The sequence below is a fragment of the Heloderma suspectum genome, chromosome 6 (genome assembly GCF_057233095.1).
Source record: "Heloderma suspectum isolate Gila_16-S chromosome 6, 16-S_ref, whole genome shotgun sequence".
NCBI classification, from domain to species: Eukaryota; Metazoa; Chordata; class Lepidosauria; order Squamata; family Helodermatidae; genus Heloderma; species Heloderma suspectum.
The window spans coordinates 125,254,521-125,326,609 of record NC_139463.1 but is presented as its reverse complement, the minus strand read 5'-3'; the positions used below and the strand labels follow the sequence as shown (position 1 = coordinate 125,326,609).

General features: G+C 46.1%; 1 protein-coding gene across 1 annotated transcript; it reads right to left on the bottom strand.

Moving 5' to 3' along the window:
• Window positions 1-35,692: 35,692 nt before the first annotated feature.
• Window positions 35,693-51,059, bottom strand: LOC146343055 (uncharacterized). The gene is made up of 8 exons (XM_084808691.1): window positions 50,957-51,059; window positions 50,814-50,852; window positions 47,884-48,207; window positions 38,999-39,295; window positions 37,867-38,187; window positions 37,175-37,282; window positions 36,838-36,947; window positions 35,693-35,959 (listed from the first exon to the last, which is right to left on the bottom strand). The coding sequence occupies exons 1-8, from the start codon at window positions 50,979-50,981 to the stop codon at window positions 35,843-35,845; spliced, it is 1,341 nt and encodes a 446-aa protein (XP_084664817.1). The 5' UTR covers window positions 50,982-51,059; the 3' UTR covers window positions 35,693-35,842.
• Between the last annotated feature and the right edge of the window lie 21,030 nt (window positions 51,060-72,089).

Sequence of the window (72,089 nt, the reverse complement as noted above, 5' to 3'; positions counted from 1 at the left end):
ATCACATTCATAGTTTTGGGGTGCTCTTGGACCCAGTCCTGTCCAGAACTGTCACTTGAGGCACAGGTGAACTCAGTGGCACGGAGCACTTTTTATCAGCTCAGGCTGGTATAGAAACTATGCCCTTATCTGGACAGAGATAGCCCAGCTACAGTTATCCATGCTCTGATAACTTCTCATCTGGATTACCGCAATGCATTATACAGTACGTGGGGCTGCCTTTGAAAATGGTCCGGAAACTTCAGCTGGTCCAAAATTAGGGATGTATGAATCCCTTTCCTGGCTCCGTTCCGGGGCATCCGCATTGGGGGGGAGACGCTCTGTCCCTCCCCCTGGAATCCTCCTCGGCCGGCTCTGCTCCTCAGTGACTCTGCAGAGCCGCCAGCCAGGGCCAGCCGCAGCCAGATTCTGGCTACGGCCAGGCTGCTGCAGCTGCAAATGGTGGCCGCTATACCGGCCACCATTGGCATCCCTACCAAGCTGTGATAGGCTACGTAAGTATTTACGTAGCCTATCACAGCAAACAGCAGCCACGCAAATGGCAGCCACTACGCCATTTGCGTGGCTGCTTTAGGCCGTGATATGCTACATAAATACTTACGTAGCCTATTACAGCAAAAGCAGGGGTGCAAATGGCGTAGCAGCCACCATTTGCGCCTCTCCTCTTTGCCGTGACAGGCTACATAAGTATTTACATAGCCTATCTAGGGATGGCGGAGAATTTCTCCACGAATCTTCGGGAGGCCGAGCGCCAAGGCATTCGGCCCCCCGAAAATGTTGGGGAAATTCTCCGCCGGCCCCCCACCCCCCCTCGGGATGGGACTTACCTTCAGCGAATGTCCCTCTCGGCGGTGGGTCCCGGCGGCAGTTCGGCAGCGGTTCGGCGGGGGCAGGGGCGGCGGCCAGTCTGCCGACCGGCTGCTGCCACTGCCATTACCAAATAAAAAAGTAAAAAAAAAAACCACACACACACTCCTGTGATAGGCTACATGACGATTTACGTAGCCTATCATGGCTAGATTTCCAAAGTCAGCCGTGATAGGCTACGTAAATCGTCACGTAGCCTATCATGGGTGACTTTGGGGGAAAAAAGCGCATACGCAAATGGCGGCGGCCCATGGGCGCCGCCATTTGCGTTCCTTATTTTGGCACATCTAGTCTACGTAAAGATTTACGTAGACTACGGCGAAAATAAGGGCAACGCAAATAGCGTTCCCTTATTTTCACCGTGGTCTATGTAAATCTTTATGTAGACTAGACGTGCCAAAATAAGGAACGCAAATGGCGGCGCCCATGGGCCGCCACCATTTGCGTACGCGCTTTTTTTTTCCCCCAAAGTCACCCGTGATAGGCTATGTGACGATTAACGTAGCCTATCACGGCTGACTTTGGAAATCTAGCCGTGATAGGCTACGTTAATTGTTACGTAGCCTATCACAGAGTTTTGGGGGTTTTTTTACTTTTTCTTTCGCCGCCGGGGAGACGGGGCGCTTCTCCCCGGCCTGAATTTCGGCCGGGCGAGGCGGGACGCCTCACCCCCTCGCCTGAACTTCGGGGGGAGAAGCGAAGCACCTCCCCCCCACCGTGAAAAAAGCTGCGGGACAAGGTAAGTCCCTTTCGTACATCCCTAAGCCTATCATGGCCTAATGCAGCCATGCAAATGGCGGCCGCTAATGGCCACCATTTGCAGCCGCAGCAGCCCAGCAGTGGCCGGAAGACGAGCCTGAGCCACCGCCGCTGCATCTGCCGCTGCATCTGCTGCCAGGTAGGCTCCGTCCCAGGGGGATTCCATGGGGTGGAGGGGGATTGCTCCATTCCACCACAGACTCCGGGTGGGAGGATTCTAAAGAATCCGGCCTCACTGGAGTCCGTGGCGGAATTCTCCAGCATCCCTATCCAAAATAGGGCAGCAAGATTGTTAACAGGGACTGGCCAGCAAGATCATATTATGCCAGAACTTTTTCAGCTGCACTGGCTGCCAGTCCATTTCTGGGCCCGATTCAAAGTGCTGGTATTAACATTCAAAGCCCTTAACGTCCTCCTCCCATATGTGCCTGCCCAGACCTTACGTTCATCCTCAGTGGCCCTTCTCCGTGAGCCCCTTCCAAAGGAAGTAAGGTGGGTGGCTACTAGGAGGGGCCTTTTCTGCTGTGGCACCCCAGCTGTGGAATAAGCTCCCTAGTGAGGTTTGCCTGGCACCTACATTGTATTCCTTCCAGCGCCAGGTAAAGACCTTTTTATTTTCCCAGGCATTTTAGCATTTAGCTTTCTAGACTTTTAGTTTTGCTGTTTTAAATCTGTATTTTAAATTCCTGCACTGCTGCTAGTTTTTATTGTGGTTGTATTGTTATATTGTGATTTTAATGTTCTATATATATTTTTAAAAAAATTGTGTTTGCCATTTGGTTTTAATTTTTGTGAAACGTCCAGAGAGCTTCAGCTATTGGGCGGTATAGAAATAAATAAATAAATAAATCTCCCCCCAACCCATTTTTCCCATGCAGTCCTTGGCACATCCCCTGCCTTAGCCCCATACCCTACTGTGGTATGTAAAATTGCAATGAGTGCAAATCCTTCCAACTTACCATTTTCCTCCTCTTCTTCTGTTGTCTCCCTGGCATCTGCTTACTTGATTGTAAGCACCATGGGGCAGAGGACTCTCTTCTTGGTTTTTTGTGAAGTGACAGGTACACGGTTGGTGAAAGATAAATCAATCAATCATTACCATAAAGGCGGCCCGTTTCTCAGGCACGCAGGAAAGGGCTTTCTCCTGTGTTGCCCCCAAACTATGGAATGTGCTCCCTCAAGAACTGTGATTCCCCCTTACACACACACACGCACACACACACACGCACACAACCTGGCCTTTAGAAGGGGTGTAAAAATCCATCTTTTCAATTTAGCCTGTTAAAACGTGGGGCTTTTCCATGTTTTTAATGATCTTGTTTTTATTGTTTTAAAGTTTTAAATTCTTGTTATTATTGTTTTAAATTCTTGTACACCACCTTGTGTACTTTTTAGAAGATAATGTGGTATATAGATGTTAATACATACATACATCCCCTTCATGGATCACTGCCTTGTTTTGGCGAAGGGGCTTGCGTAATTCAGTGAAGCCATAAGCTATGCCGTGCAGGGCCACCCAAGACAGACAGGTCATGGCGGAGAGTTCTGACAAAATGTGGTCCACTGGAGAAGGAAATGGCAACCCACTCCAGTATTCTTGCCAAGAAAACCCCATGGAACGTAGCACAAGGCTAAAAGAGATGATGCCGGAAGATGAGTACCTCAGGTCGGAAGGTGTCCAATATACTACTGGGGAAGAGCAGAGGGAATTTCTAAGTAGCGCCAGAAAGAGTGAAGCAACTCGGCCAAAGCCGAAAGGACACTCAGCTGTGGATGTATCTGGTGGTGAAAAGAAAGTCCGATGCTGTAAAGAACAATATTGTGTAGGAACCTGGAATGTAAGATCAATGAATCAAGGTAAGCTGGAGGTGATCAAACATGAGATGGCAAGACTGAACATCGACATCTTGGGAATCAGTGAACTAAAATGGACAGGCATGGGCGAATTTAATTCAGGTGACCATCATATCTACTACTGTGGGCAAGAATCCCTGAGAAGAAATGGAGTAGCACTCATAGTCAACAAAAGGGTGGGAAAAGCAGTTGTTGTTGTTCAGTCGTTCAGTCATGTCCGACTCTTCGTGACCCCATGGACCATAGCACGCCAGACCTTCCTGTCCTGCGCACTCTCCTGGAGCGTGCTAAAGTTCATATTCATTGCATCGGTGATACTATCTAGCCATCTCATCCTCTGCTGTCCCCTTCTCCTTTTGCCTTCAGTCTTTCCCAGCATCAGGGTCTTTTCCAGAGAGTTTTCTCTTCGCATTAGGTGGCCAAAATATTTCAGCTTCAGCTTCAGTATCTGTCCTTCCAATGAGCACTCAGGGTTGATTTCCTTTAGGATGGACTGATTTGACCTCCTTGCAGTCCCGGGGACTCGTAAGAGTCTTCTCCAGCACCACAGTTCGAAAGCATCAATTCTTCGGCGCTCAGCCTTCCTGATAGTCCAGCTCTCACAGCCATACATTACTACTGGGAAAACCATAGCTTTGATTAGACAGACCTTTGTTGGCAAGGTGATGTCTCTGCTTCTTACTATGCTGTCTAGGTTTGCCATAGCTTTCCTCCCAAGGAGCAAGCGTCTTTTAATTTCATGGCTACACTCACCATCTGCGGTGATCTTGGAGCCCAAGAAAGTAAAATCTGTCACTGCTTCCATTTCTTCCCCTTCCATATGCCAGGAAGTGATAGGGCCAGATGCCATGATCTTAGTTTTTTTAATGTTGAGTTTCAAACCAGCTTTTGCACTCTCCTCTTTCACCCTCAACAAGAGGCTCTTTAGATCCTCTTCGCTTTCTGCCATTAGGGTGGTATCATCTGCATATCGGAGGTTGTTGATAATTCTCCCAGCAATCTTAATTCCGACCTCTGATTCATCCAACCTGGCATTTCTCATGAGGGAAAAGCAGTACTGGGGTACAATCTCAAAAACGATACAATGATCTCAGTACAAATCCAATCCAAGGCAAACCATTCAACATCACAGTAATTCAAGTCTATGCCCCAACCACTGAGGCAGAAGAAGCTGAAGTTGATCAGTTCTATGAAGACCTACAACACCTTCTAGAACTAACACCAAAAAAAGATGTCCTCTTCATCATAGGGGATTGGAATGCTCAAGTAGGAAGTCAAGAAATCACCGGGATAACAGGCAAGCATGGCCTTGGTGTACAAAATGAAGCAGGACAAAGGCTAATAGAGTTTTGCTAAGAGAACACTCTGATCATAGCAAACACTCTTTTCCAACAGCACAAGAGGCGACTCTACACATGGACATCACCAGATGGTCAATATCGAAATCAGAGTGATTATGTCCTTTGCAGCCAAAGATGGAGAAGCTCTATACAGTCAATAAAAACAAGACCTGGAGCTGACTGTGGCTCAGATCATGAGGTTCTTATCGCAAAATTTCAGCATAAATTGAAGAACGTAGGGAAACCACTAAACCATTCAGGTATGACCTGAATCATATCACTTATGTATATACAGTGGAGGTGAGGAATAGATTTCAGGGATTAGACCTGATAGACAGAGTGCCTGAGGAACTATGGACGGAGGTCCGTAACATTGTTCAGGAGGCAGGAACTCAATCCATCCCAAAGAAAAAGAAAGGCAAGAAAGCCAAGTGGCTGTCTGATGAGGTTTTACAAGTAGCTGAGGAAAGAAGGGAAGCGAAAAGCAAGGGAGAAAGGGGAAGATATATCCAATGCAGAGTTCCAGAGAATAGCAAGAAGAGACAAGAAGGCCTTCTTAAATGAACAATGCAAAGAAATCAAGGAAAACAATAGAATGGGAAAGACTGCACTCACTGCAGCATCATAGGCAAAACGAAGAGTCTTTGCTAAACGTTGATCATACTCGTCTCACCATGACAATGGGGTTGTTGAACCCACCCACCCCAAAAACCCAGATCATCCCTCATCCACCCAACAGCAAATACCAGGTCCAGGGTTTGTTCTGCCACATGTGTGGGGCCAGTGATGTACTGAGTCGCCCCATGGTCATCACGGCTGCCATGAAGTCACAAACAGGCCCTGTCAGGATAGCCCCGGTGTGGATGTTGAATTCCCCCAGAACCACAGCCCTAGGGTTCTCCAGCACCACCTCCGAGACCACCTCAGCCAGATCAGGCAGGGAGACTGTTGGGCAGCGGGGTGGGCAGTACACCAGCAGCATACCTGTTCTGTCTCTTTGGCCCAAGGCAAGGTACAGACCCTCAAAACTGGTGCTAGGATGGATGGGTTTCCTCATGAGGGAGATGGAGTCCTTATGGATGACAGCAACTCCCCCCCCCTAAAATCTAGGTTGGTGCTGCACTGAGTACCCAGGTAGAAAAAGCTGAGACAGATCCACCCCGACCAGCTCATCCACCCAGGTCTCAGTAATGCACACCAGGTCAGCCCCTTCATCCACAATCAAGTCATGGACAGTAATTGTTTCATTATGGACCAACCTGGCATTCAAAAGCAGCACCAACAGATCAGAGGGTGGGCTGATAGGGCAGCCTAGGTTTTGAGGTATCGGGGAAGAACCGAAAGATGGGATCGATTTCAAATATCTGTACAGCCTTTCCCTTGCCTGGCATGTCCAACCCCCAACGCCATACCTCCCTCTGCCCGAGATTACTCCAAGAGGGGCACCCTGTTCCTCCCCCCTTCCCTGGGATTCACCTGATCACGTCTACAACTTCAGAATAATATAAAACTTATGGATCACTGCCTTGTTGTGGCGAAGGGGCTTGCATAACTCAGTGAAGCCATAAGCTATGCCATGCAGGGCCACCCAAGACGGACAGGTCATGGCAGAGAGTTCTGACAAAATGTGGTCCACTGGAGAAGGAAATGGCAACCCACTCCACTATTCTTGCCAAGAAAACCCCATGGAACGTATCACAAGGCTAAAAGAGATGATGCCGGAAGATGAGCCCCTCAGGTTGGAAGGTGTCCAATATACTACTGGGGAAGAGCAGAGGGTATTTCCAAGTAGTGCCAGAAAGAGTGAAGCGGCTGGGCCAAAGCCGAAAGGACACTCAGCTGTGGATGTGTCTGGTGGTGAAAAGAAAATCCAATGCTGTAAAGAACAATATTGTTTAGGAACCTGGAATGTCAGATCAATGAATCAAGGTAAGCTGGAGGTGGTCAAACATGAGATGGCAAGATTGAACATCGACATCTTGGGAATCAGCGAACTAAAATGGACAGGCATGGGCGAATTTAATTCAGGTGACCATCATATCTACTATTGTGGGCAAGAATCCCTTAGAAGAAATGGAGTAGCACTCATAGTCAACAAAAGGGTGGGAAAAGCAGTACTGGGGTACAATCTCAAAAACGATAGAATGATCTCAGTACAAATCCAAGGCAAACCATTCAAAATCACAGTAATTCAGGTCTATGCCCCAACCACTGAGGCCGAAGATGCTGAGGTTGATCGGTTCTATGAAGACCTACAACACCTTCTAGAACTAACACCAAAAAAAGATGTCCTCTTCATCATAGGGGATTGGAATGCTCAAGTAGGAAGTCAAGAAATCACTGGGATAACAGGCAGGCATGGCCTTGGTGTACAAAATGAAGCAGGACAAAAGCTAATAGAGTTTTGCCAAGAGAACATGCTGATCATAGCAAACACTCTTTTCCAACAGCACAAGAGGCGACTCTACACATGGACATCACCAGATGGTCAATATCGAAATCAGAGTGATTATGTCCTTTGCAGCCAAAGATGGAGAAGCTCCATACAGTCAGTAAAAACAAGACCTGGAGCTGACTGTGGCTCAGATCATGAGCTGCTTCTTGCAAAATTTCGGCTTAAATTGAAGAACGTCGGGAAAACCACTAAACCGTTCAGGTATGACCTAAATCATATCCCTGATGAATATACAGTGGAGGTTAGGAATAGATTTCAGGGATTAAACCTGACAGACAGAGTGCCTGAGGAACTATGGACGGAGGTCCGTAACATTGTTCAGGAGGCAGCAACTCAATCCATCCCAAAGAAAAAGAAAGGCAAGAAAGCCAAGTGGCTGTCTGATGAGGTTTTACAAGTAGCTGAGGAAAGAAGGGAAGCGAAAAGCAAGGGAGAAAGGGGAAGATATATCCAATGCAGAGTTCCAGAGAATAGCAAGGAGAGACAAGAAGGCCTTCTTAAATGAACAATGCAAAGAAATCGAGGAAAACAACAGAATGGGAAAGACTAGAGATCTCTTCAAGTAAATTGGAGATCTCAAGGGAACGTTTTATGCAAAGACGGGCATGATAAAGGACAAAGAAGGCAGGGACCTAAGAGAAGCAGATGAGATTAAGAAGAGGTGGAAAGAATACACAGAAGAACTATACAGGAAAGATCTGAATGTCCCTGATAGCCATGAGAGTGCGGTCACTGAACTTGAGCCGGACATCCTAGAGAGTGAAGTCAAGTGGGCCTTAGGAAGCATTAGTAACAACAAAGCTAGCAGAGATGACAGTCTTCCAGCTGAGCTATTTAAACTCCTAAAAGATGATGCTGTTAAAGTGCTGCATTCAATATGCCAACACATTTGGAACACTCAACAATGGCCACAAGACTGGAAAAGGTCAGTTTACATTCCAATTCCAAAGAAGGGCAATGCCAAAGAGTGTTCAAACTACCGCACAATTGCGCTCATTTCACATGCCAGCAAGGTGATGCTCAAAATTCTACAAGCTAGGCTTCAGCAGTATGAGAACTGAGAACTACCGGAAGGACAAGCTGGGTTTCGAAGAGGCAGAGGAACTAGAGATCAAATCGCCAACATTCGCTGCATCATGGAGAAAGCAAGAGACTTCCAGAAAAATGTCTATTTCTGCTTCATTGACTACACTACAGCCTTTGATTGCGTGGATCACAACAAACTGTGGCAAATTCTTAAAGTGATGGGAGTACCAGACCACCTTACCTGTCTCCTGAGAAACCTGTACGAGGGCCAAGAAGCAACAGTAAGAACCAGACATGGAACAACTGAGTGGTTCAAAATTGGGAAAGGAGTATGACAAGGCTGCATATTGTCACCCTGCTTATTTAACTTATATGCAGAGTACATCATGAGAAATGCCGGGTTGGATGAATCACAGGTCAGAATTAAGATTGCCAGGAGAATTATCAACAACCTCAGATATGCAGACGATACCACCCTAATGGCAGAAAGCGAAGAGGATCTCAAGAGCCTCTTGTTGCGGGTGAAAGAGGAGAGTGCAAAAGCTGGTTTGAAACTCAACATTAAAAAAACGAAGATCATGGCATCTGGCCCTATCACTTCCTGGCATATGGAAGGGGAAGAAATGGAAGCAGTGACAGATTTTACTTTCTTGGGCTCCAAGATCACCGCAGACGGTGACTGTAGCCATGAAATTAAAAGACGCTTGCTCCTTGCGAGGAAAGCTATGGCCAACCTAGACAGCATAGTAAGAAGCAGAGACATCGCCTTGCCGACAAAGGTCCGTCTAATCAAAGCTATGGTTTTCCCAGTAGCAATGTATGGCTGTGAGAGCTGGACTATAAGGAAGGCTGAGCGCCGAAGAATTGATGCTTTCGAACTGTGGTGCTGGAGAAGACTCTTACGAGTGCCCTGAACTGCAAGGAGATCAAATCAGTCCATCCTAAAGGAAATCAACCCTGAGTGCTCATTGGAAGGACAGATACTGAAGCTGAAGCTGAAATATTTTGGCCACCTAATACGAAGAGAAAACTCTCTGGAAAAGACCCTGATGCTGGGAAAGACTGAAGGCAAAAGGAGAAGGGGATGGCAGAGGATGAGATGGCTAGATAGCATCACCGATGCAATGAATATGAACTTGAGCACGCTCCAGGAGAGAGCGCAGGACAGGAAGGCCTGGCGTGCTATGGTCCATGGGGTCATGAAGAGTCGGACACGACTGAACAACAACAATAACAAAAGGCCAGTACAGCCGGACAAACAAGCCAGGCCAGTAAGAACTGTATCAACAACCTAAAATTAAAACAGGCCTCCTCCGACTCCCCCCTCAAGCACTCCACATTTCTACACCCCCATCAGGCTGTCATCCCGGCTATGGCTAGCCTCCCACCTGAGCCAATTGGCCCATCCTCAGCTAAAGATGTCAGAGAATTTCTCCACGAATCTCGGGGAGGCCGAATGCCAGCGCATTTGGCCCCCGAAATTGGTGGAGAAACAGTCTGCCACCCCCCCCCCGCCACCCCCCTGGGACGGGACTTACCTTGTGTGAATGTCCCTGGCAGCGGCGGCTCCGGCGGCGGTTCAGCGGTGGTGCGGCAGCGGCGGCGGCAGCCGGTCTTCCAACCGGCTGCCACTGCTGCCATTTTCAAGTTAAAAAAAACGTGATAGGCTACCTAAATGTTTACGTAGCCTATCAAAGCTAGATTTTTAAAAAACACCGTGATAGGCTACGTAAATGTTTACGTAGCCTATCACGGCTGAGTGGGAAAAAAAAAACTGCGCGTACGCAAATGGCGGCGCCCATGGCGTTCCTTATTTTGGCATGTGTAGTCTACGTAAACATTTACGTAGACTATGGCGAAAATAAGGGGAACACAAATAGCGTAGACGCTACGTTCCCCTTATTTTCGCCGTAGTCTACGTAAACATGTGCATGTGCCAAAATAAGGAACATGTGCCAAAATAAGGAACGCAAATGGCGGTGCCCATGGGCGCCGCCATTTGCATACGCGCAGTGTTTTTGTTTTTTTTTTCACTCAGCCGTGATAGGCTACGTAAACACTTACGTAGCCTATCACGGCTGACTGCAGGGATGCAAATGACGGCGGCTACAGCCACCACCATTTGCATCCCGGCAGGACAGGATTCGTGGCCAGAGGGACGGGGCGCCTCCCCCCTGTCCAGAATTTCGGGGGGGGGGACAGGGCGCCTCCCCCCCACCAGAATTTCGGGGGGAGGGATGGAGCACCTCCCCCCCACCGCGAATCAACTTTTGGGTTCAGGTAAGTGACTTTCATACATCCCTATCCTCAGCTCTCACCCAAGGGATGCCTGTAAACACACTACAAGGAGATGGAAAGTGAGACCCATAAGCCAGAGTGAGAGGAGGCTTGATCCTGTGTGAAGCTGTGCAGAAGGGCACCCTGCTGCGAAAGCATGTGAGTTCAAGCTTTTGCGACCTGCGGTCATTCCTCTTTAACTCCAGAAAGGCCCTGCTGATGCTTCTGTGTGATCCACAGCATTTGTCCGATCAGCATAAATTATTCCGGCCAGCAACTGAGCTTGAGGAATCTGGCCTTTAAGCAGCTGAGAAGGGCTGTGGTTGCGTTGCCCTGTTTCTCCCATCTTCTGCGCCTGCGTTTGAGTTTAAGAATGGCCACAGCAACGTCTGCAGAGCCGCTGGGTGCTCTTGGGCCCTCGTGGCGGTCCGCACGACTACGAATGGTGCCTACTGACACCACGTCCTGGCTGCGCTTCCTCCCCGTATCCTTGGGAAGACGGGGGGGGGGGTATAGCAGCAGCAGCAGCACAGGGCCAGAGCCGCGGCTTCTGGACTCAGCTGCTGAAGCCTGGAGCAAATGGGCCTCCTCCCTGCGCTCCTGGGAGAGGCTCCTTCCCTCTTCCCCGCTGCTCTCGTCCTCTTTCGGGAGTCTTGGCGTCTCCCCTTCCCTTCCCGGTTTGCGCTAGTCTCTCTGCACACGCTCTGCTCCCGTGTACAGAGAATGGCCTTCCCACGGCCCTGCAGCTGCCCATCCAGCAAAGGCACCATGCCACAATTCTTCTTCCTTTTCCCCCCTGAATGGATGTTCCACAGTAAGAACAAAAACAGGAAGAGGTGGTGGGGAAAACATGGGGGGATTGTGAGTGGAAAACAATGACCTCTGGAACGCCTGGAAAATTCTGGGTAGGAAGCAGGGTGATGGAGACTAGGGATGTACAAATCCCCTACCTGCCAGTCCGGGGGGGTCTGCGGGGGGACGCAATCTGTTCCTCCCCCCGGAATCCTCGCTGGCCAGCTCCACTCCGTGGCAACTCCACAGAGCCGCCGACCGGCTCCATACAGCAAGCGATACTGCCGCCATTGCCATGCCGTATCGCTGAGCACTCGCTGCAGGAATGGATCCGGATGCAAATGGCGTCGGCTACGCCATTTGCGTCCCTGTTTTTTCATGCGATAGGCTGCGCATTTGTATTTACGTAGATATTTGCACAGCCTATCGCGTGAAAAAACAGGGATGCAAATGGCATAGTGGACACCATTTGCAACCATAAAGCTGTTAGATTGACCTAAATGCAGCCATAAATGGCTGCATTTACCTTAAACTAAGACCTTTACAGCCAGAAATGGCATACTGGACGCCATTTGCGTCCACAGTCAATACCCCTCAGCTGGCAATACGGCATGACGGCCGTATCGCTGGCGCTTCGGAGCTGGCTGGCGGCTCCGTGGAATCACCGCAGAGTGGAGCCGACTGGCCAGGATTCCGGGGGGAGGAACAGATCACCTCCCCCCTCGCAGGCGGATTCCCCCCAGAGCAGCAGGTAGGGAATCTGCCCATCCCTACTTGGAGGTCTCCAAAACACATCCAGAACATAAAACATTTGCCTGCTCGTACTCGGGGGAGGGGGGGCAACTCAGGAGAATCTTCTCAATCTTCACTGAGTAAAGAGGTTGTGTTCTCCATCCTTGGTCAGGACAAAGCCCGTATATATAACCCATAGTTCCAGGGCTTCTTCACAGCTATTAGACTACGGTACAGCTGCAGGAGCTGAGAGATGGGCGTGATTCCAGGCTCTAATGGTCAGTTCTTTCTTTTCTATTAAGTGTGACTTCCATAGTACATCTGCATTAGTACAAATATGAATCTGAACAAATGTGATGGTGCTGACTTCTGTGCCAGATTTTAATCCCATAGTTTAAAGGAACTCTAAACAAGGGTTATCAACAGTCACAAAACTGCAGGTCTCATACTTGCCTGTGAAGTCAGTACAACAGATGCAAATCACTTTAAAGACCAAACTAGATCAATTTTGCAAGCGGATGTCTGTCCTGTGTGTTCGAACTACGAGTCAGGATTGTTCAGAGAGGCTGTTCCAAAGAAAATATTTTTACGGAAAACCAAGGGCTTTTCTTTCCTACAGACCTTGCAGTGCTTTGGGTAACCCAAGAATCTGTGCAACTGTTATAAATCAGCTCAAACCCTCAGGAACACCCACCACTGACCCCAAATGCCAGCTACAGCTGCCCTGGCCTGCCACTCCTCTCAGCACTGGACCTCTACCCCTTTTCCTAAAGCTTCTGGTGTCTGCCATTATGAATCCCTGACAATGCCACTGGAGTTCTGGAGTAGCACCGTTGGGGCCCAGAGGCATAGTGGAAGAACTTGCTGCCTTCATGGTGGTCCAAACACAGATAACTCAAGAAAAGATCATAGAATCGCAGGGTTGGAAGGGGCCTATAAGAACATCGAGTCCAACCCCCCAGATAATGCAAGAAAAGAAACTACACTACATGCTGGAGGAGGAAGTCAAGGACTCACATTTTAAAGAGAAAAAGATGCTTTGACAAGACTTCTGCATTATGATTTTACAGATATCATGACTAACTTTCCACCTTGATTTCATTGTAATCAGACTGAAGTGTATCTAGTTTCTGCTGAGTCTATTCTAACCCATTAAAATCAACAGTTAAAAACATAATCATGATTAAGGGAATTTTTCATATTGATCTTCATGGAACCTACTCAGGATCTGAAGGTAAACCTGCAGGCTTAGCAATGGCTTGTCTGCTTCTGTGTTGAATTCACATCACAGCACTTTCCCTCCAACAATTCCTAATAGGTGGTCTCTTGACTCTGTCCCTCTGTTCATGGATTGCAAGAGAATCTCCTCATACAACATGCCCTCCTCTTTCACCAGCTCAACTCTGCTCTGCATCACTGGTCCCATGAGAGGTGCAGAAGAATCGGAGGTGACAAGGGCCTCGCTGATGTCTGAGCCCTGGAAAAAACAGAGGGACACTGAGAGTGGCATTGCTTAGGCATTAAACCAGGGATGGTTCAGGAGCCCATGGAGGAGGAGAAAGCTTTTCTCACACCTTGGAGAGCATGTTTACAAGCATCCAGTTGGCTCAGCTATGCCACCTTGGGAACTGGATTTATACGAGAATGGGCCAAGGAATGTCCAGTCCCCTCCAAAACCTAAGAACTTGCACTGAAAATATGCAGAACGGCTTTAGTTTCCCTTGATGAAGCTTGTTCAGTTGCCCCTGAGCAACAGTCATCTTACAGGAGCTACTGACATGCCCCAGGAAGCTCATGAACAAGCCACAAAGGTAATAGTCATCCCCTTTAGTTTAATTACAGTTTGAGGGGGGTAACCCATGACTGTAGGTGCTAAGCTTTCTTGGAGGGAGTCATGGTGCTTCAACACGTGAACACTGGGGATGGGAGAATCAGCAATGTAGGAGTTCGGCTGAACTCTCCAAGCTCCACCTTGAAGCTGGGACCGCCTCTCTCCCATTTCTGATTGCGATCTGTTTTTCATTTCATTCCAATGGAGAGTTCCGCAGTTCAGTATGCTTCCCCCCCCCCATAGAATGAAACATGAAAATGTATATCGATATCGATATCCATGTCAATATCTCCTCCTTGGTTTCTCTTGGCTCAAATTCTTGCTGACTTTTTTTGATGCTTCCAAAGTGAAATGGACAGAAACAGAGAAAAGGGACATGGAGTGAAACTGTCTTACAATCCCGCCCTTGTTATCTTTTCTCTTGCCAGACTAAATCCCCAAATGTTTCCCAGGTTGACCAGAGCCCTGGCAATTCTCTCTTTGAAAAACAAAATGAACCACTGCCCATTAGCAACCTTCTCCCAGGCCATGTAATGAAAAGAGATGTCCACAAGAGATGCCAGCACCTACCGCTCATCTTCACCTCACAGCAGAAAGCGAGGAGAGCCATCAGAATCAGGAGTGAAAGAGCCATGCGTAAACATGCCAGCAAAGGGGGAGATGAATTTGGTCTGCGAACTGGAATGAGAAGCAGGTAGTAGAATGGTGCATTCTTTATCTTGCTCTTCAGTCTACCCTGTTCCTAAAGACTCGGGGCATTTGAAATAAGCCCTAAGAATCCTTAATATTGATTTCTCCATGCAACAGCCCTTAGGATAATCAATAAGAATGTGTCCTCAGCTGTACCCTCTTAAGAGGTCGAAGAACATAAGCAAAAGAATTCTCCTACTGCTGACATGGGCTCTAGACACTAGGTGTAGCCACCATCCCAAGAGATGCTCCAAAAGACACGTGCTGCCTTGCAGCCACCATTTTCTTCTTCCCTAAACACAGCCAGGACAATTCCACATCTGGAGCATTTGGGGCAGGGGGACAACAGCCATCATTTCTCTTCCATTTCCCCAGGGCAGAATCACAGCCCCGGGGACTGACCCCCCCCCAGACCCCCTGGAGAATTTCTCCCCTTCCAGCAGCCCCACCGAAATCCACCCCCCTTTCTGAGCCAGAAGTTCTTCTTTGAGGCTGAGCCTTATTTTTGAACTGCCCTGAGTCCACATCAGATGGGAGCTTGGGGGGGGGGGGTCTCTTTGAATGAAAATCCATGTGTATCTCCATGCATATTTTCCCAAACGTACACATCAGTTGTGTGCATCTTTGAAATGTATACATTCTTTCCCCTTTGATTAAATGTATTTGTACACATTCTACAAGAGTATGCATTTTTTCATGCACATTGGATAGCACCATTAGAGGTTTGGCTGGTGGAAACTAACACCCTGAATGGAATCACAGTCCCCTGGAAATTGAGTCATTAGCCGCCACTGGAATTGGGTAAATAAATCCTGATTTTAAAAACAAAAACTGAAACAAATTTCTCATACATCCCTACCTGTTCTTGAAAGCGAAAAGCAAGTGGGTAGGAAGACTTGAGCATCCTTCTATCTGTATATGACTATGCCTGCCCAAATCGCAACCAATAAAAAATGCATGCTCAGCTTCTAAATGTTTGCCCAAATGAAAAGGGGTCTGCTCTTGCATCACCCCTGCAAGACTCAGAGTTTGGGGGTCATGTTCTGAGGGCAGGAAGGATGAGCTGGGGAGCAGCCACTGAAGAATATCTCTGTGCATGTGTGTCCACCTGGCCAGTGCAAAGGTAATTCTCTGTGCCTGGATCCCACACAGATGCCCCTACCAGGCTGATGGGCAGTCAACCAGGGTAATGCGGGGGGGGGGGGATAGGGACATGAGTCAGGCTTAGGTCCTTTTTGTCACCATCACCTGTATTTGCATGGTGAATGGCCACATGAAAGGTAACACCAGAGGCTGCTCTGAGCTAATGAAACAGGTTGAAAAGAAGCACAGGAAAGAAAGGAGATGGTGTTGAAGGTATGCTGGGAAAAACCCAATGTCTTTTCCAACCTCGATCTGTGGCACTTGCAGCTGTACCCTCTCAGGAGTTCAGAGGATATACACAAAGGGTTCTCCTACTGCTGACATGGGCTCTAGCCACCAGGTGCAGCCACCATCCCAAAATGACTCACCTGTGACATTCACCTTCTGGCTCCAGGGAGACATGGTCCATGACATGCTCCCCTTTTCCTCATAGCTGCAAGCAAATTCCCCCGTGTGGCTGGGCTTGGCCTCTGGGATGCTCACAGTGGCATTTGAGGAGACGTCTCCAGTTTCATCGGAGCTCCTCAGAGACACTGCATTGATGGAGGACATCTCAACCCCATCCTTGTAGAAATGGAATTTTTTCTCAGTGTGGTTCTCAGTGGCCAAGCAAATGATGAGTAGGAGATCCCCTTTATTCACTTCTCCAGATGATGGATCCACTTTCAGCACCGGAGGAGGAGGGGGATCTGGAGGAGGGATCCACAATGAAGAGGGGGATTAGCATGGGAGTGTGCAGTGGCCGTGTGGTTCCGAGGTTATGGTTCATGAGGTTTCATACAGGAAGCCATATTTGGGTCAGACAGCTCTGTAGAGAGTTGAGGGTCTGTTGTGGGTATCACCTTTGTAAGAACTGAGAGTTCCTGGAGTTGAGCACTGGCTTCATGGAAACATATTGGGCCTGGAGAGTCTGTTTCATGGATCTGGAGTCTGAGCAGTGAGAATTCTACCTCATCCCCATATGGTATAAAACCATTCACATAATGACATGGAACAAATAGCACATACAACAACAACTTATATCTGAAACAATTAAGAAGGATAACTGTGAAAGTTCAACTGTAGCGTGTGTGTGTGTGTGTGTGTGTGTGTGTGCAGACCATTCGAGAAGAAGAATTGAAACCCATATGATCTGTGTTTTGCTAACAGTAACCATGAACTGTACCAAATAAACTACATGAACCAAAACCTCTGAAAGCCAAAGTTATGAAGGAAGATGTGGCTGCTCCTAGAGCATGTGAGGCTGGGGGCCCAACAAGCCTTGAAGCTAAATGGATCGACCGAGGGGACAGGGTTACTTCATTTCAATGATAACAGCTGCTGAGGGGTGCGAGTTTCACTGGGACTGAGGCACATGGGGAGGGGGGTGGACCCTTCCCTCTTCTGCCAAGGTCCTTTCAAAAATAGCACTGCTGTGGCTGGCATCAGCCGTGGGGCTGGGCATGCTTTCATTGGGACAGCAGTAGGGAACAACCCTTATATGAAGGGACTAAATAAACAGAGTCCCCCACACATACAGACCCCGCTTCTACACAACTGACACAAAACCGCACCTGTCACTGCGATCCTGACGGGACGGCTCCTGTCCGAAGAAGCATTTCTGTGAGATTCACCCTCTGAGTATTGGCAGCTGTATAATCCGGAGTTCTCCCTCGTGGCTGTCAGGGTTAGCCAGGCAGTCCCATTCTGAGCAAGGTTCCTCTCCGGGGTCAGATTGTCACTGAGATGGAAGAACTGGTACTGCATCCCCTGAGCATCGCTGGGAGCGGAGCACCGGAGCGTAACCTTCTCTCCTGGAAGATACAGAGGTCCCGGGGGATCTGCGGAGAGGCTGGGAGCGGGAGGAGGGACTGAGACGCACCAAGAGGAAAAAAGGGAAGAAGGAGAGTCTAATGGGGGTCACAAAAGCCTGCATATGGTCTCTGCTCTTTAGAGGCAGGCATGCTTTTCTTTTTTACAAGGCCCTTTCAACCTGACAAGCTCCTTACAGTCCTGGGAGTTGCAGGTCCAACACATCTGGAGGGAGCCTGGTTTGGGAAGGCTGGATTGGTGGGACCTTTGCTTCCTTGTCCTTCTCTGTGCTAAAAACCACAGACTCTCTGAGCATCCTGAAGGCACAACCAGTTGGTTCCTTCATCCACCATCGTGGGGTTTAGTTCTGAGTAAACATGCTTAGAAAGGAGCATCCACCAGTGCCAATTTCCACCACCACCTCCTGGAACCCACCAGGGGCTGCACCCCCCCCCCCCGCCAAATCTCTTCACCCACACTGCCATGTCTTGGCAGGGGGCAGTGACAGAAAAGCTGCATCTTCCATTCAAAACCAGGCATGCAGGGAATGGGTGCTTTGTTTTGATGCAAACTCCTGATCCTGGAAGCCGCGGGACTGGCGTTTGCTTAAAATCACAATGCTGCTTCGTTGCTGCTGCAGGCTGCAAAAATTTGGTGGCAAAATGGGAGGTGCAAAACAGGACGGAGGGCATTTACAGCCACGGGCTGCGTGTTGCCCACCCCTGGCCTACAGTGAGAGTTCCCTCATTCCCCGCAGCGTTTGGATCACTGGGATTTCTTGAGCGGAGGACGTGACTGTCATACCGGTTCAGGTTCGCATTTGGAGTGTGGAAAAGACACACAAGTCCCACTTTGCGTGGGGCAGAACTGAGCGCTGAACCCAGAATCCCAACTGCCTCCACCACTTGGTGTTTTCGTATGCTATGGTCTGCCTTGGAAGGGCTGACCCCAAAAGGCAGCTTATCAAGAATGAAGCAAAATAGACTATCAGCTTCTCCTGCTATCCTGCAGTCCCTTGGCTACTGGTCATCCACAGAATTCTGGTTCATGATGACCCCTTTCTCACTTCAGTACCATGCAGATGAGGTTGACCTTGGGTGTGTGTCTGTGTGTGAGTGTGTAATTCATTTGCAAGAAGAAGGATCCTTACCCATGATAGAGAACACCGCCTGGTTACTCCTCTGAGAACGGGAAGCTCTTCCTGCACTGTTTTTCCCCAAGTAAGAGCACACAAATATTTCCTTTGGCCTGAGAAGATGTCTTGTGGAGACTTCCAAGGTATTTTCCTGCTGTTGTTTATACTCAAGCCATTGACCATCGTCTTTCAGTTTCTGGAAAAAGAACCACTCTGTCCCCTGTCCTTCTGGGAGGGAGCATTTCAAACGGATCTGCTCCCCTCTTGCAATGATGCCATCTGAAGGGGACAAGGACAGGGTGGGGGCTGGTGGAGGCTGAGCCACAGAAGTCTCCTTGGAATCTGAGGAAGGGCAGCAGATTGAATAAGAAACGCAGTTCAGCAGCTCCACGTCCCAAGAATTTAGGAAATCGCTACACTACAGACTGACACGGAATCCATTAAATTTCCTCTCCCAGGTGACCTTGGGATTCTATCATTCCGGGTGGAGGCTAAGGCAGATCTTTCAACAGACTACACTCAGCACCTCACTAAACCACAGTAGTTCCAAGGAATCACGGGAATCATCAGTGAAACTGATTCAGTGCATTCAGAATCCAGCAATATCAGCTAAAGAGATATATCTACTTCCTCTCCACCCTACACTGCAATTTGTATCTGTGGAAGGCCCATTTGGCAGCTGGGTTTCTTGCCATGAAGAAAGTTACCTCTGAGGCATGGGGCCAAGAAGACAGAACTTTGAAATCCAGGTGGCAATTGAATGGATTCCCCACACACCTACACACAAGCCCTTAGGGCTCAGCCTGCATGTAGGAGGTCTTTTTATTGAACGAGCTCCATGTTACTCGGCTACAGCAGACACAGGGATGAGGGTTGCGGAAACTTAAAGATTAACACATTTATCATGGCGGCAACTTTCACAGATGACAGTCCAGCCCCTCAGATGAGCTTGAGTATGATTGGCCTATTTTAAATTGTTTTTATTGTGATAGTACCATTTTATTCTTCTTTTCCTGGTATTGGTTTTTATTAATATTATAAGCTGCTCTAAAAGGTGGAGTATAAGAACTTTAAATTATGACCCCAGGCAACTAACTGCTCCCACCAGAGGGGAGCAACTGGTACAGTCTCCCAAATGTCCTTTACACACCGGAATCAGATTAAAGTCTACCCATTTCCCCTTAATCTGATCCAGAGTTCCTCATCAGCTCATCTCTCCTGTGCCTCTTTTCTGCCAGGGGTACATTTTGTCTCGGTTTTCAGCAACTGGGTTATTTTATTTAAACAGGAAGACACGGAATGGCCCTTGAGCAACAAGAAAAGCTGCCATTTGGGGTTTCCCTGTCAGCTGGGGGCCTGGATGCGAGGAATCTGTTGGTTCTATCTTTGCCACCTTGTTCTGTGAAGGTTCCTCTCTCTGCCTTTAGCAGCGGAATAACAAGCAGGAATCCTCAAGAGAAGATGCTCGTCCTATGGCTTCATCTCCACTCTATGGAAAACTTTGCTCGCTGGAATTGTGTCTCTTACAAATATGGTAAGTTCACAGGAGATGTGCAAGAAAAAAAGCAGCAGCAACGAAAGATGATATTCCCCCTGGCTGCACCCCTAGAAGACTGGCACAATTCAGCAACCTCAAAGCAAGACCAGAAGTCCATTTACCTGCAGGGGCTGACTGCCAGAGAAGTATCCAAAGCACACCTGGAAATTAAGAGCAAGAGAGAAAAGCAGTGAGATTTTGGGGAGGGGAGAGATAGATGGTGACTTTCCCAGCTAAGGTGACAGAAAGAAGGAGGAGGCCCCAGACCTGTCACCAACACAGTGACCTCCGTGCCCAGTAAGGATCCTTTTATGGCCACACAGCTGGTTCTCAGCTCCACCGCCATCATGTTTTCTCTCCCAAGAGTGATGAAGAACTGGCACTGCTGAATTCGAGCTTCTCTCAGCAAAGAACAAGTCAGGAACTGCATCATCACCCCCTTCCCCCAGCACATCTCACCCACGCCCCAGCAAGCCCACAGATAAGCTCTTAGGCCTCAGCCACACCAAAGGCTGCACTAAAAGTGATCAGGGGCAGATCACCGCATCCGGCTTTGCTCTGCCTTCTCCTGTCCTCTCATCTAAACAAAGCACTAAAGACTAGCGAAGAGCAGCTATGTGCAGCCAGAGGTGAGAAAACAGGAACTCAGTGCTGCCCAATATAATCATTGTTGATAGCAATCTTCCTACTTCTAGTCCATTCTTCAGTGTCTGCTTTTTTGTACATTCCACTAATCAACACATCTTTGTAGGCATTGTTTGGGAAGTCCACCGCAAATCTGGAGAAGCGCAAATTTGGAAGGATAGTTGGATTCTGGTTTGTGCTTTGGTTCGAATTTCTGAAATGTGAGAATGGACCAGTGCATAATTGAAGGCTTCCAACTTTTTTTCCAGTTGCTTTTTTTTTAACCTCTTATTAGCAATTCTGATTATTTACCTAACTGCTAATAAAATTGCTAATAAGGATATTAAATAAGGATGGCAAAAGTGCTCAATTCCTACTTTGGCTCAGTCTTCTCCCAAAAGAGGATCTATGAGCCCCCTGGCAAAGGTGAAGTACAGGCTGAAGGGGCAGGATTGCGGCTTGAGATCAATAGGCATGTGGTCAAGCAACACCTCATTACTTTGAATGAGTTCAGATCTCCAGGGCCAGATGAACTGCATCCTACAGTACTAAAGAAACTGGCAGAAGAACTCTCAGAATCACTGTCTATTCTCTTTGAGAAATCATGGAGGACAGGTGAAGTTCCAGATGATTGGAGGAGGGCTAATGTTGTCCATCTTCAAAAAGGGCAAAAAGGAGGAACCTGGCAACTACAGACCAGTCAGTCTGACATCAATCCCTGGGAAAATTCTGGAGCAGATGATCAAGCAATCCATCTGGAAGCACCTTGAAAACAATGCAGTGATTACTCAAAGCCAACGTGGATTTGTCAAGAACAAATCCTGCCAGATGAATCTGATCTCATTTTTTGATCAAGTCACCTCCCTTGTGGACTGTGGGAATGCTGGGGACATCATATACCTCAACTTCAGCAAAGCTTTCAACAAAGTACCCCATGATATCCTGATGAGCAAACTAGCTAAAAGTGCGTTAGATGAAACAACGATCCGGTGGATCCACAGTTGGTAACAGAATCGGATTTAAAGAGTGCTTCTCAGTGGGATCTTCTCCAACTGGGGAGAGGTAATGAGCAGGGTACCGCAGGGCTCAGTCCTGGGCCCAGTGCTCTTCAACATTTTTATTAATGACTTGGATGAGGAGGTGCAGGGAATGCTGATCAGATTTGCAGATGACACAAAATTGGGCGGGGTACCTAATACCCTGGAAGAGAGAAACAAACTTCAGTTCAAAGTGATCTTGATGGGCAGTGCTGGGCAGTGCTGGGCATAAAACAACACAATGACATTTAATAGGGATAAATGCCAAGTTCTGCACCTAGGAAAAAGAAAACAAACACACAGTTACAAGATGGGGGATACGTGGTTCAACAACACTACAAGCAAGAAGGGGGGGAGGCAAATGCTATTTTGGGCTGCATTAATAGTAGTAAAGTAAAGTATGGCTTCCAAATCACTCAGCACTGGTTAGGCCTCATCCGGGGTACTGTGTCCAGTTCTGGGCACCACACTTTAAGAAGGATGCAGACAAGCTGGAGAGGGTTGAGAGGAAGGCAACAGGGATGATCAGGGGACTGGAGACAAGGCCCTGCGAAGAGAGACTGAATGAACTGGGCATGTTTAGCCTTGAGAAGAGAAGACTGAGGGGAGATAGGATAGCCCTCTTCAAGTCCTTGAAAGGTAGTCACAGAGAGGAAGGCCAGGATCTCTTCCTCCCAGAGTGCAGGACACAGAATCATGGGCTCAAGTGACAGGAAGCCCGATTCTGGCTGAACATCAGGGAAAATGTCCTGACTGTTAGAGCAATACGACAATGGAACCAATTTCCTAGGGAGGTGGTAGGCCCTGCCACACTGGAGGCATTCAAGAGGAGGCTGGACAGCCATCTGTTGGGGATGCTCTGACCTGGATTCCTGCATTGAGCAGGGGGTTGGACTCAATGATCTTGTAGGCCCCTTCCATTCTATGATTCTATGTCTTGGGGATTATGATAAAACCAATTCCCCAAATGACAGATAGGTTTAGTTTTAAGTGTCGTGGCTGTTTAATTTCTTCCTGGGTCAGAAAGAAAGTTTACAAAGTTCTGTTTTCACAGTATCAATGTTGTGCTAATGTCACCAATAATTGTAGGGATCTATATTAAGGCTTCCTGCTGCAGTTGAACAACTGCTAGGGCTAAATCAGCTGCAAACAGTGGGTGGTTCGTCTGCCCGGCTAGGTGATAATCAACCTGTTCTGGAGGGGGTTGCACTCCCCCTAAAGGATCAGGTTCGTAGTTTGGGGGTGCTCTTGGATCCAGAACTGTCACTTGAGGCACAGGTGAACTCAGTGGCACGGAGCACTTTTTATCAGCTTAGGCTGGTATACCAACTACGCCCTTATCTGGACAGAGATAGCCTAGCTACAGTTATCCATGCTCTGATAACTTCTCGTCTGGATTACTGCAATGCGTTATACGTGGGGCTGCCTTTGAAAACGGTCCAGAAACTTCAGCTGGTCCAAAATAGGGCAGCAAGATTGTTAACAGGGACTGGCCTGCGAGCCCATATTACACCAGTACTTTTCCAGCTGCACTGGCTGCCGGTCCATTTCCGGGCCCGATTCAAAGTGCTGGTGTTAACATTCAAAGCCCTTAACGGCTTGGGGCCAGGTTACCTGAAGGATCGCCTACTCCCATATGTGCCTGCCCGGACCTTAAGATCATCATCAGCGGCCCTTCTCCGTGAGCCCCTGCCAAAGGAAGTGAGGCGGGTGGCTACTAGGAGGAGGGCTTTTTCTGTTGTGGCACCCCGGCTCTGGAATGAGCTCCCTAGTGAGGTTCGCCTGGCGCCTACATTGTACTCCTTTCGGCGCCAGGTGAAGACCTTTTTATTTTCCCAGGCATTTTAGCATTTTAGCTTTCTAAATTTTTATCTTTGCTGTTTTAAATCTGTATTTTAAACTCCTGTACTGCTGCTAGGTTTTATTGTGGTTGTATTGTTATATTGTGGTTTTAATGTTCTATATATTTTAAATTGTTTTATTGTGTGCCGTTTGGTTTTAGTTTTTGTGAACCGCCCAGAGAGCTTCGGCTATTGGGCGGTATAGAAATAAATAAATAAATAAATAAATAATCTTATTTTAGCTTTATGGCCTTCTAGGTTAACCTGCTCATGATGGCAGCTGTCTGCTGCTGTGGCTGTGTGGTTACAGAGCTGCTCTAAGATGTTGGTGTTGTGGGTTTCTGGCGGTTCCTTCTCCTTCGCCTCTTTCATGACTGGTTTGGTTTTGTTGCCAGATCTGCAAAAGGAGAGTGCTTTCTGTTCTTTAACCAGTTACTGATCCATACGAAGATCTGTCCTCTTATTCCATGACTGCTAAGTTTGCTCAGGAGGCTTTGGTGCGGGACTTTGTCAAAAGCCTTTTGGAAGCCCAGGTAAACACTGTCTACCAGATCGCCCCTGTCTACATGTTTATTGACCCTCTCAAAGAACTCTAAAAGGTTAGTGAGACAGGACTTACCTAAGCAGAAGCCGTGTTGATTCTTTTTCAGCAGGGCTTGTCCTTCTATACGCTTACTAGTTTTATCTTTAATAATACCTCCAACCAATTTACCCAGAACAGACATTACGCTAACCAGCCTGTAATTTCCCAGGTCCCCACTGGATCCCTTTTGGAAAATTGGTGTTATATTGACCATCTTCCAGTCCTCTGGTATAGAGGCTGATCTTAGAGACATGTTGCATATTTTTGTTTGAAGATCAGCAACTTCATATCTGAGTGCTTTGAGAACTGTATGATGGATACCATCTGGGCCCAGTGATTTATTTGCTTTCAATTTATCAATAAGGTTGAAAATGCCGTCTTTTGTCACCACTATTTGCCTCAGTTCCTCAGACTCCCTTCCTGAAAACATCAGTTCAGGCACAGGTATCTGTCTTATATCTTCTGCAGTGAAGACGGATGAAAAGAATTCATTCAGCTTCTCTGCAGTCCCCTTGTCCTCCTTCAGTACTCCTTTAACTCCATTGTCATCCAATGGTCCAACTGCCTCCCTAGCTGGTTTTCTGCTTCTGATGTATCAAAATAATTCTTTATTGTTGGTCTTGAAGTTGTTAGCGATATGCTCTTCAAAATACTTCTTTGCATCTCTGCTTGCATCACGTCTGTGCAAGCTTCTGCTCCCTTTTGTTTTCCTCACTTGGGCACAACTTCCATTTTCTGAAGGAAGCTCCCTTTTCTCCAATAGGTCCCTTAACACTGCTCCTTAACCATACCTGCAGCCATCTCCTCTCTGGTCTTCAATTGTCTCACTGTGCCCCCCTCACCTGCATCCAGCACTCTGCTTCCAAAATTATTCACCTCTCTCATTGCTTTGATCATAGGATAGCCTTCCTTAACTCCCCAAACTGGCTTCACCTCTTCCGCCCAGATCCTGCATAAACTTCCATCCTTGCCTCCAAACCCCTTCATGGCCTGATCCCTTCTCCACCCTCTTGTCTCTTGGCCCATTCCTGCCCGTGACCTGGCTTGGCAGTGCCAGTACCCTCAGCCTTCCGAAGGGCTCCCTCCGACATACTCAAATAACTCTCCCCTTTCTCCTGTGCTGCCAGCGATGCATGGAGCTCCCAGTCTCTTGGCCTCCATGAGGCCAGCTCTTGTACCTCCTTCTAATCCGCCCCCCATTTTTCCCATGCAGTCCTTGGCACATCCGCTGCCTTAGCCCCATACCCTACTGTGGTACGTGAAATTGCAATGAGTGCAAATCCTTCCAACTTACCATTTTCCTCCTCTTCTTCTGTTGTCTCCCTGGCATCTGCTTACTTGATTGTAAGCACCATGGGGCAGAGGCCTCTCTTCTTGTTTTTTTGTGAAGTGACAGGTACACGGTTGGTGAAAGATAAATCAATCAATCATTACCATAAAGGCGGCCCGTTTCTCAGGCATGCAGGAAAGGGCTTTCTCCTGTGTTGCCCCCAAACTATGGAATGTGCTCCCTCAAGAACTGTGATTCCCCCTTACACACACACATGCACACACACACACACACATCCTGGCCTTTAGAAGGAGTGTAAAGATCCATCTTTTCAACTTAGCCTGTTAAAATGTGGGGCTTTTCCATGTTTTTAATGATCTTGTTTTTATTGTTTTAAAGTTTTATTGTTTTAAATTCTTGTACACCACCTTGTGTACTTTTTAGAAGATAATGTGGTATATACATGTTAATACATACATACATACATTTCGGTCTTAAGTTAATTCACAGTGAGCCTACAAAGACTGAATCCAACAGAAGCAGCAGCTTGGAAATCAGATGTTAACAGCCCTCTCTGCCTTTTTCATTGCGATTCCACCCAATAGCCTGCCCATGAACAGCTGCAGTGTAGTTGCGCCATATTTATATTTCTGGGACAGCATCCTCAGCTTCACCAGCAGCTCTTTTCCAGTCTCTCCAGGCTTCCTGGGTCATCAGTTGCATTTGAATCGTCCCAACCACTTCACAGGGAGTTGGTGTTAAAGTGGCTCTTCAATGTAAGTCCTGTCTCCTGGCTTTTCAGGAGTTACCAGATTTCGGGATTCCCACCTCCAGCCTCTCGCTCTGTGCTTGTTATGAGGACACACTGCGAGGCCAAAAAGAGCACTTTTGAGAAAATTGTATGTATGTATGTATTTAGAACATTTGTATCCTGCCCTGAATCATTAAGATCTCACGCAGGGTAAAGTTAAAATCAATTTAAGCAGGATAAAACAATAAATAATCTAAACAGCTAAAAACATATTAAGCCATGAAGCAAGCTAAGACCAATTAAAATCCAAAACAATAAAATGGTTAAAACAGTGTGCTACTTTAGGGAATGTGTGTAGCCTCAAAGGCTTTGGTAAAAAGCCATGTTTTTATTTGGTGCCAAAAAGAGACCAATGTCTGTGCCAATCGGGCCTCCAAGGGGAGGGCATCCCACAACCAGGGTGCCACAGCGGAGAAGGCCCTGTGCCATGTCCCACCATAGTGTATGTCGTGCACTGGTGGGATGCAGACGAGGGCCCCTCCAACAGATCTCAGTTCTCGAGCAGGCATCTATAGGGAGAGGTGCTCCCTCAAATATTGAAGTCCCAAGCCGCTTAGGACTTTAAATATGTCAGCACCAAAATCTTGAATTCCGACTGGGAGTGTATTGGCAGCCAGTACAATTCCTTTAGGAGTGTTACTCGGTGCGCTGTGGATACAGTTAGTGAGCAAGAGGCGGCCTGTGGCAAACCGGTTTTGTGGGATCAGTTCCAGCTTCTTCCTCCTGATGAAGGGGACAAGGCGCTTTCATCTGTAAGGCCGACCACCTGCTTACTTGATCCTTGCCCATCTTGGCTCATTATGAGCTGCAGAGAGAGATTGAGTGAGGGGATCAAGGTGGTGGTGAATGCTTCCCTTGAGGAGGGAGTGATGCCATCAGCCCTCAAGGAGGCAGTGATAAGACCGCTCTTAAAGAAGCCCTCCTTGGATCCCCAAGTTCTGAACAACTTTCGCCCAGTCTCAAATCTGCCTTTTTGGGGCAAAGTGATTGAGCGGGTGGTGGCGATGCAGTTGAAGGCACACTTGGAAGAAGCCAATTATCTAGATCCATTTCAATTGGGCTTCAGGCTTGGGCATGGGACAGAAACGATCTTGGTGGATGATATGAGGAGGGCTCTGGATAGGGGCGAATGCTCCTTCCTTGTTCTCCTCGACCTCTCAGCGGCTTTTGATACTATTGACCATGGTATCCTCCTGGACCGCCTGGAGGGGTTGGGCATTGGATACACTGTATTGCGGTGGTTCTGGTCCTTCCTCTCCGGCAGGTACCAGAGGGTAGCACTGGGAGAGGAAGTTTTGGACCCGTGGCCACTCACTTGTGGGGTGCCACAGGGTTCCATCCTCTCCCCGATGCTATTTAACATCTATGTGAAGCTGCTGGGGGCTATCATCAGGAGGTTTGGGGTGCGGTGTCATCAATATGCAGATGACATGCAGCTCTACCTCTCGTTCAAATCTTCACCCAGGTTGGCCGTAGAATCCCTGTCCAAATGCCTGGAGACGGTGAGTGGCTGGATGAGGAGGAATAAGCTGAAGCTGAACCCTGACAAGACCGAGGTACTTTTGGTGGGAGACAAGAGGAGGCTGGGGGATGTTGACCTGGTGTTGAATGGAGTACGGCTACCCTTGAAAGACCAGGTCCGCAGCCTGGGGGTGATTTTGGACTCCCAGCTGTCCATGGAGGCTCAGGTGTCAGCTGTGAGCCGGACAGCACTGTATCAACTCCATCTGATACAGCGGCTGCGCCCCTTCCTTCCCGACCATCTGCTCCCATCAGTAGTACATGCCCTGGTCTCCTCTCGTTTAGACTACTGTAATGCGCTCTACGTGGGGTTACCCTTGAAGACAGTTCGGAAGCTGCAGCTGGTGCAGAACGCGGCGGCTCGCCTGATTAAAGGCAGCCACCGGCAAGATCACATCACTCCAGTGCTGAAGGAGTTGCACTGGTTACCAGTTGCTTTCCAGGCCAAATTCAAGGTGTTGGTTTTGACCTTTAAAACCCTATATGGTTCCAGCCCAGCCTATCTTAAGGAGCACCTCCAACAGCACCAGACAGGCCGCTTAACAAGATCAGCCTCGGATGGCCTTCTCTCTGTCCCATCAGCCAGGACAGCTAGACTGGTGGGAACGAGGGAGAGGGCCTTTTCTATGGTGGCCCCCACTCTGTGGAACTCCCTCCCTAGGGAACTCCGCCATGCCCCCTCTTTAATGAGCTTCCGCCATGCATTAAAAACGTGGTTGTTCAGGCAGGCATTTGGGGTGGGTTAGGGTATTTTAGAAAATGTTTTTATTGTAGAATTTTATTGTTTTGAACTGTTTTATTGTATGTATTGTACATCGCCCAGAGTGGCTGGGTGACCAGCCAGATGGCCGATTAATAAATTTAATAAATAAAAAAAATTAAAACTGGTGTTATATGTTTTTTATGAGGTGATCCAGTCAGCAGTCTAGCTGCTGCATTTTGCACTAACTGCAAGTTCTGAGTCATCTTCAAGGGCAGCCCCACGTAAAATGCATTGCAGTAGTCTAATTAGGAAGTTGCTGGTGCAAGTACTACTGTGGCTAGGTTATCCCTTTCCAGGAAAGGCCGCAGCTGGCGGATCAGCCGAAGCTGGGCCCAAATACTCCAGGCCACGGAGTCCACCTGGAGCTCCAAAGACAGGGATGGGTCTAGGAGAACTACCAAGCTACGCACCTGCTCCTTCAGGGGCAGTGCAACCCCATCCAGGACAGGTCGCTTACCCAATTCCCGGACTCGGGAACCACCAATCCACAGAGCTTCCATCTTGTCAGGATTTAGCTTCCGTTTATTGGCCCTCATCCAGCCCATTACAGCCTCCAGGCACTGGTCCAGCACCTTCACCGCCTCAGCCGACTCCGACGACAAGGAGAAATAGAGCTGAGTATCCTCAGCGTGCTGATGACACCCCACCCCAAGACTCCCAAAGACCTCTCCCAACGACTTCATATAGATGGTGAGCAGCACAGGGGATAGAACAGAACCCTGCGGCACCCCACAGCTTCATAGCCATGAGGTAGAACAGGAATCCCCCAGTACCACGCTCTGGAATCAGCCCTGCAGGTGGGAGCGGAACCACTGTAGCACCGTGCCCCCATCTCCCATCCCGCAGAGCCAATCCAGTAAGACACCAGGATCAATGGTGTCAAAAGCCGCTGAGAGACCCGGGAAGACCAGCAGGGTGGCACTCCCCCTGTCCTTCACTCAGAGTAGGTCGTCAGTCAGAGCATCCAAGGCCGTTTCAGTGCCATAGCCCAGACTGAAATGGGTCCAGATAATCCTCCAAGAGCGTCTGAAGCCGCCCAGCCACCTTGCCCCCAAAGGGGATCTTAGCAATGGGCCGATAGTTGTCACATACTTCTGGGTCCAGAGAGGTCCTCTTCAGGGGAGGGCGCACTACAGCCTCTTTCAAGGCGGGGACACCACCCCCTGACCGAGCGAAGCATTTACCGCCCCTGAAGCCACCCAGCCAATGCACCCCTGCCGTGCTACACTGTAAATATCTGCAGCCACCACAGGCCTCCAGAAGCAGCAGAAGCATCCAGACTACAGGGGGAAAGACTAAACATGCCACCGTTGTCTCTGCTGGAACTTTGAGAACTGCATCACCAGCACGAGGGAGATGTTCTCTTCATCATAGGGGATTGGAATGCTCAAGAAGGAAGTCAAGAAATCACTGGGATAACAGGCAAGCATGGCCTTGGTGTACAAAATGAAGCAGGACAAAGGCTAATAGAGTTTTGTCAAGAGAACACGCTGATCATAGCAAACACTCTTTTCCAACAGCACAAGAGGTGACTCTACACATGGACATCACCAGATGGTCAATATCGAAATCAGATTGATGATGTACTTTGCAGCCAAAGATGGAGAAGCTCCATACATTCAGTAAAAACAAGACCTGGAGCTGACTGTGGCTCAGATCATGAGCTTCTTCTTGCAAAATTTTGGCTGAAATTGAAGAACGTAGGGAAAACCACTAAACTATTCAGGCATGACCTAAATCATACCCCTTATGAATATACAGTGGAGGTGAGGAATAGATTTCAGGGATTAGACCTGATAGACAGAGTGCCTGAGGAACTATGGACAGAGGTCCATAACAGTGTTCAGGAGGCAGCAACTCAATCCATCCCAAAGAAAAAGAAATGCAAAAGCCAAGTGGCTGTCTGAGGAGGCTTTACAAGTAGCTGAGGAAAGAAGGGAAGCGAAAAGCAAGGGAGAAAGGGGAAGATATACCCAACTGAATGCAGAGTTCCAGAGAATAGCAAGGAGAGACAAGAAGGCCTTCTTAAATGAACAATGCAAAGAAATTGAGGAAAACAACAGAATGGGAAAGACTAGAGATCTTTTCAAGAAAATCGGAGATCTCAAGGGAATGTTTTGTGCAAAGACGGGCATGATAAAGGACAAAGAAGGCAGGGACCTAAGAGAAGCAGATGAGATTAAGAAGAGGTGGAAAGAATACACAGAAGAACTATACAGGAAAGATCTGAATGTCCCTGATAGCCATGATAGTGCTGTCACTGAACTTGAGCCAGACATCCTCGAGAGTGAAGTCAAGTGAGCCTCAGGAAGCATTACTAACAACAAAGCTAGTGGAGATGACAGTCTTCCAGCTGAGCTATTTAAACTCCTAAAAGATGATGCTGTTAAAGTGCTGCACTCAATATGCCAACACATTTGGAACACTCAACAGTGGCCACAAGACTGGAAAAGGTCAGTTTACACTCCAATTCCAAAGAAGGGCAACGCCAAAGAGTGCTCAAACTACTGTACAATTGCACTCATTTCACATGCCAGCAAGGTGATGCTCAAAATCCTACAAGCTAGGCTTCAGCAGTATGTGAACTGAGAACTACCGGAAGTACAAGCTGGGTTCCAAAGCGGCAGAGGAACTAGAGATCAAATCGCCAACATTCGCTGGATCATGGAGAAAGCAAGAGAATTCCAGAAAAACGTCTATTTCTGCTTCACTGACTACGCTAAAGCTTTTGATTGTGTGGATCACAACAAACTCTGGCAAATTCTTAAAGAGATGGGAGTACCAGACCACCTTACCTTTCTCCTGAGAAACCTGTACGAGGGTCAAGAAGCCACAGTAAGAACCGGACATGGAACAACCGATTGGTTCCAAATTGGGAAAGGAGTATGACCAGGCTGTATATTGTCGCCCTGCTTATTTAACTTATATGCAGAGTACATCATGAGAAATGCCGGGTTGGATGAATCAGAGGTCGGAATTAAGATTGCCGGGAGAATTATCAACAACCTCCGATATGCAAACGATACCACCCTAACGGCAGAAAGCAAAGAGGATCTAAAGTGCCTCTTGTTGAGGGTGAAAGAGGAGAGTGCAAAAGCTGGTTTGAAACTCAACATTAAAACAACGAAGATCATGGTATCTGGCCCCATCACTTCCTGGCATATAGAAGGGGAAGAAATGGAAGCAGTGATAGATTTTATTTTCTTGGGCTCCAAGATCACCACAGACGGTGACTTTAGCCATGAAATTAAAAGACGCTTGCTCCTTGGGAGGAAAGCTATGGCAAGCCTAGACAGCATAGTCAGAAGCAGAGACATCACCTGGCCAACAAAGGTTCATATAATCAAAGCTATGGTTACTCTCATCTCCTGCTACCCAGCCCCATGTATCTCTCTCACCTTCACTACTGCAGCCATCTCCTCTCTGGTCTTCAGTTGTCTCACTGTGCCTCCCTCACCTGTGTCCAGCACTCTGCTACCAAAATTACTCACCTCTCTCATTGCTTTGGTCATAGGATATCTCTCCTTAATGACCCAAGCTGGCTTCTTCTCTTTCCCCAGACCCTGCATAAACTTTCCATCCTTGCCTCCAAACCCCTCCTGGAGATGAGGACAAGGGGGCATTCCCAGGGTGGGAGGGGAGGAGACCGTGGTGGCTGGCCCTATGACATATCATATGGCTACCCCAGCCTCCTTCCCTCCCGCTCCAAGGTGTCACTGCCAGATGGGCAAAATCCCCCATCTAGCAGAAATGCAGAGTGGCTGGAGCACAGAGGTGACGATCACCTTCCCTCTCCTCCTGCCCTGGACTGGATACTTGGCAGGCTCTGTGTTCAGAGGCTGCTGACTATCCAGATGGGATTGCGCCCTTAGCATAGTTCAAATGGGTGATCAAAAGGGTCTGCAGCCGCTTTTGAGTGACAGTAGATGACCACCACCACGAATGACCCTCCCTGTTCCAACATACTCAGCAGTGAGTTCTGCATTAATCTCCACCATTCATTTTTTGGGCTGCAGCCTTCTCTCAACCTCCCTGTTGATTTCAATGGAGACATTGTTCCAACTGCACAGTGGTGGGAAAGTTTCTTAGCATTAACAAAAAAAATAAAATGAGATTTCAAAAAATGTTCTGCTTTTAAGGAAATGCTGCATGTACATAATTCCTCCACCTGGGTTCCGAAATCCGGTTTTCCTACTAGCATTAAATAAGATGGAACCAATGAGATGCCAGAGTCCTGGAAAAATTACAGAGCTCTTCTGTTCTGCTCATCTGTAGATTTATACAGAGATAGACTGACACACACCGTGCATCTTCGAGGTGATTTGGAATTTCTGTGTGACACTTTGCCAGGGCAAAAGAACAACAGGTCTGCATGCAAATCAGCAGAGCACAAGCACTGGAGTTGGACTAGGAGGGAATCCAAGGAGGGGATGTAAATATTGCTTGGATTCACCTGATAGTGGAAGAGCAGGGCCTCAAGAGCCTTACAAGGTGATGTAGTGGAAAGGACAGCCAAAAACACCAACACAGCTCCCTGCTCATGTCTATAGAGGTGGTACTGGAAATAGCCAGAAATTGTTGCTTTGAATAGGTCCTTAAAATATTCCTGGACATGGGAAGAAGTGCGCTCACAGAAAACTGGACTGCAGCCTGGGAAGTCCAATTCCGAAGTTTCCCAATAAATGACAGCCTTGGGGCTTCTACAAAGAATCTCACTTGGTTCAAAGCATGCTGGGAAATTTAGGAAAGCCTAACAGGTGGTTTGCTCTTATTAAAGGCCAGCGCCCATCCGCTGTGCTTCTTTTGTATCTTCCACTTTCACTTCCTCTCAGTCAGCTCTGTGGGGTAGTGAAAAGCACATTTCTATCATCAGGCTCAGCTTCAGCCTGTAGTTCTAGACTCAGACAACACCATGTTGTTTCTCATTCTTGCTGTGTGAGAATAACTCTTGTGGCTTGGACAGCAAGCCTCAAGCGACCCCCTTCCAAAGGAATCTGAAACCGGGTAAGCCCTGCACCCCTGGAACTTCTCACCACATGGAGAACTGGGGTGAGTATCACTAGAGTTTCTTGACTTCTATGCTCTGCCTTGCAGACTATGATTCCTGAGTCTATTCTTCCCTTACTCAGGGACAGGGAAACCTTTTGGGTCTAGGGGCCAGATTCCTCCCACCACCCACCCAGGCCTGATGACATCAGGGGGTTGGGGCCGCCCCCGATGTCATCAGGTCCCCAGCCAAAGTACTGACTTGTGGTCCTACAACTGGCGTGTCAGTCAGGGAACCTGCTTTGCTCTGTACAAGCTCAGGAGCAATGAAGCCCACCGAGATGCTGGCTTTGTTCCTCCGTTGCCTTCCCCACTCCTTCTCTGTCCTGAGGGGGGCTTTGGGAGGGGCCCCAAGACCCTATGGGCTATATGGGCCAGAGTGGCAGGCCACTGTTGGTTCCCCATCCGTGCCCTAGCTGATTGGATTCTTCTCTCCCTGTTCATCTTTGTGATCTCCACAATTAATATCTGCAGTACTTTCTCGGGATCCAAAGAGAATGAATTATCCTGGTCTGTTTAGGTCCTGAGAGGTTGACAGGCTCCATGGATGAAGAGGTTGTGGGGAATTACAGCAGCTGGAACTGGTGGTTGCTATAAGTCCCCACAGAGAAGCCTCATCTCTATAGGTATGACAGGGGAGTGAACCCCTGTTTGCTGTTGGATGGGGTCCAAAGGGCCTCATTGATTTGAGCACAATGGAACCATGATGCCTTTCCTGCCTCCAAGCAACTACCCTGTGATACATTTTAATTTCTAGAAATAATTTTTAGCAACCCTCAAGAGCCGCTGCCAGTCAGTGTCGACAACACTGGGCTAGATGGTCTGACTCACTATAAGGCAGCTTCCTATGTTCCTACATTCCTAATTCCAATCCATCCCAGGGAGCATCATTTTGACTTCTCACTTCAGGGAAAATCAGAGAAAAGTTAAATCAAGGGAATCTACTTATTAGCAAAGGTGGAGATTGTTTATGCAAACAAAACAATGCAGAATTCTGGTCAAATCTGATGCTTGTTTATTTCCTTGCAGTCAGGGGTTTTGGATGTGGACCCCCTGGAACAAAAGCTGCCTTCATTTATACACTTTTGTATCTTGTGAAGCTGTGCCAATTAACGCTTGCCCTTGTGCCAACAGGGAACAACTCTCCCCTGGGAAAAGCTATTTTGAAAAGCAAGTTCAAAGCAATCCTATTAAGACACACAGTGCATAACAGAGCAGGAAGGGGCCAAAAGGTGATCTCTGGCCTAAGCAACAAGTCAGGCTGGACCTCCCACCTCAGCTCAACCCATGGAGGATGCCCAGTGTCAGCGGCTGGCTCTGTCTGAAAGATGCCAACAGCCCAAACCCTCAGGAATACCCTTCACTGACCCAAAATGCCAGCTACAGCTGCCCAGGCCTGGCGCTCTTCTCAGCAGAGGACAGCTATCATTTTTCCTGGAGCTCCTGATGTCTGCCATTTCAGATCCCCCACAATGCCTCTGGGGTCCTGGAGTAGCACCATTGGGGGAGAATTATAATGGCAAGTGCTAGCAGCACAACTTGCCAGCTAGACTGGCATTTCTGCTGCCACTGTACCCGCCAGTCACAGTGATTGTGGTCCAAAAGAAAGAAGAAAAAAGGACAGGTGCCCTGGAGAAAGGTGAGCAAAGGGCTGCAGATCACTCAAGAAAAGATCTACACTACCTGATGGAGGAGAAAATCAAGGACTCACATTTTAAAGAGGAAACAAATGCTTTGAAGACACTTCTGCTTCCTCCTCCCAACCAAAATCCCTCCGAAATATCTGTTCATGCTGGGTTAGTTCAAAAGGAAGTTAGTAACACTGTAGATCCATTGAAATCAAGGGAAAATTTTAGATACAGTATCATGGTACAGTAACTTCCCCCCCTTGATTTCATCATTATGAGACTGAAGTATGCATAACTTCTGCTGAGTCTACTCGAAACCATTAAAATTAAAAACGTGATCAGAGTTAATTAAAATTATTTATATTGATTTTAATGGAATCTTCTCAGGATCTGAAGCTAAAGCTACAGGCTTTTGCTTGTCTGCTTCTGGGCTGGAATAGCATCATAGGACTCTTCCTCTCCCAATCCAATTTATTGATTCGGTTCCTGTTATTCCTTGTACAACACGCCCTCCTCTTTCACCAGCTCAAGTCTATTCTGTATCATAGGTCCCATGAGAGTTGAAGGAGAATCAGAGGTGACAAGGGCCTCGCTGATGTCTGAGCCCTGGAAAAAACAGAGGGACATTGAGAGTGGCGTTGCTTAGGCATTAAACCAGGATAGTTCAGGAGCCCATGGAGGAGAAGGCTTTTCTCACTCATTGGGGAGCAAGTTTATAAGCATCCTCTGGTTCAGCTGTAGGGACCGTGGCAATTGGATTTATATGAGATGGGCCAAAGAATGTCCAGTCCCCTTCAAAAACTAAGAACTTGCACTGAAAATATGCAAAATAGCTTTAGTTTTCCCTTGATGAATCTGGTTCAATTGCCTCTGAACGAGAGTCATCTTACAGGAGCTACTGACATGCCCCAGGAAGCTCATGAACAAGCCACAAAGGTAATAATCATCCCCTTTTACTTTAATTATAGTTTAAGGGGAGTAACCCGTAACTGTAGTTGCTAAGTTTTCTTGGAAGAAGTCATGATGCTTCAATGAGTAAACATTAGGGATGGGAGAATCAGCAAGGCTGGAGTTTGCCCAAACTCTCCAAGCTCCACCTTGAAGCTGGGACCGCCTCTCTCTCCCATTTCTGAATGCAATCTGTTTTTCATTTCAATCGTCTGGGGAAATTGCACATTTCTGTGTACATTTTCATGTACGCACTTTCCCCCCGCAGAATAAAGTGAGAAAGTGTTTTGTTTTGTTTTTAAGCATTTAAAAGTGTGCACTTTTCTAGCAAATGTGATTGCAAGTTTGGGGATGTGCAAGCTTTTTCCAGAAACTGCACTCCCGTTTGCATTCAGGGTTGTGGACAGGGATGTTATAAAATGAATTAACATGAAATTCTCATAGATCCCTTGTGTAATTATGATATGAAGATGTGTCTCTGAAGCCAAGTGTAAGAGTGGATGGACTAAAAACCACACAAGAGTCTTCATAGTTACCTTTAGCTGAAAGGCTGTTTTGGACTGAACATTCCAAGATGGTCTAGCTCTGCTCCCTTTCTCCTTGGATGCTCTTGACTCACATTCTTGCTGACATTTTTTTGACGCTTCTGAAGCATAATAGAGAGAAAAAGAGAAAAGGGACAAGGAGTGAAACTGTGATACATTGCCATCCTTGTTATCTTTTCTCTTGCCAAACTCAACTCCAAAACATGTCAGAGAAGGTCATTTTCCAGACTGACCTGGCAATTCTCTGTTTTAAAACAAAATGAACCACTCTCCATTAACAACCTCCTCTCCGTGAAAAGAGATGCCCACAAGAGATGCCATCACCTACCACTCATCTTCATCTCGCAACAGAAAGCAAGTAGAGCCATCAGAATCAGGAGTGAAAGAACCCAGCGTAAAGATGCCAGCAATGGGGGAGATGAATTTGGAGTGCAAACTGAAAAGAGCAACAACAACAAAACCAGTAGTAGGATTGTGCATTATTTATATGGGTCTTCAATCTACCCTGTTCCTGAAAACTCAAGGCATTTGAAAGAAGTCCTAAGAATCCTTAATGTTGGTTTTTGTATGCAACAGCCCTTAAAATGATCAATAAGAATGCGTCCTCAGCTCTAAATGCATTCCCAAAGGAAAAAGGGGGGTTACATCACCTTCAGAAGGTAAGCAGGATAAGACTGTACTGTATGTATTCCAGATGAAAGAAGCTTGAGAATTTGGGAGCAGCTACGAAATAGTGTTTCTGTCTTTTCCTGTACATCTCTTTCCCACCATTGGGAACTGGACATATGAAAGGCTCTGACAGAGGCTGCCCTCAGCTGACCACAGAGAACTGGGACAAGGCAGGGCAGGAGAAGGAGAAAAAATGGACTTAAGGTCCACTGATAAAACCAGAGGCTTATGCCAACCTCCTTCTGTGGCACACACAGTCACTCTGTCTTGGAATTCAAACAAAACATGCAAATGAGTTATCCCAGTGCTAATGCAGGATCTAACCACTGTCACCGCGGCAAAATGACTCACCTCTCATGTTAACCTTCTGGCTCCAGGGAGAGGTGACCCACCGACTATTCATTTTTTCCTCATACCTGCAAGCAAATTCCCCAGTGTGGTACGGCTTGGCCCACAGGATTATTACAGAGGCATTTGATGAGGCATGTTCAGATTCACTGGAGTTCCTCAGAGACTCTTCATTGATGGAGGTCATCTCAGCCCCATCCTTGTCGAAATGGAACCTTTTCCCAGTGTTGTTTCCTTTGACTGAGCAAATGATGAGTAGGAGATCCCCTTCATTCGCCACTCCAGATGGTGGATCCACTTTCAGCACCGGAGGAGGAGGGGGATCTGGAGGAGGGATCCACAATGAAGAGGGGATTAGCATGGGAGTGTGCAGTGGCTGAGTGGTGGGGAGTCTGTGGTTCACTGGGCTTTTAACATGAAGCCATATCTTGTTCAGATACCTCTATAGAGAGTTGTGGATCTGAGGTATCATCTTTGGAAGAACTCAGAGTTCCTAGTATTGAGAACCTTCTTTAAGGTAAGTTATTGAGCCTTTCCACAAATGGGGGGGGGGGATTAGCATGGGAGTGTGGAATGGAACTTACCTGGAAAGACTATTTTATGGATCTGGAATTTGAGCAGGGAGAATTCTCCCTTAAGCTCCACCATACCAGAGTAACTGCTTGTGGTGTGTGTACTACTGGAGTAAAAGAATCTGAACACATTCGATCCATATTTTTTAACTGCAAGCTAACATTAACGATAAACCTTACCAAAGAAAAGGCTTAAATCAAAAACCCTTAAAACCCACATTATGGAGAAAGATATGGCTGTTTCCTACAGCTGGTGAGATTAAGGACTAAACTAGATGTGATGCTCAACACCTCTACTGAAGTGCCATGGTTAGTTTGTTTCATTGTTAATAAGTGCCAGGGTGGCGAGGGGGGGGGTGTCTATAGGGATATTGGAGCAGAGGGAGGGGCTGGACCCCTTCCTCCCCTACCACACTCCAGACAAAAATCACACCAGTGGGGCAAATAGAAGCCATGGTGGGGAGGGGGGTATTTTCGTTGGGGCTGCAGCAGGGGTGGACCTTTACATGGGGGGGCACTACATGGACAGACCCAAATTTGACACAATTGACACAAAATCACACCTGCCACTGAGATCCTGATAGGGCAGCTCCTCTGCAAAGATACATTTCTTTTAGATTCACTCTTTGAGTATTGGCAGGTGTAAAATCCAGAGTTCTCCCTCATGGCTGTGAGGGTTAGCCAGGAACTCCCATTTTGAGGAGGAATCTTTTCAGAGATCTGATGATCTCTGTGATGGAAAAAGTGGTACTGCATCTCCTGGGCATCCCTGGGAGCTGTGCACCGGAGGGTAACCTTCTCTCCTGGAAGATACAGCCATCTTGAAGGATCTGGGGAGAGGCTGGGAGCTGGAGGACGATCTGAAAAGCACCAAGGGGTGGGGGGGAAGAGAAGAACATAAGGAGGTTTGGGCTGAAATATCATGAGCATGCGGACGATACACAGCTCTACCTCTCGTTTCCATCTGCACATCCCAGGGAGGCTGTGGAACTCTTGAACCAGTTTCTGGAGGCTGTTTGGGGATGGTTGAGGGTGAACAAGCTGAAACTTAATGGAGACAAGATGGAGGTACTGTGGGCTGGGAAACCAACTACTTTGGATGGAGGTTTACAACTGGTCTTAGATGGGGTTGCGCTCCCCCTGAAAGACCAAGTGCATGGTCTGGGAGTCCTCCTGGACTCTGAGCTAACTGGGGAAGCCCAGGGGGCTGTGGTCTCCAGGAGTGCTTTTTACCAGCTTAGGCTGGAACACCAACTGCGGCCCTATCTGGAGAGGACGGACTTTGCCTCAGTTATCCACATGCTAGTCACGTCCAGGCTAGACCATTGTTACGCACTATACGTGAGGCTGCCTTTGAAGACGGTTCAGAAACTCCAGCTTGTGCAGAATGCGGCTGCCCGAGTATTGGTGGGGGCGAGCCGATTAGATCATATAATGCCTATACTGCACCAGCTGCACTGGTTACTGGCGTGTTTCCAAGCCCAATTCAAAGTGCTGGTTTTGACCTTTAAAGCCTTAAACGGTTTGGGACCAAGTTACTGGAAGGACAGCCTACACCCATATCAGCCTGCCCGCACTTTAAGATCAGAAAGGGAGGCCCTTCTCATTTGCCCACCTGTGAGAGCAGTCAGGTGGGTGAACACACATGAGAGGGCCTTCTCTGCAGGGGCCCCACATCTTTGGAACAAGCTGCCATCGGAGGTCCGCCATGCTCCCTCATTGCAGTATTTTAAGGAGGCCTCGAAAACATATCATTTTACCTTGGCCTTCTACTGATATGACTGCTACTGTTGCTGCTGTTAACATCATTGTTGGTTTTATTGTTGGTTTTAATTGTTTATTGTTGGCTTTTATTGTTTTTACATTTTTATCACTTTTCATATTTTAATTTTTTTATGTATTTTATTGTTGTAAGCCACCTTGGGAGGGCTTCTGCTCTGAAAGGCAGCCAAGAAATATTTTAAATAAAATAAATAAATAAATAAATAAATAAAGAAGGAGGGTCTAATGGGGGTCACATAAATGTCCCTTTATCTCCTCTCTTTAGAGACACTATTTTCCTTTTTAGAAAGCCCTTTCAACCTGAAAAGCTCTTTACAATCCTGCAAGTTGTAGTCAAGCCGGCAGAGCCTCCGCGGGATGCCATCTCAAACAGCTTTTTAAAAGGTTGAAAAACCTTTTCATCTTCCCCCTGGAATTAAAAGGGGGGCAAGACAGCAGCTGGATGAGATCTTGGAGAAAAGTACTCTCCGCGAGGCAGTGGGGGTGGGGGGCTGGATTCCAAGACTACCCTCCCAGAGCGTAAACATCACAAAAAGCTGTTTTGAAACTCCTATCTAATAGGAGAAAACAGGGCTGAAGTGTTCCATTGTAATATATGGATTAAGAAATATCAACAACATCTGAGGGATGGTTTAAGAAATATCAACAATATTTGAGAATATCTGAGGACCTGCAAGATTTGTTTGAAGAGAAACATGGCTACAGCGAGGAGAAAGAAAGGAATTGCATCACCGCCCGCTCCTCCTGTACTGGCAAAGGCTCCGAGAACCGGAGATATAGGGGAATTATTTACTTTGATAAAAACTTTATCTTCGCAATTTGCTGAGCAATCTAAGAGGTTGGATTCAATCCAAAATTCCATCACCGCCCTGCAAGGAGCTGTGGATTTAATTAACACTTCTTGGCAAAAAATGGAGGCAAAGGTTAACAAGCTGCAAGATAGGCTGACAATGAACGAAACTACGACACAAGCTTTTTTCAAAAATTTCTCTGCCAGAATTTCCTAACTGGAGGCCTTCACGCACAGATCCAATGTACATGTTATTGGTATTAAATATCTGCCTAGAGTTGTAAATTTGCCTACCTTTGTGGACACGTTTTTGCATGGCATACTCCCTGTGCCATCTGATTATTTATTTAATATTGAGCAGGCATTTCATGTGCCAAATGCTAAAGGGACTGTCCATATGATTATAGTCCAATTTGCAAGAATCTCCACAAAGAATTATATCCTGCGTTTGGCAAGAGAGGGTGGAAATCTTTTTTGGAAACAAGATAAAGTTATGTTATTTCCGGATTACATCAAAGAAGTGGCTGATAAAAGAATTCATCAAGCAATCCATCAAGGTGAAAAATACGGCAAAACAAATTAACTTACAATATCACTTAAAATATCCTGCTACATTTTGCATTGTTTCTGAAGGTCAGATGAAGAAGTTCCTAATTCATGAAATGGTGGAGGCATGGCTGAATGTAAAAATGCATGAGACTTCTGTTCCAGCCCCATGAACTGGAATCTTTAAACAAGTTTTGTTAATTGTTTATGTTTAGTCTGCATGATTCAGGCTAGGTCAGAGATAACCGATTATACATACATTTGCTTGCTCTCTTTCATTCTCCTTTTTTAATTTTTCTTTAAATTCTCGTTATGATATGCTGTATTTAAATATATTGTTTGAGGGTCTATTGTGCACACTCATTTACATATCTAGTATAAAATATATTACTGACTGTTGTAAGGTTGCTTTCAAGCTTTATTATATTACATTATAATTTCATCCTTTTTCGCTGTTGTTATTATTATTATTACTATTATTATCATTACTATAAGACTACTAAGTAAGATTTTTGGTTGGTTAAACTGTTAAGCTTTATTATTGCTATTTTATTCTAACTTAAGGGCAATATATGGTTGCTGGGAATGAATTGTAGGCCTGCTTCCTTGATATAAGACTGATGATATGACATTGAAATGTAAGGTTGATTATTAAATTGTAATATCGCTAAAGTTATAGGTATAGTTTCTAAATTAGAATGGGATCTGAAGCCCGTGTGTATTGGAGTTTAAATTTAACCCTTTAAAAAAGAAGGGGGGGATTTCTTTTTCCTTTCTTTTTTTTTCCTTTCTTCTTCTTTTCGGTATTGTTGTGTCCTCCTAAGCATATTGTACTGTTAGGAAATTGTAGTTCTTGATCAGGTTGTTGGTATTGTTTATTTCATTTATAAAGACAAAAATAAATAAAAAGTATTCTCAAAAAAAAAAGGAAAAGAGGAATACCAATTACTGAACAAATAAATAACTTCATCCTATGCATAGGGCCTTCCGGCGTTGTGTTCAGTAACGGAGAATTAACTGTGTGCTGTCCTTTCATGTGCAAAGCGGACTCCTCTCTCCCATTCTTCCCTTGCACAAACACTGTAGCAGGCCTGCACCAAGAGCTGCAAATAACCCATAGGAACATAAGAAGAGCCCCGCTGAATCAGACCAAGGATCTATGTAGTCCAGCATCCTGTTCACACCATGGTGTGCCAGGCTACTGGCTGCCTTCAGGAACCCTACAAGCAGAACACGAGCACAACAGCGCGCGCGCGCGCACACAGCCAGTAACCAGTTATATACCAATTGTTCCCCGGCAACTGGTGCACACAGGCATACTGCCTCTGATGCTGCAGGTAGTTTATAGCCATCATGACTCATAGGCATTGATAATCTTATCCACCATGGATTTGTGGACTCGCCTTTTAAAGACATCCAGATTGGTTGCCATCGCTACATCTTGTGGTAGTAAATTCCATAGTTTAACTATGTGCTGTGTGGAGAAGCACTTCCCTTTATCCATCCTGTATCTCCCACCGTTCAGCTTCGTGGGAGGACCCCAGGTTCTAGTGTTATGAGAAAGGGAGAAATACATCTCCCTTTCCACTTTCTCCACACCATGCATAATTTTGTACACCTCTGCCATGTCCCCCCACACTTACTTGCCTTTTTTTCTAAGCTAAACAGTCCCACATGTTTCAGCCTTCCTCATGGGGGAGTTACTTCAGCCCCTGGATCACTTTGGTTGTCTTTTTCTATACCTTTTCCACACTATATCCTTTTTGAACAGAACTGTTCACAGTATCCAAAGTGTGGCTGCACTGTAGATTTGTATAAGGGCAGTATGATCTTGGCAGATTTATTTTCAATTCCTTTTCGAACAAACCCCAGTATGGAATTTGCCTTTTTCAAGGCAGCTGCACACAGAGCAGTAAGACGAGGCTGTGTCCTATTGCCTATGCTGTTCAATTGATATTCTGAAGCTATATTTAATGACGCACTTGCCAAACAAATGGCTGGCATAAACATCAACAGAAAAATAATTAATACAGTTCGATACACTGATGACACCATAGGAATGACAGATAATATATCCGACTTACAAAAATTACTAGATTGGATTAATAAAGTAAGCAATGAGTATGGTCTTAACATAAATATTTATTTTATTTATTTTATTTATTTCATTTCTATACCACCCAATAGCCAAAGCTCTCTGGGCAGTTCACAAAAATTAAAACCAAACAGCACACAATAAAACAATTTAAAATATATAGAACATTAAAGCCACAATATAACAATGCAACCACAATAAAACCTAGCAGCACTGCAGGAGTTTAAAATACAGATTTAAAACAGCAAAGCTAAAAGTTCAGAAAGCTAAAATGCCAAAATGCTAAAATGCCTGGGAGAATAAAAAGGTCTTCACCTGGCGCTGAAAGGAATACAATGTGGGTACCAGGCGAACCTCGCTAGGAAGCTCATTCCAGTGCCGGGGTGCCACAGCAGAAAAAGCCCTCCTCCTAGTAGCCACCTGCCTCATTTCCTTTGGCAGGGGCTCACGGAGGAGGGCCGCTGACGATGATCTTAAGGTCCGGGCAGGCACATATGGGAGTAGGCGATCCTTCAGATCACCTGGCCCCAAGCCGTTAAGGGCTTTAAATATTAATACCAGCACTTTGAATCGGGCCCGGAAATGGACTGGCAGCCAGTGCAGCTGGAAAAGTACTGGCATAATATGAGCTCGCTGGCCAGTCCCTGTTAACAATCTTGCTGCCCTATTTTGGACCAGCTGAAGTTTCCGGACCGTTTTCAAAGGCAGCCCCGCGTATAACGCATTGCAGTAATCCAGATGAGAAGTTACCAGAGCATGGATCACTGTAGCTAGGCTCTCTCTGTCCAGATAAGGGCGTAGTTGGCATACCAGCCCAAGCTGATAAAAAGTGCTCCGTGCCACTGAGTTCACCTGTGCCTCAAATATCAAGAAAACAAAATATATGGTGATAAGCAAAAAGCCTTTTACTGCATTTAATATTATGATAAATAATATGCCAATTGAGCAAGTCACAAAATACAAATACCTAGGAACTTGGCTCAATTAAAGAAATGAACAAACACAAGAGATAAGAGCAAGAGTGGAGATGGCAAGAACAGCGTTTGTTAAAATGGAACAATTATTATGTAATCGGGACCCTAATCTTGCAGTAAGGATTCAGATGATAAGATGCTATGTGTTCTCGATGTTACTTTACAGAGTGGAGGTTTGGACACTTAAAAAGAACGATCTGAGGAAAATCGAATCCTTCGAACTGTGGATATAGTGACGCATGCTGAAAATACCGTGGACTGATCAAGTAACACATGAGGATGTACTATGCAGAGTAAGCAAACAAACAGAACTGGTAAAGATCATCAAGAGAAGAAAGTTATAATACCTTGGTCATATTATCTGAGGTAAAAAAAATGCTATACTCCACCTTATTATACAAGGGAAAATGGAAGGAAAAAGGTCAATGGGAGAAGACGAACATCATGGTTAAAGAATTTGAGGGAATGGTTCAGCTGTACTTCTATACAACTATTCAGAGCAGCGGTGTCAAAAACAAAAATAGCTGTAATGATAGCTAACCTCCTATAGGAGATGGCAACTTAAGAAGAGAAGCACACAGAGCTTACATTGAACTGAATTTGTCATTTTAATGCCCATTCTTCCACTTTAAAGATTTGTTTGTTTGTTTGTTTATTTATTAATTACATTTATATCCCGCCTTTTTTCCACCTTAAGGAACCCAAGGCACCATCCATAGCGACATAATCCTCCTCCTCCTCCGGTTTATCCTCACAACAACCCTGTGAGGTGGGTTGGGCTGAGAGTCTGTGACTGGTCGAAAACCACCCAGTGAGCTTCCATGGCTGAGTGGGGACTAGAACCCGGATCTCCCAACTCCCAGTCCAACACTCTCGCCACTATATCCTTTGGGAGCTCTTCACAATCCTTTTTAGTTTGAACCACCCTAAATAATTTGGTGTTATCAGCAAATTTTGCCACCTCATTGCTCACTGGAACTAGTTCCAGATCATTTATGAACAAGTTAAAATGCTTTTTAAAGAATTGTTATCAATATTTGACCATTCAAAGCTTGAAGTTTGTAAGAGAGGTTCAACAGACCCCCCCCCTCTAATAATCCTCATCAAGAGCAAGTTTCCAAGGTCAGTTGAAGTACTCTGATTACGATGGTGCTTGGAACACTTCTGTTAGAGCAAGAGTGTGGAATCTCTTTCAGCTCCAGGAAAATTCAATTTTGGAGACGTTCTCGGGGGCTTCCTTCCAGTGATGGATGAGGTGGAAGGCCAAAATATATAAAAAAAATACCATCATACTGTGGCTTCAAGGTCTTCCTGCCAGTCACTAAGCCTTAGAAGAGGTATTTCAACCTTTTAAAATGGAGAAAAAACTGCACAAAAGCCAGTAAACCACCAAAACATCAGTGGTTAGGGAAAAGGGGTGGGCAGGTATAGAGGGCGTGGCCATCTGGGGAACTCTGGAGGGTCAGATTTTTTTCCCAAGCCTGAATTTCCCCACCCTGCATTAGAGATTCCTGGACATACCCCTTTGCAGAACAACAGAATGTCCAGAGTTCCCTGGAGAAAAGGAATGTCTATTAACCAATTTAAGCCATATTATCCTCCAGAATGATTAAAAAAAAAAAACCAGGGGGAAAACAAAAGCAAACATTTCATTGTTTTTTCTCGTTCGTATCTTTCCATTTCAGAAATGAAAGTGAATTTCCTGTAGAAGATTAAACTCCCCCAACTGACACGAATTCTTTTGGTTCTCTGTTTTGTCTATGGTGTCAGGCTTCCTTTGTCCTCTCCCTTTGCAGTCAACATGCTCCAGGAAATAAGGCTTCAAGCTGCACTACTTTATTAGTAAACAACCAGGTTCCTTACAAGTGCAGATTCTAGGAAACTCTCAGACTGCAGTGAAACAGCTAATCCACACATCTATGAATATCAATATAGGAGACAAAGTGGAAGTTAGAGAAGTTGCCAGCAGTCTGGGCAAGAACTTCTCTGCCAGACTAGCTTTGCGGGGATGCCCCTCCCTTACGGTGGCTCCCTCCTATGCTGGCTTCCACAAGTGGCCAACCTGACGGAGCGCCTGAGCCCTGCCCCTCACTTTTCCCGCTTCGCTCTGCGACGGACCCTAGCGTCCCTCAAGTCACGCCCCTCACTCTCCTCCTCCTCCCGACCCTGAGTTCTCATGGTGGAGGAATGGGGGAGCCATTCAGGCTGGGCCACCTGTGTGTCAAGGTCTTGGGAAGAAAGTCTTGCTGTATCTGGGCTCACTAGGGAGGGTGCCTCTCCCTGTTCTGGTGTTCCCATTCTGAATCTGAATCTGAGCTGTCAGACATCTCCATACGCTCCGATTCATTCCTGACATATGGAGAGCAGCTGCAGAAAGACTTCAGCAAAAACAATGTATTTAGAAAAGCTCCCTTGCAAAACCTTGGTCCTTGGTATCTGAATCATACCAGACTAGGGAGGCACCTACACTTCAAATTTAAATTGACTGTTGCGGGCTCATGGCTTCCTCAAAGAGCAGAGAGAATTGCAGCTTTGTGACATTGCTGACATCTGAGGCCCCAAGGCTCTGGGAACCAATTTTTGCCACCCAGAACCCACCAGGGGCTGCACTCTATCCTGCCCCTGAAATTGCTGCTCTCACACTGCCAATTTCAGTGGGGCACTAGTGGCCAATACCCCTCATTTTCCATTTAAAACAAGGTGTGCAGGAAAAGCACACTTCGTTTTAATGCAATATCATGCTCCCAGAAGCCCCAGCAATTTAGGAGTAAAAAAGGTTAGGGGTTTCGTATAGCCTGCAGGCCACATGTTGCCTTCCCCTGGCCTCAACCAGTGTTCCCTCAACCCCCTTACAGATTTCAGATGACTTCTTGAGTAGAGGCCATGATTGCCATACAAGTTCCAGTTTGCATTTGGAATGTCCCACATTCATAGAACAGAACTTAGTACTACTGAACCAAGAAATCAACTGGTTTAAACATTTTGGTTTTTTAATATGTTGTGAGCTGCACTGGTAGGGGATCGGGTAACTCTAAAAGGCAGCCTATAAATCGTAAAATAAAATCAACTCTCAGCTTAAAAATAAAATCTACTCTCAGCTTAAAAATAAAATCAACTCTCAGAAATAAACTTCTCCACTCCATTAGCTACTAGGAAACCACAGAATTCTGGTTCATGCCCTTTTCACACCTTGGGAATATTCAGATGAGGCTGGCCTGTTGTGTGTGTGTATAATTCATTTGCAACAAGAAGGTTGCTTACCAGTGACACAGAACACAGCCTGGTTACTCAACTGAGAACGGGACGATTTTCTTGCAGTGTTTTTTGCCCAGTAAGAGCAAATAAAGGTTTCCTTTGGCTCCAGATGTAAGGTGGAGACCTCCAAGATATTTTGCCCCTGCCGTGTATATTCAGACAACCGACCATCTTCTTTCAGTTTTTGGAAAAAGAATAAGTCTGCCCTCTGTTCTTCCAGGAGGGAGCATTTCAAACGGATAAGCTCTCCTCTGACAAAGATGCTGTATGGAGGGGACAAGGATAGGGTGGGGGCTGGTGGAGGTTGAACCCCAGAAGTCATCTTGGAATCTGAAAAAGAGCAGGAGATGGAATAAGAAATGCAGTTAAGAAACCCCCTAGATTCCTGCAGGGAGCAGGGGGTTGGACTCGATGGTCTTGTAGGCCCCTTCCAACCCTACTATTCTATGATTCTATGATCCTTGTTCTAAGAATGCTGGAGATAGCCTCATTACAGACTAAAGCTGAATCAACAAAATTTCCTCTTTCCAGGTACCCCTGGATTTCTATCATTCTGGGTGGAAGCTACATAACACTTTTTAACAGACAATTCTTAGCACCTCACCAAACTATGGTAGTTCCCCATATTTAGTTGTGAACCACCCAGAGAGCTTCGGCTATTGGGTGGTATAGAAATGAAATAAATAAATAAAATTTATGGGAATCATGAGTGAAACTGATATAGTAACTTTATAATATTGACAGGGCCTAATTATCCTCATCAACTTCTCCCTCTCCTATTTACATTACAATTTATATCTGTGGAAGACTCTTTCGGCAGCCAGCTTAAGCTACTTTCCATGTGGTTGTCTCCAAGAACAGGGGGCAGGTGGATGGAACTCTGAAGTCCAAGTGACAATTCAATGCATTACACACACACACATACACACACACACATACACATGCACGTGCAAACACAAACACAAACACCCAAGGGCTCAGACTGCATGCAAGAGGCCGTTTTATCAAACACATTGCATGTCACTCTGCTACAACAGACTCAGAAATTAGGTTTCTGGCACTGTAAAGACTAACATATTTATCACGGCAGACGCTTTCAGTCCACTACCTCAGATAAGGCTGAATATTATTGTTGCATTTTAAATTGTTTCATTGTGATAGTATTTTATTCTTGCCTTACTGGGAGTAGTTTTATTAATATTGTCAGCTGCTCTGTGCTCTGTTTGGAGAAAGGTATAAGAACAATAAATAAATTTTATGGATCCTGTGAAGTGAACTCTAATCCATGGAAGTTCATGCCATAGCAGATATGTCAGTCATTAAGGTGTCAGAAAAAGACTCCTTTTTAAGTTTTCCCTGAAACCTGAGGGATATCCTGATAATGACTCTGGACAGTCATTGTACACTTTAGGCACTGGGTGGCACTGGGCATAGCTGTATCTGGGTGGAGTCAGGAGTTTCCTGTTGCTCTCTGTTCTTGCTTAAGAGAGACAATAAAGTTCTTGTCCAGTTTTCTGATTGGTGTGTTCTCTAACGGCCAAACTGCTATGTAAATATTTTCTTTCTTTTTTACAATAAAATAAACACAGTGGGGCTGAACGAGATTGGTATCCTAGCATGCAGGTAGGGAACTTTAACCCCTTGTCCCCTGCTGTGGCCCCAATCCTGATCAGGAAGGGCACTCCTGCCATTTATAATTATGTTATGTGACCCCCGAGCGGTCGGCGTCGTGGTTGTTCAGGCAGGCATTTGGGGTGGGTTAGGGTATTTTTTTTTAAAAAAAAAAATTATGGTAAAATTTTATTGTTTTAAATTGTTTTATGGTGGGTTGTACATCGCCCAGAGTGGCTGGGTGACCAGTCAGATGGGCGATTAATAAATTTAATAAATAAATAAATATAATGTTCAAAAGTGATTCGTTAAATCATTCAATCCCACATCTTTAAGTGTCTCTCTGATATTCCTCCTTCAATGTATCATCATTATCTCAAGCTCATAGCTAAGATGAAACTTCTCATCTTTGCTCCCGAGCCCTTCACTCCTCATTCACTCCATCCCTTAACAACATTACCATTCACCCCATTGATTGGCCAAGAAGAATTTCATTGGCTCTTCTTCCTATTTCCCCCCATAGTGAGACCTGTCAAGCTGGTTCTTTGTTAAATTCCATTTAGATGGCACTATATAGATGATGGTGATGATGTTATTAGCATATGGTACAGATTATTGATAAATACGGCAATGGCTATTCCCCATACAATACTTGAACAATCATTCACAAGAAGTTTTATAACAACGGATTCTGCCACTTCTCTGTCTCTACATTACAATTACTATACGAATCTGCTTCAGGCTGATAGCTGAAGCTGAGAAAGAATTATGACCCAAGGCAGATCACCACTCCCACTGGAAAAGGGCAACTGATAAAATCTCCTAAAAGTAGCACCTTTACACAATGGAATTGGTTCTAGGACTGAAGTTTTCCCTTTAATCTGGCCCAGAGTCCCTTCTCAATTCATCTCTCCTCTGCCTCTTTTCTGCCAGAGGTGCATTTTGCCTGGGTCTTTGGCAGCTGGGTTATTTCATGTATAAAGAAAGGCAAGGGCTGACCCTTGAGCAACAAAGGAAGCTGTTATTTGGGGGTTCCTTTTTCAGCCAGGGGCCTGGATGCAAGGAATCTGCTGATTGCAGGATGGACGCCTTATTTCTTGGAAGGTTCCTCTCTCTGCCTTTAGCAGCAGAATAACAAGCAAGAATCCAGCAGGGCTCTCCACTCTGTGCAAAGCTTTGCCTCTTGGATTCATGTCTGTTATGCACCTGTTAAGGAGATGTGCCAAGTAAAACAACAACAACCAACAATGGTATGCCCCTAGCTGCACCCCTGGAAAGACTGGCCCAAATCAGCAACACTAAAACAAGTCCAGAAGTCAATTTACCTGCATAGCCTGGCTGCCAGAGAAATATCCAGAGCAAAACTGGAAGCAAAGAACAAGAAGGAAAGCAGTGAGAAATTGGGGAGGTGAGTGATAGATGGTGACTTTCCTATAAGGTTGGCAGAGAGAAGGAAGAGGCCCCAGACCTGTCACCAACGCAATGAACTCCATGCTCAGTAAGGATCCCTTTATGGTCACATGGCTGGTTCTCAACTCCACCACCGTCGTGCTTTATCTCCAAGGAGAGATAAAGAACTGGCACTGCTGAACTCTCATAGCAAAGAACAAGACAGGAACTGCATCATCAGCCCCTTTCCCCCACCACATCGCACCCACACCCCCAGCCAAGCCAACAGCTCAGCTCATAGGCCTTGGCCACACTACAAGCTTTATTAAAAGCGATCAAGGGCAGATAACCACATCTGCCTTCTCCTGTCCTCTCTTGTAACCAAAGTATATAGAGAATAGCAAAAAGCAGCACTGTGCAGCCAGAGGTGAGAAAACAGGAACTCAGCAAGGGTGCTCATTGTGCATCACAATCTGAGTTTCAGCCTGGAACATTCTTCATCAGCTCCATACCCCTCCCCAGATCCCAACTGGTGGGTCTGCCATACCTCAGTCCCCACCTCCACAAACTCAAATGCAGAGCCCATGTGCTCTGTTGAACCTCAACTACAGAATCCAGGTTCCATGTATGTAGGCAGCAACATAATAGGTTTGTTAACAGGATTCCGCACAGCACCCTGTCAGTACAGGAGAAGAAAGGGAGAAGGGAGGCTGGAATCTAGGCTGTACAGTGAAAAGCTGGTTCTATGTGCCTTGACACAACACGGATGTCCCTACCAGGCTGCTGGGCATTCAACCAGGGAGGCGGAGAGGGGGAACTGGGGCATGGGTCAGGGAAGGGAGGGCCCTTGCATCATCATAAGTAAGGACAGACATTTCTGTCAGTTTGAGTTTCTCATTCTTCCAGTCTTAAGTAGGGTTCATCCCAAATGTTAAGATACATAACTTTTTGTTAAGTTTGCATGAAAATGTGTATCCTTTTTCTGCATATTTCTCCTAACGCATGCATTTTTGTATGTAAATTTGCCTGATATACACATTTGTGCAAGGACTGTTCCTATTTATAATGCATTCTTGAACATATGCATTTTTCTGTGCACTTCCCCATATATATATATATATATATATATATATATATATATATATGCATTTTTTGACTGAAGAACCCAGGTGCAAATTTTGAAGGATAACTTGGTTTCTGTTTCTGTTTGCACCAAATCTGCAAAATTAAGTTCCCATTAAAATGTCATTAGCTATTCTGATTGGATGATGGAAAAAACTGGACCATGAGAATGAAATATAGTTCTAATCACTAAGAAATCAACCAAAAATGGGATAATCCTGTATATGAACCACTTGTGTATAAAAATGTGTATCATGATGGGAAGACCACACAGAGGATGAAGCATAAACAACTTTAATTTGTTGTTGTTCAGTCGTTGTGTCCGACTCTTCGTGACCCCATGGACCATAGCACGCCAGGCCTTCCTGTCCTCCGCTCTCTCCTGGAGCATGCTCAAGTTCATATTCATTGCATCGGTGATGCTATCTAGCCATCTCATCCTCTGCCGTCCCCTTCTCCTTTTGCCTTCAGTCTTTCCCAGCATCAGGGTCTTTTCCAGGGAGTTTTCTCTTCGCATTAGTTGGCCAAAATATTGGAGCTTCAGCTTCAGTATCTGTCCTTCCAATGAGCACTCAGGGTTGATTTCCTTTAGGATTGACTGATTTGATCTCCTTGCAGTCCAGGGGACTCATAAGAGTCTTCTCCAGCACCACAGTTCGAAAGCATCAATTCTTCGGCGCTCAGCCTTCCTGATAGTCCAGCTCTCACAGCCATACGTTATTACTGGGAAAACCATAGCTTTGATTAGACGGACCTTTGTCAGCAAGGTGATGTCTCTGCTTCTTACTATGCTGCCTAGGTTTGCCATAGCTTTCCTCCCAAGGAGCAAGCGTCTTTTAATTTCATGGCTACAGTCACCGTCTGCAGTGATCTTGGAGCCCAAGAAAATAAAATCTGTGACTGCTTCCATTTCTTCCCCTTCTATATGCCAGGAAGTGATGGGGCCAGATACCATGATCTTAGTTTTTTTAATGTTAAGTTTCAAACCAGCTTTTGCACTCTCCTCTTTCACCCTCAACAAGAGGCTCTTTAGATCCTCTTCGCTTTCTGCCATTAAAACAACTTTAATAGATAAAGCTTATTGAGAACAAGCCATGCAGCATACTGCTTCAGGCAAGGCTAAACAGGAAACTGAAAGCACTGTGTCTGAGAGCTGACTCCAGCATTATGGCAAGACAGGAGGGCCAATGCCCTTTTACTACTTTTTCATTTCCTACTTCAAATATCAGACTGAAATGTATTTACCATGTCCTATTACTTCCTATGGATGGTGCACTGGGTGGCTATGTTAAAATACTTATCTATCTGGATCATATAAATTTCCGCAATTCCACTGACATTGCTGCTTGAAAATCTCTATTAAATTTTGAGATATAACCTCATTGATTCTTCCTAATATTTAATAAAATGTAATAAATTTCTGACAAAATGTGGTCCACTGGAGAAGGAAATGGCAACCCACTCCAGTATTCTTGCCAAGAAAACCCCATGGAACGTATCACAAGGCTAAAAGAGATGACGCCGGAAGATGAGCCCCTCAGGTCGGAAGGTGTCCAATATGCTACTGGGGAAGAGCAGAGGGTATTTCCAAGTAGCGCCAGAAAGAGTGAAGCGGCTGGGCCAAACCCGAAAGGACACTCAGCTGTGGATGTGTCTGGTGGTGAAAAGAAAATCCGATGCTGTAAAGAACAATATTGTTTAGGAACCTGGAATGTCAGATCAATGAATCAAGGTAAGCTGGAGGTGGTCAAACATGAGATGGCAAGATTGAACATCGACATCTTGGGAATCAGCGAACTAAAATGGACAGGCATGGGCGAATTTAATTCAGGTGACCATCATATCTACTATTGTGGGCAAGAATCCCTTAGAAGAAATGGAGTAGCACTCATAGTCAACAAAAGGGTGGGAAAAGCAGTACTGGGGTACAATCTTAAAAATGATAGAATGATCTCAGTACGAATCCAAGGCAAACCATTCAACATCACAGTAATTCAAGTCTATGCCCCAACCACTGAGGCCGAAGAAGCTGAGGTTGATCGGTTCTATGAAGACCTACAACACCTTCTACAACTAACACCAAAAAAAGATGTCCTCTTCATCATAGGGGATTGGAATGCTAAAGTAGGAAGTCAAGAAATCACCGGGATAACAGGCAAGCATGGCCTTGGTGTACAAAATGAAGCAGGACAAAAGCTAATAGAGTTTTGCCAAGAGAACATGCTGATCATAGCAAACACTCTTTTCCAACAGCACAAGAGGCGACTCTACACATGGACGTCACCAGATGGTCAATTTCGAAATCAGATTGATTATGTCCTTTGCAGCCAAAGATGGAGAAGCTCCATACAGTCAGTAAAAACAAGACCTGGAGCTGACTGTGGCTCAGATCATGAGCTGCTTCTTGCAAAATTTCGTCTTAAATTGAAGAATGTCGGGAAAACCACTAAACCTTTCAGGTATGACCTAAATCATATCCCTGATGAATATACAGTGGAGGTGAGGAATAGATTTCAGGGATTAGACCTGATAGACAGAGTGCCTGAGGAACTATGGACGGAGATCCGTAACATTGTTCAGGAGGCAGCAACGAAATCCATCACAAAGAAAAAGAAATGCAAGAAAGCAAAGTGGCTGTCTGAGGAGGCTTTACAAGTAGCTGAGGAAAGAAGGGAAGCGAAAAGCAAGGGAGAAAGGGGAAGATATACCCAACTGAACGCAGAGTTCCAGAGAATAGCAAGGAGAGACAAGAAGGCCTTCTTAAATGAACAATGCAAAGAAATCGAGGAAACAACAGAATGGGAAAGACTAGAGATCTCTTCAAGAAAATTGGAGATCTCAAGGGAACGTTTTGTGCAAAGACGGGCATGATAAAGGACAAAGAAGGCAGGGACCTAACAGAAGCAGATGAGATTAAGAAGAGGTGGAAAGAATACACAGAAGACCTGTACAGGAAAGATCTTAATGTCCCTGATAGCCATGATAGTGCGGTCACTGAACTTGAGCCGGACATCCTAGAGAGTGAAGTCAAGTGGGCCTTAGGAAGCATTAGTAACAACAAAGCTAGCGGAGATGACAGTATTCCAGCCGAGCTGTTTAAAATCCTAAAAGATGATGCTGTTAAAGTGCTGCATTCAATATGTCAACAAATCTGGAACACTCAACAGTGGCCACAAGACTGGAAAAGGTCAGTTTACATTCCAATTCCAAAGAAGGGCAACGCCAAAGAGTGTTCAAACTACCGCACAATTGCGCTCATTTCACATGCCAGCAAGGTGATGCTCAAAATCCTACAAGCTAGGCTTCAGCAGTATGCGAACCGAGAACTACCGGAAGTACAAGCTGGGTTTCGAAGAGGCAGAGGAACTAGAGATCAAATCGCCAACATTCGCTGCATCATGGAGAAAGCAAGAGAATTCCAGAAAAACGTCTATTTCTGCTTCATTGACTATGCTAAAGCCTTTGATTGTGTGGATCACAACAAACTGTGGCAAATTCTGAAAGTGATGGGAGTACCAGACCACCTTACCTGTCTCCTGAGAAACCTGTACGAGGGTCAAGAAGCAACAGTAAGAACCAGACATGGAACAACCGATTGGTTCAAAATTGGGAAAGGAGTACGACAAGGCTGCATATTGTCACCCTGCTTATTTAACTTATATGCAGAGTACATCATGAGAAACGCCAGGTTGGATGAATCACAGGTCGGAATTCAGATTGCCTGGAGAATTATCAACAACCTCCGATATGCAGACGATACCACCCTAATGGCAGAAAGCGAAGAGGATCTCAAGAGCCTCTTGTTGAGGGTGAAAGAGGAGAGTGCAAAAGCTGGTTTGAAACTCAACATTAAAAAAACTAAGATCATGGCATCTGGCCCCATCACTTCCTGGCATATAGAAGGGGAAGAAATGGAAGCAGTGACAGATTTTACTTTCTTGGGCTCCAAGATCACCGCAGACGGTGACTGTAGCCATGAAATTAAAAGACGCTTGCTCCTTGGGAGGAAAGCTATGGCCAACCTAGACAGCATAGTAAGAAGCAGAGACATCACCTTGCCGACAAAGGTCCGTCTAATCAAAGCTATGGTTTTCCCAGTAGTAATGTATGGCTGTGAGAGCTGGACTATAAGGAAGGCTGAGCGCCGAAGAATTGATGCTTTCGAACTGTGGTGCTGGAGAAGACTCTTACGAGTCCCCTGGACTGCAAGGAGGTCAAATCAGTCCATCCTAAAGGAAATCAACCCTGAGTGCTCATTGGAAGGACAGATAATGAAACTGAAGCTCCAATATTTTGGCCACCTAATGCGAAGAGAAAACTCTCTGGAAAAGACCCTGATGCTGGGAAAGACTGAAGGCAAAAGGAGAAGGGGACGGCAGAGGATGAGATGGCTAGATAGCATCACGGATGCAATGAATATGAACTTGAGCACGCTCCGGGAGAGAGCGCAGGACAGGAAGGCCTGGCGTGCTATGGTCCATGGGGTCACGAAGAGTCGGACACGACTGAACGACTGAACAACAACAACAACAAAATAAATTTACCACCCCTTGTCTAATTCAATAATATAAAAAAATGTCTAATTTGAAGATACAAAAGAGGAGTCCATACCTCCCTCATCTTCTGAAGTTGTGAATAGGACGTAACATATCCATGTTGCATCCAATGTCTGTATTGACCAACTCCATGTATAATTCAACTTGGAAGATATCCATTCTTCCATGAATGGATATCCAGACAGGCCGCTTAACAAGATCAGCCTCGGATGGCCTTCTCTCTGTCCCATCAGCCAGGACAGCTAGACTGGTGGGGACGAGGGAGAGGGCCTTTTCTGTGGTGGCCCCCACTCTGTGGAACTCCCTCCCTAGGGAACTCCACCATGCCCCCTCTTTAATGAGCTTCCGTCGTGCATTAAAAACGTGGTTGTTCAGGCAGGCATTTGGGGTGGGTTAGGGTATTTTTCGAGGAGGCAGAGGAACTAGAGATCAAATCGCCAACATTCGCTGCATCATGGAGAAAGCAAGAGAATTCCAGAAAAACGTCTATTTCTGCTTCATTGACTACGCTAAAGCCTTTGATTGTGTGGATCACAACAAACTGTGGCAAATTCTGAAAGTGATGGGAGTACCAGACCACCTTACCCGTCTCCTGAGAAACCTGTACGAGGGTCAAGAAGCAACAGTAAAAACCAGACATGGAACAACCGAGTGGTTCAAAATTGGGAAAGGAGTACGACAAGGCTGCATATTGTCACCCTGCTTATTTAACTTATATGCAGAGTACATCATGAGAAATGCCGGGTTGGATGAATCACAGGTCGGAATTAAGATTGCCGGGAGAATTATCAACAACCTCCGATATGCAGACGATACCACCCTAATGGCAGAAAGCGAAGAGGATCTCAAGAGCCTCTTGTTGAGGGTGAAAGAGGAGAGTGCAAAAGCTGGTTTGAAACTCAACATTAAAAAAACGAAGATCATGGCATCTGGCCCCATCACTTCCTGGCATATAGAAGGGGAAGAAATGGAAGCAGTGACAGATTTTACTTTCTTGGGCTCCAAGATCACCGCAGACGGTGACTGTAGCCATGAAATTAAAAGACGCTTGCTCCTTGGGAGGAAAGCTATGGCCAACCTAGACAGCATAGTAAGAAGCAGAGACATCACCTTGCCGACAAAGGTCCGTCTAATCAAAGCTATGGTTTTCCCAGTAGTAATGTATGGCTGTGAGAGCTGGACTATAAGGAAGGCTGAGCGCCGAAGAATTGATGCTTTCGAACTGTGGTGCTGGAGAAGACTCTTACGAGTCCCCTGGACTGCAAGGAGGTCAAATCAGTCCATCCTAAAGGAAATCAACCCTGAGTGCTCATTGGAAGGACAGATAATGAAGCTGAAGCTCCAATATTTTGGCCACCTAATGCGAAGAGAAAACTCCCTGGAAAAGACCCTGATGCTGGGAAAGACTGAAGGCAAAAGGAGAAGGGGACGGCAGAGGATGAGATGGCTAGATAGCATCACTGATGCAATGAATATGAACTTGAGCACGCTCCGGGAGAGAGCGCAGGACAGGAAGGCCTGGCGTGCTATGGTCCATGGGGTCACGAAGAGTCGGACACGACTGAACGACTGAACAACAACAACAGGGTATTTTAGAAAATGTTTTTATTGTAGAATTTTATTGTTTTAAACTGATTTATTGTATGCTGTACATCGCCCAGAGTGGCTGGGTGACCAGCCAGATGGGCGATTAATAAATTTAATAATAAAATAAATAAATATATAAATAAATTCTGTCCATCCTTATTGAAATTAGGGTGAAAAAGTAGTAAAACTGTACTTCTTCCCATCACATTTTGTCTGTTTCTAGGACGTAACCAAAGGACTGCATCTTATGATTCCTTGCTTGTTGTTCCCATCTAAATGTCTCTTCTTGTGGTCCTGCAAACCAGTCCTAACCTTTATTTGATTTAAATGATTAGCTGGGGTGGGGGGATAACACCACACTGTCCAGAGCTGCTAATCCACCTTCCTTAAATGTCCATCTTATTTTAAAATTAACCGTACCTTTCCCCAAATACAATTTTTAATCATATGTTGCCATTCTTTCATGTTAGATTCTGAAGTAGCAGAAAAATAATAGTAATTCTGTAGCAAAAAAATAATAGTTTGTGGGAGAGTATTCATCTTCATAGCAGATATTCATCTGAAGATTTAATTTTGGCCACCTATTCAGCTCTGCTTGAATTTTTGGTTTCAATCACTTTCTCTTTCAATTTAGGTTAAGTCTTCTGCCTTCCAAGAAAGACAAATCCCTAAATGATGGATATGTTTATTCTTAACTGTGAAACCCATTAAATCTTTGATATGACTAATTTCTTCCTGGATAAGGAAGACAGTTAGATGTTCTGTTTTTACAAGAGTCATCCTGTAACCACAGACCTTGTTTGCTGAAGTCCCCAGTGGTTTTAAGGATCTCTCTTAATAACTCCTGTGGTTTAAGAACTGTTAGAGCTCAATCATCTGCAGACAAGCTCATTTTAGCTTCGTGGCCTTCTAGGTTTACCTCCACGTGATGTGTGCGGCTGCTGTCTGCTGCCGTGGCTGGGTGGTTACGGAGCTGCTCCAAGAGGTTTGCATTGTGGGTGTGTGGCACTTCCTTCTTCTTTGCTCCTGTCATGACTGTTGTTTTGTTCTGTTTTGTTTGCCAGTCATGCAAAGGGTGAGGGGTGCATGTCGCCCACATTTTTTGATGGGGCTCAAACTCCCATCTCCTGTTTCCCAGCCCCATGTATCTCTCTCACTTTCACTACTGCAGCCATCTCCTCTTTGGTCTTCCATTGTCTCACTGTGCCCCCCTCATCTGTGTCCACCACTCTACTACCAAAATTATTCACCTCCCTCATTGCTTTGATCATAGGATGTTGTTGTTGTTGTTCAGTCGTTCAGTCGTGTCCGACTCTTCGTGACCCCATGGACCAGAGCACGCCAGGCCTTCCTGTCCTCCGCTGTCTCCCGGAGTGTGCTCAAGTTCATATTCATTGCATCGGTGATGCTATCTAGCCATCTCATCCTCTGCCGTCCCCTTCTCCTTTTGCCTTCAGTCTTTCCCAGCATCAGGGGCTTTTCCAGGGAGTTTTCTCTTTGCGTGAGGTGGCCAAAATATTTGCGCTTCAGCTTCAGTATCTGTCCTTCCAATGAGCAGTCAGGGTTGATTTCCTTTAGGATTGACTGATTGGACCTCCATGCAGTCCAAGGACTCATAAGAGTCTTCTCCAGCACCACAGTTCGAAAGCATGAATTCTTCAGCGATCCTTAACTCCCAAAACTGGCTTCTTGTCTTCCCCCAAATCCTGCATAAACTTTCCATCTTTACCTCCAAACCACTGCATGGCCTGATCCCCTCTCCACCCTCTTATCTCTAGGCACATTCCTGCCTGTGACCTTGGTTTGCACAGTGGCAGCACCTTCCCTCAGCCATCCGGAGGGCTCCTCACTCAGACAACTTTGCTCTTTCTCCTGTGCTGCCACAAAGATGTAGAACTACCACCATCAATGCCAGCCTGCTCTTGTCCCCAAACCTATTTTTCCGTACAGTCTGGCACATCTCTTTAGTCCCTACACCCTACTGTGGCTAAGTGAGGGCTGATCTACACTTATTGTTTTCTTCCGCTTCCAATAAGGTTTCACCGCTCGCCTTTCACACTACGCAAGACCTGCCTTGAATTGGGACTGTTATTTCCCACTTATATGCACTTGCTTTCAATACCCTGATATCCCGGTATTTCCCATTCGTGTGCTCTGCTCCTCTGTGTTCATTACCATATAAGGTCATAGTCCCCTCCCATGCCTGTCCATATATGGTGGTGTTTGTATTTCCCTCCAGTCCAATCACAGCTCTAGATACCCCCATCTGGTCTTCCAGCTACTGATAGCATAAGTTCCTTAGCGCTGGAGATTTTATCACCAGCCAGCAGAGGGCTAGAGGTGCCGGCTCTTGTCTGATCTGGGAAGCTAAGCTGCATCAGCCCTAGTCAGAATTTTGGATGGGAGACCACCTGGGAATCAGGCTTCCTGCACTAAGCAGGCAGGAAGGTTGTTCTCTTCCTTCAGATGATGCTAACTTTTACCTCCTTCTATCCCCTGCTATGGCTTTTTTTAAAACAAAATTAAGGATCACAACGGAGTGCCTGTACACACCTTTTCCCCGCATTCTAGCTTAACTGGTGCTGTAATGTTTTCTTGCGGCCCCAATCCTGGGCACTCACTTACTCAGGAGTAGGCCACATTGAACTCAATGGAACTTACTGTTGCAGAACTCAGAGTCAGAGAGACCACGGAGTGAAGGAAAAAGAGTTTCTTTATTTAACGCGCGGGCTTAAGGCTGGAATCATTTCCAAAGAGCCAAAAGCCCCGATTTACATCAGCACATTGTTTTATAGATATTGTGACACATAGGAAACGGCTCCTCCTCTCCCTCCCGTGTGGGGTTGCAGTCCTTAACATTTCTTCTCCTAGCACCATTGTTTATAATACAAGAACTGGGTTATAGGGTAGCCATGATAAGCAGAGAACAGAAGAGAACAGCAGAGAACATGATATACAATTCTATGACCTTAGCCTTTGTTGACAAGATAAGAAATTCCTGTGTCTCATCAGCTTACAAACATATATTTCAGAGAGCAAGAGCTCAACAAGAACATGAAGCATGATACTACATGAGGCTACTTAGTCTGACCCCCGATATGGCTGCTACATTACTACTGAGTAGACATAAATTCACCCTGTAGGTGATTTATTTATTTATTTATTTATTTTAAATTAAGGCATTAACTTCGCATTTTCAAATCTTTGAAGAATAGGCCTTCTCCAGCCTGATTTGCGCACACAAGCATAAATTTCTTGACTGGGCAGTCTTCGAAGATGCAAGCAGCCCCCCCACCCCTGACCTGAGCATCTCCTGCCTCTGCATTTCTCAGTCGGAGGGAGCAGAGGGTAAAATGCCCCCCTGCAATGAAGGGAGACACCTCTGATCCCCCACCCCACCAAGTTCAGAAGCAATGCCCTCTTTTGTTCCAGAGCACCCTATGGGGCGTAATGGGGCTTACTCGAAGCTTGCAGACTTACAGGGTGATCTTATGTCTACTCAGTGGTAAGTTCCATTGAGTTCAATGTGGCTTACTCCTGAGTAAGTGAGTGCCCAGGATTGGGACCGCAAGAAAACATTACAGCACCAGTTAAGCTAGAATGGGGGGGGGAAGGTGTGTACAGGCACTCAGTTGTGATCCTTAATTTTGTTTTTTAAAAAAGCCAAAGCAGGGGATTTGTTGTTGTTCAGTCGTTCAGTCGTGTCCGACTCTTCGTGACCCCATGGACCATAGCACGCCAGGCCTTCCTGTCCTGAGCTCTCTCCCGGAGCGTGCTCAAGTTCATATTCATTGCATCCGTGATGCTATCTAGCCATCTCATCCTCTGCCGTCCCCTTCTCCTTTTGCCTTCAGTCTTTCCCAGCATCAGGGTCTTTTCCAGGGAGTTTTCTCTTCACATTAGGTGGCCAAAATATTGGAGCTTCAGCTTCATTATCTGTCCTTCCAATGAGCACTCAGGGTTGATTTCCTTTAGGATGGACTGATTTGACCTCCTTGCAGTCCAGGGCACTCGTAAGAGTCTTCTCCAGCACCACAGTTCGAAAGCATCAATTCTTCGGCGCTCAGCCTTCCTTATAGTCCAGCTCTCACAGCCATACATTACTACTGGGAAAACCATAGCTTTGATTAGATGGACCTTTGTCAGCAAGGTGATGTCTCTGCTTCTTACTATGCTGTCTAGGTTGGCCATAGCTTTCCTCCCAAGGAGCAAACGTCTTTTAATTTCATGGCTACAGTCACCGTCTGCGGTGATCTTGGAGCCCAAGAAAGTAAAATCTGTCACTGCTTCCATTTCTTCCCCTTCCATATGCCAGGAAGTGATGGGGCCAGATGCCATGATCTTAGTTTTTTTAATGTTGAGTTTCAAACCAGCTTTTGCACTCTCCTCTTTCACCCTCAACAAGAGGCTCTTGAGATCCTCTTCACTTTCTGCCATTAGGGTGGTATCGTCTGCATATCGGAGGTTGTTGATAATTCTCCCAGCAATCTTAATTCCGACCTCTGATTCATCCAACCCGGCATTTCTCATGATGTACTCTGCATATAAGTTAAATAAGCAGGGTGACAATATGCAGCCTTGTCGTACTCCTTTCCCAATTTTGAACCAATCGGTTGTTCCATGTCTGGTTCTTACTGTTGCTTCTTGACCCTCGTACAGGTTTCTCAGGAGACAGGTAAGGTGGTCTGGTACTCCCATCTCTTTCAGAATTTGCCACAGTTTGTTGTGATCCACACAATCAAAGGCTTTAGCGTAGTCAATGAAGCAGAAATAGACATTTTTCTGGAATTCTCTTGCTTTCTCCATGATGCAGCGAATGTTGGCGATTTGATCTCTAGTTCCTCTGCCTCTTCGAAACCCAGCTTGTACTTCTGGTAGTTCTCGGTTCGCATACTGCTGAAGCCTAGCTTGTAGGATTTTGAGCATCACCTTGCTGGCATGTGAAATGAGCGCAATTGTGCGGTAGTTTGAACACTCTTTGGCGTTGCCCTTCTTTGGAATTGGAATGTAAACTGACCTTTTCCAGTCTTGTGGCCACTGTTGAGTGTTCCAGATTTGTTGGCATATTGAATGCAGCACTTTAACAGCATCATCTTTTAGGATTTTAAATAGCTCGGCTGGAATACTGTCATCTCCGCTAGCTTTGTTGTTACTAATGCTTCCTAAGGCCCACTTGACTTCACTCTCTAGGATGTCCGGCTCAAGTTCAGTGACCGCACTATCATGGCTATCAGGGACATTCAGATCTTTCCTGTAAAGTTCTTCTGTGTATTCTTGCCACCTCTTCTTAATCTCATCTGCTTCTGTTAGGTCTCTGCCTTCTTTGTCCTTTATCATGCCCATCTTTGCACAAAACGTTCCCTTGAGATCTCCGATTTTCTTGAAGAGATCTCTAGTCTTTCCCATTCTGTTGTTTTCCTTGATTTCTTTGCATTGTTCATTTAAGAAGGCCTTCTTGTCTCTCCTTGCTATTCTCTGGAAATCTGCATTCAGTTGGGTATATCTTCCCCTTTCTCCCTTGCTTTTCGCTTCCCTTCTTTCGTGAGCTACTTGTAAAGCCTCATCAGACAGCCACTTTGCTTTCTTGCATTTCTTTTTCTTTGGGATGGATTTCGTTGCTGCCTCCTGAACAATGTTACGGACCTCCGTCCATAGTTCCTCAGGCACTCTGTCTATCAGGTCTAATCCCTGAAATCTATTCCTCACCTCCACTGTATATTCATCAGGGATATGATTTAGGTCATACCTGAAAGGTTTAGTGGTTTTCCCGACGTTCTTCAATTTAAGACGAAATTTTGCAAGAAGCAGCTCATGATCTGAGCCACAGTCAGCTCCAGGTCTTGTTTTTACTGACTGTATGGAGCTTCTCCATCTTTGGCTGCAAAGGACATAATCAATCTGATTTCGATATTGACCATCTGGTGACGTCCATGTGTAGAGTCGCCTCTTGTGCTGTTGGAAAAGAGTGTTTGCTATGATCAGCATGTTCTCTTGGCAAAACTCTATTAGCTTTTGTCCTGCTTCATTTTGTACACCAAGGCCATGCCTGCCTGTTATCCCGGTGATTTCTTGACTTCCTACTTTAGCATTCCAATCCCCTATGATGAAGAGGACATCTTTTTTTGGTGTTAGTTCTAGAAAGTGTTGTAGGTCTTCATAGAACCGATCAACCTCAGCTTCTTCGGCCTCAGTGGTTGGGGCATAGACTTGAATTACTGTGATGTTGAATGGTTTGCCTTGGATTCGTACTGAGATCATTCTATCATTTTTAAGATTGTACCCCAGTACTGCTTTTCCCACCCTTTTGTTGACTATGAGTGCTACTCCATTTCTTCTAAGGGATTCTTGCCCACAATAGTAGATATGATGGTCACCTGAATTAAATTCGCCCATGCCTGTCCATTTGAGTTCGCTGACTCCCAAGATGTCGATGTTCAATCTTGCCATCTCATGTTTGACCACCTCCAGCTTACCTTGATTCATTGATCTGACATTCCAGGTTCCTAAACAATATTGTTCTTTACAGCATCGGATTTTCTTTTCACCACCAGACACATCCACAGCTGAGTGTCCTTTCGGGTTTGGCCCAGCCGCTTCACTCTTTCTGGCGCTGAAGGGGATAAAAGTTAACGTTATTTGGAGGGAGAGAACAACCCCTTGCCTGCTCAGTGCAAGAAGTCTGATTCCCAGGCGGTCTCCCATCCAAAATTCTGACCAGGGCTGACCCAGCTCAGCTTCCCAGATCAGACAACAGCTGGCACCTCTAGCCCTCTGCTGGCTGGTGATAAAACATCCTGTGCTAAGGAACCTACGTGATGTCATCTCACGGTCTTCTTTGAAGCTTCGAAGTAGCTGGCAGCCCCCCCAAAACACAAGTGCTGGGTGCTGTCACCGCTGCCCCTCTTCCTCGCACTGGCTGCAAAGGGCTGATATGGGGAAAAGAGCATTGGCAGATACCCCCCAGCCTCTTGCCCTGGCCTCCAGCGGGGGCAGAGGAGAAGAGGATAGGTGCCTCCTTCTTCCCTCCACCCCCACCTGCTACAGCAGCAGCAGCAAGGAACAAGCTCTCACCGAGCTTTGAGCCCCAACAGGATGCTCGTGCCATCCCTACACACACACACACACAAACACACACAGGGATAGAGGAAGAGAGGGATAGTGGGCAGGGAATCAGCAGAAACAGGGAGAGTTTCTGCTCCTCCATTGAGAGCCGCCGTCTTTAAGAGCACAGATCTCGAGTGTGAACCGAGCTCATGCATTCGATCAAGAACCCCAATAGGGAAAATGGGTGAGTGTGGATAATCACGTTCTACTGTGAGTGCATTTAACCCTACAGGACCCCGACTTCATTGCGATGGTGGGTACAATGTAGATCCTCTCCAAGTGTAACTGCAATAATTGCTAATTCTTCCCACTTACCCCTGCCTCCATTTCCCTCCTCTTCTTTTGTTGTTTCCCTTGCATCTTCTTAATTTCTTGTAAGCATCTTGGGGCAGAGACCCCATTCTTTTTGAAGTAACAAATATGTAGATAGTGCAAGATAAATCAATCAGTTATAACCATAACAGTGGTGCATTTCTCAGGCAGGCGTGAAAGGACTTTCTCCTGTGTTGCCCCCAAACTGTAGAATCCTCTCCCACAAGAACTAAAATTACCCCCCTCCCCCAGTTCTTTTGGCCTTTAGAACGGGTATAGATGCATCTTTTCAGTTTAGCCTTTTAAAATACGTAGTTTTTAATGTTCCTGTTTTGATGGCTTTTTAACAGATAAGGTGGTATATATGTTAAAAATAAGTAAATAAATTTAAATCCTAATTCACAGTGAGCATACAAAGACTGAATCCATCAGCAGTACCAACTTGAAAATCAGATATTAACAATCTTCTTTCTGTTTTTCATTGCCAATTCCACCCAATATCCTGTCCATTAATTAGTAGTGCAGTTGTGCCATATTTCTAAATCTGAGACAGTATCCTCAGTTTTACCACCAGCTCTTTTTCAATCTCTCCAGACTTCCTGGATTGTGAGTTACTTTGAATCGTCCCAACTACTTCACAGAGCGTTGATGTTAAAATGGCCCCTCACCATAACTTCTGTCTCCTGGCTTTTCAGAAGTTACCAGATTTCTCATTAGACTGTAGGGAGGAGATTCCCACCACCATAGAAAGGCAGTCTTTGTATCTTATAAAGTGAGTCATCCTTTCATGGGTCTCTTCCTACAGTTGCTGCTGCCGATTAAACTGTGCAAGAGTGTCTCCATGTGGCAGCACTGATCTCTCAGAAGCTAGAAGGAGTTGGAAATGAAAACTGCATTGTATTTATTTTGTTCCTCCCCACTTCATTATTGAACACACACACATGCAAGTGGAAGCTGCAACAAAATATTGCAGCATATCTTCATCTCCTAGAAAGAGTGCTCCTGTTCTGGGCTGCAGGCAGCCTGGAAAAAGAGCCTTGGAGTGCCCTTCAGCCCTCATGGGGCATGTGAGCAGAGATGGGATAATGGATACCTTCCTCCTCTCTCTCTCTCTCTCTCTCTCTCTCTCACACACACACACACACACACACACTGAAGGCTCTCCCTGCTGTGCTGTACTGTGCTAAAGGGTTGCCATTCCAAACCTGAGTATTTCCCTTTCCTTGGGAGCGGGGTGTTTCAAGTGGCACAGAAGCGTTCACTACAAAACAGCCAGGCACTCCACTGCCTGAGTTTGCCACTAGAAGGCATCTCTAACACAGAATATAAATGCAGAAACTATAGGGTTATGTTGTAATGTCTAAAACAAGGGTGGGGAACTTCTTTCAGCCTGTGGCTCACAGTCAATTTTGGAGAAGCTCTTGTGGGGCACATTCGGGGGGGGGGCAATGGCAGAGGATCAGGAGCAAAGGAAAATGGGATGGGCCAAATTTACCACACACACGAAATACCAGCATATTATAGCTTAAAGCTCTTGCTGCCAGCAAGTAAGACTTAATAGAGGCATTTCAACCCTTTCAGTTGGGGAAGAAATTGCCAAAAAAAAAAAAAAGCCAGGGAACAACCAAACAACCAGTTTGGGGAGCAGGGAAGGAATCGGGACAAGGGAAGGGGGTGGGCAACCTGGGGAACCCCTCAGGGCTGGATTGCGACACTGAGTTTCCCCACCCCTGGCCTAATACCTGAAATTAAAACTGGAAAGCAGAAAACTGTAACATGCTTTCTCAAAAATGGCCTGTATTTGTTTTATTTGTTTAAGTTAAAGTTGATTATCTGTAATATTAGAAGAAATGTATGCAATATGCTGTAGTTAAGTCTTCATGGTGAATGTAATTTATTGTCTTTGGGGAAGAGGGAGAAATTGTTTTTAAAGAAATCATGGTCACAAGAAGACTTGGGTCTTTCAGAAAAGAATAGACTTTAATTTAGCTTTGTACCAAAAAAGCCACAACCTAGGACCAACGAGGTGGATGCTGATCACAGGGGTGACGGTGGTGTAGGCAGGTTGAGGGGCCTGGCCCTGCATACTGTGGAGGTGCTGGATCTGAGCCCCAAACATAGCCCAACATCCAGGGACTAGTGGTTTGGGATCCACAGAGGTAGCAAACCCCAAGGCAGATGTGCCCCAAAAGCTGGCGCCCTCAAGACCAGGGGCCTCACACTCCCCAATCCCCAGTGCAGGCAACACACTTAGTGGAGCCTGCAACAAGATGTAGAAGGGAGCTGCCTGCTCCCTGGGATCCGTCCAGGGTCCTGAAGGACCTGTCTCTGACTCTCCTTGTTCTCTGGCCCGTGCCCCAGTGGCTGCTTACAAGCGGCTGCTTACAATTACAAGCGGCTCTTCAGAAAAGGCTGGACAGCATGACTTCAGACTGGCTTTATTTTATTTCATTACGATCCCTGTGGCCCAATGATGCAACTTAAAGTTACAAAACAAGAATGCAGACTCAGGATTTCTTAACAGTTAAAGGGCGTAAGTGATTTGTGTCTAATCCTGCATTTTTGCTTATGAACTTAGGAAGTAATTTCCTAGTTCAGATCAAGGTCCACCTCATCTGGAAAGGTCCCTGGCACCTCCACTTAAAAAGAATTTTAGGGAGCAGGCCTAGGAAAGACCTCTCTCTGCCTATCGCCAGTCCAAGTAATATTGCCCGGCTAGATGACTGTCAGGATTGGATCTGAGCCCATAGAGTCCCAAAGCAGTTCTGATTCTGGGGAAGAGATACAATCCATGGGAGAGGAACCTGCTGGTTTTTCAGAGGCGCAGCTGGAGGGAGAGCCCCCCCCCCCCCGGCTCACATTTCTGAGAGCGACAGTGACCTGGCAGGGAGAGGAGAGACAACTTGAGCTTCTAGATGCGAGGTGCAGGTGCAGAGATAAGCGGGAGGTTGTGGGCACTGAGAAGAGGTGCTCAGCCCACTTGGCATGACAACAACAGCTGTGCCCCAATGCCCCATGGGAAAGGGGTGGACTCTCCCCTCCTACTCCTTAAGTTCAGCAGGTTGCTGCGCTTTTCCTCCAAATGGAGACCAGCTGATTCCCTAAAGCTAGAATCCCCTGGTAGGCTGCTCCTTTGAGTTTTCCACTTAGGCTCAGGCAATTAGCATCTGTAAGTGTCATTAGGTTGAATGGAAGTAAAGCCCTTTTGTCAGTGTGGTGATTCTAGCTACTTGAGGATTACAGAAGGCAGCAAGGGCATTCCTGACAGCAACTCAGTAGAAGGAAACAAGAGTAACTGTCTGTCATTCTGTGGCAAACCTGAGAGTGGCAAACACACTGAGTCCACACAAATAATTGCTTTAAGGGTTGCCAGCTTGAAACCTGGAGAACTGAATTTTCCCCTTTAAATGCACTGATAAAGTCTGAGCCCATTCCATCATCTGCCTCCCTGCAGTTGGACAAACAAGTGGGATGCACAACAAAATGTTGCAGAATATCATTACCCCATAGCAGGAGTTCCTGTCATGACCTCCTCCAGGATACTACAAGCTGAAAGGGGCTGAAAGAGGCTATTCTCATCCTCTGGGACCATGCAAAGCAAAAGTATACTGAGGCAGGACAGAGGACATAAGCAGTGGTGTTCACTAGCTATCCTCTTTTCTCAGGTGGAGTGCCTTACTCAACACCCCCCCCTTCCCCTAGCAATGAGGAGCGATTAAAAGGGGAGGGGCAGTAGCTCAGTGATAGTTCACAGGCTTTGCATGTGAAATGGTTGCAAGTTCAGTTCTCAACATCTCCAGACCTCTCTCCTAAACCCTGGAAAGCCGCTGCTAGTCAGTGTAAACAGTACTAAGTTAGATGGACTTGAGATAAGGCGGCTTCCTATGTTCCTAAGGGTGCAATCCTATGGCCGCTAGTCAGCAGCTAGATGGCCATAGGATTGGTCGGTTCCCTGAGAACCGACCTCCACCCCCTCCCACACTGCCTCGTAGGCAGCGCAGATTGGCCCCACGCTCTGTGTTCGGAAGAGGAGTGCAGAGTGGGGAAAATGGGGTGTTCCTGGGGGCGGGGTGGGGAGGTTGGAAGTGCCTGTATGACACTTCCTATGTGCCGTTCGGCGCCCCTCCCCATGCTCCAAGGTCTCACAGCTAGACAGCTGAAATCAACTGTCTAGCCATGAAAGCAGGGCAGCAGGAGCATGGACGAGATGCACTCTTCACCACTTCTCCTGCCGTGCAGTGGATAGGCAGTTGCCCCCAGGGTCGGAGGCAACCATTGATCCACCAAGGATTGCTCCGTCAGAGAGGCTAGATAGGCCAGTGCTACAATTGCATTAAAATAAGTAAACATCACCACAGACTAAGTCGGGGTGAAGGAGATGACAAAACAGAAAATGCTGGAATGTTTCAGGCCCAGCTGACAACCATTTTTCTGCATTCTGTATAAAAATAGTGTCCATTCCAGGCCAAACATCTATGTAGAATCAGTCTTGATAGCAGAGAGCCCTGGTCAGCAGCTAGATTCCTTGGCGACCTGTTTTGGGAATAAAACCAGAATGAAGACCCAAGCATTGACTCCCTCCCACCCACCCACCATGGCCTACAGCCACAGAAGCCATTTCTCTCCTTTGCCTAGTAGGATAGAAGGCATCCAGATGAGTACACATCCAAATATTTTCTAAATGTGTACTTCAAGAAAGTACATTTGGAAATGCATATTTTGAGGGGGAAATACATTTAAATTATGTATTTAAATGTGAATTTTCCAGTGGATTGCTTTAAAAAAATGCAGATAAATGCAGAAACAGGAGTAAACACAGGCCAGAAATAGGCTGAACTACCAAATCATAGATAGCATCACTGATGCAATGAATATGGACTTGAGCACGCTCCAGGAGAGAGCACAGGACAGGAAGGCCTGGCGTGCTCTGGTCCATGGGGTCACGAAGAGTCGGTCATGACTGAACGACTGAACAACAACAACAACAACAACAACAACCAAATCATAACTGCCACTAAATGTATTTTTCCCCTTAACTGATGACCTGAATAGATTTCCCTCAGTGATGATGGAGAACAGTCAGTTCTATCTTTTTATAACAAAAAGTTGGAGGGTATATGCCTAATGGATCTCTAGAGCCAGTCCCCAGGCAAAGGGATCTGTGTGAAAAGAGCTTTGGCTATTGGGCAATATAGAGATGAAATGAAATGAAACTGAAACTAAGAAGCTGTCCCTGGAAGCCTGGAGGGAAGGCACAGTTATCTGGAAGACAAGACCTGTGCTAGGAGTTACAGAGGAGAGAGGCCACTGAGGCATCTCATCATCCCTGGATGATAAATAAAATTTCTACTCTTCTAGTACTCTAGATTCCAGTCATCCCTGAGGAATAATCTGCCTGGCTGAGTTGCAAAACTGGGCCTCAAAGCTACATGACCCGATTTAAAACAACCCTTTTCCTGACTTGAAAGCTGTCCTCGGGTTCTTTCTGCTCTTCTCAGCCTAATCATGCCCCATTTCTCTTCTCCCTTTCTTCAAAGGACTTCTTTTAATAAACAGCAGAGGGCTTCTGGTAGAAATTTTGCCTCAGGCTCTGTGAAGCAGAGCTGAGCTGGGAGGTGCTGAGCTGCTTCTCTGGGATGTGCCTACACCGAGTGGTTCTACCTATGCTTAACTTGTCCATTTGTAAATAAACCCAAATATTACAAAAATGCCATAAGCCTGCACTGATCTCTCCTCCTAAAGGGATCTAAAGCCAGGAAACTGCTGTCCCCTGAAACTTCCAACCAGCTGGAGAAGTTGGGGAGCACGTAACAATATTAATAAGTAATTGTAAATTGTAAATCCTGTGTCTATAGACACCCAAGGAGTCCTCTTTGTTTTTCATTTATCTTTCTCTCTCTTCCCTTGATAAATAACATTTCTACTCTTCTCATAAACTGGTTCCCTGACATCCCTGAGGAATAATCTTCCTGGCTGAGCTGCAAGTGTAGGCTGCAAAGCTACGTATTTAAATACGTATCAATTTAAAACCACGCTTTTGCCCATTTGAAAGCTGTCCTTCTCATGTTCTCTTGCACCTCACACTACTCTTCTCAGCCTAATCGTGCTCCATTTCATTTCTACCTTTCTTCAAAGGACTTCTTTTAATAAACACCAGAGGGTGTCTGGTAGAAATTTTACCTCAGACTCTGTGGCTTTGAGTCTGAGGCAGAGAGCAGAGCTGGGAGGTAAAGGAAAAAGGCTCTTTTGGGGGCGCTGAGCTGCTTCTTTAGGAGTGTGGGGCACTGCCTATGCTGTGTGGTTCTACCTATGTTCAACTTGTCCGTTTGTAAATAAACCCAAATATTACAAAAATGACATAAGCATGCAGTGATCTCCCCTCCCAAAGGGAACTGAACCCCGGAATTTGCAGTCCCCTGAAACTTCCCACCAAGTGGGGATGTGGGGAGCATGTAACAACATCAATAATAACTAATTGGAAATTGTAAATCCTGTGTCTATAGATACCCAAGGAGTTCTTTTTCGTTTATC

Bases quoted from the DNA above. Each gene is read 5' to 3' on its own strand.
- LOC146343055 (XM_084808691.1), bottom strand. From the start codon at position 50,981: ATGGAGTTCATTGCGTTGGTGACAG. The intron at 48,208-50,813 runs GTAAATTGACTT...GCTCTTTTTCAG, and splicing joins CTGGCAGCCAGGCTATGCAG to ATTCCAAGATGACTTCTGGG. The intron at 36,948-37,174 runs GTAGGTGATGGC...ATTATGCTTCAG, and splicing joins TTGCGAGATGAAGATGAGTG to AAGCGTCAAAAAAATGTCAG.